The 72,089-nt window shown below is 47.3% G+C and overlaps 2 protein-coding genes and 1 long non-coding RNA gene across 3 annotated transcripts; 1 reads left to right on the top strand and 2 right to left on the bottom strand.

The window, feature by feature from the left end:
• Window positions 1-32,315: 32,315 nt before the first annotated feature.
• On the bottom strand, window positions 32,316-43,656 carry LOC123045894 (endoglucanase 12). Its single transcript, XM_044469131.1, has 4 exons — window positions 43,100-43,656; window positions 34,593-34,900; window positions 33,160-33,930; window positions 32,316-33,061 (listed from the first exon to the last, which is right to left on the bottom strand). The coding sequence occupies exons 1-4, from the start codon at window positions 43,464-43,466 to the stop codon at window positions 32,648-32,650; spliced, it is 1,860 nt and encodes a 619-aa protein (XP_044325066.1). The 5' UTR covers window positions 43,467-43,656; the 3' UTR covers window positions 32,316-32,647.
• Window positions 35,266-42,626, top strand: LOC123045893 (uncharacterized). Its single transcript, XM_044469129.1, has 2 exons — window positions 35,266-38,447; window positions 42,367-42,626. The coding sequence occupies exons 1-2, from the start codon at window positions 35,453-35,455 to the stop codon at window positions 42,504-42,506; spliced, it is 3,135 nt and encodes a 1,044-aa protein (XP_044325064.1). The 5' UTR covers window positions 35,266-35,452; the 3' UTR covers window positions 42,507-42,626.
• Window positions 43,657-53,933: 10,277 nt separating the features above from the next.
• On the bottom strand, window positions 53,934-55,013 carry LOC123041585 (uncharacterized). The gene is made up of 2 exons (XR_006418565.1): window positions 54,731-55,013; window positions 53,934-54,629 (listed from the first exon to the last, which is right to left on the bottom strand). It is a non-coding gene; the product is annotated as an uncharacterized lncRNA (long non-coding RNA).
• Between the last annotated feature and the right edge of the window lie 17,076 nt (window positions 55,014-72,089).

Genomic DNA, 72,089 nt, shown 5'->3' with positions numbered 1-72,089 from the left:
CCTCGTAGTTGAGGGAAAAATCTTAGTTCTTGCGTATTTCAAGTTCTTCATAGTGATCAGCAGATATAAATCCCAAGTGACTCAAAGAATAGAGCTATGCTCCCCGGCAGCGGCGCCATAAATTAGTCTTGATAACCCACAAGTGTAGGAGATCGCAACAGCTTTTGAGGGTAGAGTATTCAACCCAAATTTATTGATTCGACACAAGGGGAGCTAAAGAATATTCTCAAGTATTAGCAGTTGAGTTGTCAATTCAACCACACCTGGATAACTTAGTATCTGCAGCAAAGTATTTAGTAGCAAAGTAGTATGATAGTAATGGTAACAGTAGCAAAAGTAAAGATAGTAGTTTCGTAATGATTGTAACAATAGCAACGGAAAAGTAAATAAGCGAAGCACAATATGTGAAAAGCTCATAGGCATTGGATCCGTGATGGATAATTATGTTGGATGAGATTCCTCATGTAATAGTTATAACATAGGGTGACACAGAACTAGCTCCAGTTCATCAATGTAATGTAGGCATGTATTCCGGATATAGTCATACGTGCTTATGGAAAAGAACTTGCATGACACTTTTGTCCTACCCTCCCATGGCAGCGGGGTCCTAGTGGAAACTAAGGGATATTAAGGCCTCCTTTTAATAGAGCACTGGACCAAAGCATTAACACATAGTGAATACATGAACTCCTCAAACTACGGTCATCACCGAGAAGTATCCCGATTATTATCACTTCCGGGGTTGTCGGATCATAACACATAATAGGTGACTATAGACTTGCAAGATAGGATCAAGAACTCACATATATTCATGAAAACATAATAGGTTCAGATCTGAAATCATGGCACTTGAGCCCTAGTGACAAGAATTAAGCATAGCAAAGTCATAGCAACATCAATCTGAGAACATAATGGATACTAGGGATCAAACCCTAACAAAACTAACTCGATTACATGGTAAATCTCATCCAACCCATCACCGTCCAGCAAGCCTATGATGGAATTACTCACGCACGGCAGTGAGCATCATGAAATTGGTGATGGAGGATGGTTGATGATGACGACGGCGATGAATCCCCCTCTCCGAAGCCCCGAACGGACTCCAGATCAGCCCTCCCGAGAGAGATTAGGGCTTGGAGGCGGTTCCGTATCGTAAAACGCGATGAAACTTCCTCTCTGATTTTTCTCTCCGCGAAACAGAATATATGGAGTTGGAGTTGAGGTTGGTGGAGCATCAGGGGGCCCATGAGACACGGGGCGCGCCCAGGGGGAGGGGGCGCGCCCCCCACCCTTGTGGACAGGGTGTGGGCCCCTGGCCTTCATCTTCTGCCAGTATTTTTTATATTTTCCAAAAGTTATCTCCGTGGATTTTCAGGTCATTCCGAGAACTTATGTTTTCTGCACAATAAACAACACGATGGAAGTTCTGCTGAAAACAGCGTCAATCCGGGTTAGTTTCATTCAAATCATGCAAGTTAGAGTCCAAAACAAGGGCAAAAGTGTTTGGAAAAGTAGATACGTTGGAGATGTATCATGGGGGTCCCAAGAGAGGTGATCGAGCATCACCTGAATGTATGCCCCAATGTGCGCCCCGTGAAGCAGAAAGCAAGGCGGTAGTCCACCGAGAAGCAGACCTTCATCTTCCAAGAAACCCGCAAGCTAGAGGTTGCGTGTCAGGACCCCGACTCGATGTCACATCGATCTAGCCGGTAACACCTCATATCACTTTGCGGCCTCACGCACGGTATCCCCATGGGTGTCGCCTTACCTTTGCCCGGGACCGTTTGCGCCTTTTGGCTCACGTATATGATAGTGTCGCTAGCATCCATATGATAAAGAGCCCGGGCTGACATGACTAGTCGTAAACCCAAAGTGGCACAGACTTACAGGGACAGGCATCCATGACCCAGCTTCGAACGTGTCGGTCATCAGCAAGTGGGTCCGGGCTGTAGCACTGGGCTAGCAGGACTCCGGTAAACCGGGCTGTAGCGGGCTAACAGGACTCCGGTACTCAAAGCGTGACATTTCCCCGAAGGGACAGACACAGGAACGAAGAAGGACACATGCCGGCCAGCCTAAGTGTTCCAGAGCAGTAGCAAGCTACCATGGCTCAGCGGTAACACTAGGAGACATTTCCCGGTAAGAGAGGCTACTAAAGATAAACGACTAGATAGTCAGATCCCACACATACCAAGCATTTCAATCATACACACAATATGCTCGATATGTGCAAATACAACGAAGCATCACAACATGACTCTACGACACAAGTACTTTATTTAAGGCTCAGAGAGCCATACATAACATACACAAAGGTATGGGTCACACGACCCAACATTCAAGTCATACAGTCATACAAACCAGCAGCGGAAGTAACTTGTCTGAGTACAGACAACTAGTAAAATAAAAGAGGCTTGGAAAGCCTAGCTATACTACATGGTCCTTCACAAGCTCAGGGTCACCACCTGGGTCTTTAGCCTACTCGTTGATGTCAACGTCTACATAGAACCCATCAGAAGGGGTTGCAGCGTCTTCTGTAAAAATGTAAATTATAGCAACATGAGTACAAAGGTACTCAGCAAGTCTTACATCAGATCCTACATACATGCATAGTATCAAGAAGGGTTGGTGGAGTTATTGCAGCAAGCCAGCTTTGACTCTTGGCTAGTCTATCCTATGATACTTCAACTTGAAATGGTTTTGCGCACACGAGTCCACTACTCACCACTTCAATACACTACCGAGGATCCACCTCTGTCTTCCTACGGAAGAGCCATCCTCGGCACTCACACTTATCTTGAGGCTTTTAGCAGTTCCCATTTACTTGTCTATGAACTGTATAGGCAACCAAGTAGTCCTTTACTGCGGACGCGGCTATTCGAATAGATTATGATAACCCTGCAGGGGTGTACTTCTTCATACATGTTTCCACCACTTAGCGTCTGCACACGACATGTGCTCGGCAGACTTCAAGCGAAAGCCGACGTGGGTGTAGACCACGACCTACCTAAACACTTAAGCCTCTAGTCCAGGTTTATCGCCTATTCAGGTTCCATCCGCAGGGAGTCCGGCCGAGGTTTCCCATACGGCCCCGAACGATGTGAACAGGGTTCCCGAGATACCTAACGGGTATTCGGTACACCCGGCCACGTACCTACCGCATCACAGCCCACCCCTACGGTCAGCGCTGTCCACGGCCTCCAGTAGACTACAAACACCAGAAACTACTTGCAACTCCTGGACAGAGAGCTAGGGTGAATAAGAAGTCGAGCGGGGTCATATTTCAGGGCCCAATGCATGGTAGTAGCTGTATCTTCAATCACACATACAGATCTCAGTGCTTAAGGTCGGCTTCAATGAAACAACCCACCATGTACTCCTACATGGCCTCTCATCGATACCTTTACCAAATCGTGTTCACCACACCACTCTCATTACTGACATAATCATTTCACTCTAGCCATCACCCAGATGAACCAGACCTGACACGACTCTAAGCATAGCAGGCATAGCAAGGTAGGAACAACACATACATATGGCTCAATCAACTCCTACACATGCTAGTGGGTTTCATCTAGTTACTGTGTCAATGACAGGTCATGCAGAGGAAATGGGTTCAACTACCGTAGCACACAGCAGTTTGAAACGCGTTGTCTTAATGCAGTAAAAGAGAGCAGGAGCGAGAACATGGGATTGTATCGATATGATCAAATGGTTGGTTGCTTGCCTGATGGTTCGATGCACTGATACGGTTCTTCGTTAGGGTAATCACGGTACTCCTCGGAGGCAGAACCTGCCGCAAAGAACACCGATACACAACCATCACCAAACAATGTGCAACAATATGATGCATGCATGAAACATAGCAATATGAGTGTGTTGGGCTAATGCAACTAGGACCAGAAGGGTTTGAGCAAATTTGAATCAAAGATTCAAATTTCAAACTCAAACATGGCCTTTTAAAGTGCTTTTCCTTGTTCTGCTTGAAACATCAATTTAACTTGTTTGATCATGCATGAAAATGGTACAGATGGATAGATTGGATTTTTCTGATCATTTTTCATATATAATTTGTCCAATTTGGAGTTACAGAATAAAAGTTATGAATTTTTGAAGTTTAAATAATATTCTGGAATTTCCTGATTTAATTTAAATCCAGAAATATGAATATTGCGCCAGCATGACGTCAGCATGACGTCAGTGGTCAACTGCGGCTGGCTGAGGTCAAACCTGACGTGTGGGGGCCACACGTCAGTGACAGGGGGGTTTAACAGGATTAAATTAATCCTAATTAGGGATTAGTGGCGCTGGGGCCCACTGGTCAGTGTCAGGGGGGGTAGTTAATTTAACTGATTCGGTTAGTGCTAATCCTAATTAGCTACAGGGCTGGGCCCACCTGTCAGGGACATAGGGGGGTTCCTGCCGTGGTCAAGGTGGGTCAAACCCACCGGCGACATGACGCCGGCGAGGCCCGAGACGGCGGCGCGATGCGGGATCGCGCTACAGGGCACGGGCGAGGCCGTGCTTGGGCTCGTTGGAGAGCCCTTGCTCCCGCGCGTCGAACGATGGTGGTGGCCGTGCCTGGGGTGGCCTGTACCGTTGACGGCGACGACCGTGGCGGCTGCCGGAGCTCGGTTGAGCTCGGGGTCGAGGCTACAACGGCTGCGGGGATGCGGGGTTGGCACCTACGGCTTCTACGCGGTGCGTTGAGGGCGTGGGTGTGCTCGGTTGGGCGCTACGGTGACCGTGGCCACGACGGCGACATCGCCGGCGGCGTCGAGCTTCGGAGCTCAAGGGGGCGGCAGCTACAGGAGGCTAGGGACGACGGGGCGAGGGGGAATCGAGTCAGTGGCTCACCGCGGAGCTGCAGGGATGGTTAGCGGGCTCGGGGACGGCCGGAGTGCAGCGAATCGACGGCGATGACCTCCGGTGGCCGAGGAGGGGAACGGCGACGTAGGCGGCGATGCAGGGCTTCCGGAGACCTGTGGAGCGGTGGGGAGGAAGAGGGGGTCGAGGCGGAGCTCCTGAGCTAGTCGGGGAAGCGAGGGGTGGCCGGTGACGGCTGCTATGGCGAACGGCGGCGAGGGTGGTGTTCGGCCGTGTGAGAGAGAGAGCGAGGGAGAGGAGGGAGGAACTGAGGGAGAGTGAGAGAGAGCAGGGGGGAGGCGTGGCGTCGTCCGGGGCATCGAGCGAGGAGGGGAGGGCAGGCAGGCAGCCGAGCAGGTGGCATGGCGCGGTGGCGCGCGCGCGCGCCGGCCACACTCCCCTCCCTCTGTCGAGGACGAAGACGACAGAGGAGGGAGGCGGGCTGGGCCGCCTACTGGCTGGGCCGGCCAGCTGGCTGGGCCGCACAGTGGAGGAGCCCAGGTAAGCTCATCCTGTTATTTATTTTTCTGTTTTCTAATTTCTGACATTTGTTTTGATTTAAATAATATATTAAATCATTTATTTACCTTATGCCAATTTTTGCAGGAGCTAGATATATTATTCCAGAGCTCCTTTATAATTGGCATAATATTTGGACATATATTAATATATATAATTAATATATTTCCAATGCAAATATTTATGCATTAATTCCAAATGCCCAAAATAAATACCTATGAGCTCTTAAAAATATTGGTTTGATTTTTATCTCTGTCCAATATTTTCAGAGAGCAACATGAGCATTTTCTTGGACCCTTTTGGAGAAATTTTTATTTGGATCATTTTCAGGAAAATGATTCTGAGGGTTTCACAAATCCCCATTTCAAATTAAATGGAATTTTAAACATGATGCACACACTCTGATGCATGACTAGCTAGGGTGTGACAACTCACCCCCACTCAAAAGAATCTCGTCCCGAGATTTGGGTTCCTCCGGGAAGAAGGCGGGATACTCAAGTCGAAGACGATCCTCCCTTTCCCAGGTTGCTTCATCCTCAGAATGGTGCGACCATTGAACTTTGAGAAACTTGATATTATGACGTCGGGTGGTACGTTTGGCCTGATCGAGGATACGAATGGGGTACTCTCGATATGTAAGATTATCTTGGAGATCAAGCGTTTCGTGGTCCACTTCACGGATAGGATCCGAGAAGCAACGCCTGAGTTGAGAAACGTGGAAGACATCGTGGACTCTGGAGAGGTGCGGAGGTAGTTCCAACTGGTAGGCAACTTCTCCTTGTTTGGCGAGAATGCGAAAAGGTCCAATGTAACGAGGAGCCAATTTGCCTTTGATACCGAAACGATGGGTTCCCTTCAGAGGGGTGACCCGAAGATAAGCCTTATCGTCAACCTCGAAAGTCATAGCCTTATGTTTTCGGTCATATTGACTCTTTTGACGAGATTGGGCTGTTTTCAACTTTTCACGAACGATGCGAACTTGCTCTTCTGCTTCCTGAATCATATCCGGGCCAAAGAATTGTCTTTCCCCGGTCTCTGACCAGTTAAGGGGTGTTCGACACCGTCGTCCATAGAGAACTTCAAAAGGGGCTTTACCCAAGCTAGATTGATAGCTGTTGTTGTAAGCAAATTCGGCAAATGGAAGGCATTTCTCCCAACCCATTCCGAATGAGATAACAGAGGCTCGAAGCATGTCTTCTAGAATCTGGTTGACGCGTTCCACTTGACCACTCGACTGAGGGTGGAAAGCGGTGCTAAAGGAGAGACGAGTTCCTATAGCATTTTGGAAACTTTCCCAAAATCGAGAGGTGAAAAGACTTCCTCGATCCGAGTTAATTTCCAAAGGAACACCATGGAGAGACACTATTCGGGAGATGTATAAGTCTGCCAGCTGACTAGCGGTTATACTCTCACGAACAGGTAGGAAATGGGCTACTTTGGAAAGACGATCGACAACGACGAAGATAGCATTATTCCCTCTCTTGGTCCTGGGAAAACCGGTAATGAAATCCATACCAATTTTATCCCATTTCCATTCAGGAATAGCTAAGGGTTGAAGGGTGCCAGCAGGCCGTTGATGCTCTGCTTTTACACGACGACAGACGTCGCAATTAGCAATATACTGAGCAATTTCTCTCTTCATCCTAGTCCACCAGAACCTTTGACGTAGGTCCTGATACATCTTGGTACTACCGGGATGAATGGTGAGAGGAGATTCATGAGCCTCCTTAAGGATCAACTGCCGTAGATGCTGGTTCTTGGGAACCACTAAGCGGTTCTCAAAGTACACAGCACCATGATCATTTGTGGAGAAACAACTAGCACCTCCGCTAGCAATGTTCTCCTTGATCTTAGCTATTCCCTTATCTCGCTTCTGGGCAGCAATGATTTGATCCGTAAGAGTAGGTTTCACCACCAAGGTGGAAAGAAATCCTTGAGGAACAATGTGAAGGTTAAGCTTCCGAAATTCCTCATGGAGAAGCGGTTGACTTTGTTGTAACATCAGGTTGTTACAATAAGATTTACGACTTAGCGCATCAGCCATGACGTTGGCTTTTCCTGGGGTGTAAGTTATTCCTAAGTCGAAATCTGTGATCAACTCGACCCAACGTCTTTGCCTGAGATTCAAATCCGGTTGGGTGAAGATGTACTTCAGACTTTGGTGATCAGTGAATATTTCGCAACAATTACCGAGGAGGTAATGTCGCCAGGTTTTAAGTGCATAGACTACAGCTGCAAGCTCTAGATCATGAGTAGGATAATTCTCCTCATGTGGGTGCAATTGCCGTGAGGCGTAAGCAATTACGTGTCGATCTTGCATGAGTATACAGCCTAGTCCTTGTCGCGAGGCGTCGTAGTAGATAACAAAGTCCTTAGAGAAGTCTGGTGGTACTAGTACGGGAGCAGAAGTCAGGCGTCTTTTCAGTTCCTGAAAGCTGTGCTCACATTGTGGAGTCCATTCGAACTTCTTATCTTTCTTGAGGAGTTCGGTTAGAGGTTTAGCAACTTTGGAGAAGTTTTCGACAAAGCGACGGCAATAGCTCGCTAAGCCCAAAAAACTCCGAACTTGCTTGACCGATTCAGGTGGAGTCCAATTAAGGACGGCTTGAACTTGCTCAGGGTTAACAGCAATACCTTTACCAGATATTACATGACCCAGATAGGTCACTTCTGACAACCAGAATTCACATTTAGAAAATTTGGCATAAAGGCGATGCTCTCGAAGTTTCTTCAACACTAGCCTTAAATGTTCGGCATGTTCTTCCTCGTTCTTGGAGTAGATGAGTATATCATCGAGGTAAACCACGACGAATTTATCCAAATACTCCATGAAGATTGAGTTCATTAACCGAGAAAAGGTGGCTGGAGCGTTGGTTAAACCGAAGGACATGACGGTGTACTCGTATTGGCCATAACGAGTAACAAAGGCCGTTTTAGGAATGTCCCCGTTTCTGATTTTGATTTGATGGTAGCCCAACCTCAAATCCATCTTGGAAAAGACTGAGGATCCCGCGAGCTGATCATACAGGTCGTTGATCCTGGGAAGTGGATATTTGTTCTTGATTGTGACCAAATTGACAGGTCGGTAATCTACAACCATCCGGTCCGTACCATCCTTCTTCTTGACGAATAGGACGGGGCAAGCCCACGGAGATGAACTAGGGCGGATGAAACCCTTTTTCAAGGACTCATCGAGTTGTTTCTTAAGCTCGGCTAGTTCTAGGGGTGCCATCTTATAAGGTCTTCTAGCAATCGGAACGGTTCCGGGGATGAGGTCTATTACGAACTCAACATCCCTGTCAGGTGGAACACCTGGCAATTCCTCTGGAAAGACATCCGGGAAGTCACGGACTACCGGAATGTCCTCAAGGTCTGGCAAAGCAGATCTCACAGGATAGAGATCGCGCATATCCGAATATCCAGCTTGCACCGCCGGTGCGAACCGAGTCAAGGTGGCCCAGTGGTCAGCATGGGTATTGAAGAGCTCTAACCTCAAGGCCCGATTTTCACGGTCCTTATCCTCGAGCATCTCAGCAGTAGTGCGAGTCCGTGAATCCTCCTGGGTGGGGTCAGCATAGATACCCTGGAGATACCCTTGTGCTCCCGGAAGTGATCCTGGCATATACCGGAAATCAGAGTCCCGAAATAGACCAGATCTGACTCGCATAACGGTCATCATAGAGTAGGCGGCATCCTGCACAGCCATCTCAATAGTAACCCCGAGTCCATAGGAGCAGTGAAGGGGCTCGGTGGATCCAGGATAAGATGGAAATATCCTGACAGTGCAGAGATACTGGCTTTGATTAAAGTCTCGGAATTGCTCTTCGAACGTGTACTCAGGATACCAGCGGTATCCAGCCTCAGTCATTACCCTGACCAACTTGGCAGTATGGCCGAGTACATCTAGGCATCGAGTCAGGCGAACCACTTGATTGAGGTCGCGAGTGGCCATCTAAAAGCACAATCATAATGCAAAGGCATTAGAATTTCTAGCAAAATTTCGGCAGCATAACAGCTGTAAATGCTCAAGAAGGATTTGAGACATTTGACAAAGGATTTCGTACACACTCAACATCATCATATCAAAGTTCTGAATCCATTCTAACAACATAATGTGGTAGTAGAACTGAACTAGGCTTGTATCCATCAAACTTATAAGGTACTACTGATTAGTAACACGTGATCCTGATAGAGAGAATAGGTCCTAATTCCTTAACCCCCGGTGAAAGACTGGACTGACTCAGATCAGAATGTCATAAGATAAAGGAGTAAAAGAGCCTTACGTTCCAACCCACAAAAAATTCCCCTACATATAACTAAAGAATTTCTAGACTCAACATCGACCAGTTTGGCTTGGAGAAATAGGCAGTCCGGCTCTGATGCCAACGCTGTCAGGACCCCGACTCGATGTCACATCGATCTAGCCGGTAACACCTCATATCACTTTGCGGCCTCACGCACGGTATCCCCACGGGTGTCGCCTTACCTTTGCCCGGGACCGTTTGCGCCTTTTGGCTCACGTATATGATAGTGTCGCTAGCATCCATATGATAAAGAGCCCGGGCTGACATGACTAGTCGTAAACCCAAAGTGGCACAGACTTACAGGGACAGGCATCCATGACCCAGCTTCGAACGTGTCGGTCATCAGCAAGTGGGTCCGGGCTGTAGCACTGGGCTAGCAGGACTCTGGTAAACCGGGCTGTAGCGGGCTAACAGGACTCCGGTACTCAAAGCGTGACATTTCCCCGAAGGGACAGACACAGGAACGAAGAAGGACACATGCCGGCCAGCCTAAGTGTTCCAGAGCAGTAGCAAGCTACCATGGCTCAGCGGTAACACTAGGAGACATTTCCCGGTAAGAGAGGCTACTAAAGATAAACGACTAGATAGTCAGATCCCACACATACCAAGCATTTCAATCATACACACAATATGCTCGATATGTGCAAATACAACGAAGCATCACAACATGACTCTACGACACAAGTACTTTATTTAAGGCTCAGAGAGCCATACATAACATACACAAAGGTACGGGTCACACGACCCAACATTCAAGTCATACAGTCATACAAACCAGCAGCGGAAGTAACTTGTCTGAGTACAGACAACTAGTAAAATAAAAGAGGCTTGGAAAGCCTAGCTATACTACATGGTCCTTCACAAGCTCAGGGTCACCACCTGGGTCTTTAGCCTACTCGTTGATGTCAACGTCTACATAGAACCCATCAGAAGGGGATGCAGCGTCTTCTGTAAAAATGTAAATTATAGCAACATGAGTACAAAGGTACTCAGCAAGTCTTACATCAGATCCTACATACATGCATAGTATCAAGAAGGGTTGGTGGAGTTATTGCAGCAAGCCAGCTTTGACTCTTGGCTAGTCTATCCTACGATACTTCAACTTGAAATGGTTTTGCGCACACGAGTCCACTACTCACCACTTCAATACACTACCGAGGATCCACCTCCGTCTTCCTACGGAAGAGCCATCCTCGACACTCACACTTATCTTGAGGCTTTTAGCAGTTCCCATTTACTTGTCTATGAACTGTATAGGCAACCAAGTAGTCCTTTACCACGGACGCGGCTATTCGAATAGATTATGATAACCCTGCAGGGGTGTACTTCTTCATACATGTTTCCACCACTTAGCGTCTGCACACGACATGTGCTCGGCAGACTTCAAGCGAAAGCCGACGTGGGTGTAGACCACGACCTACCTAAACACTTAAGCCTCTAGTCCAGGTTTATCGCCTATTCAGGTTCCATCCGCAGGGAGTCCGGCCGAGGTTTCCCATACGGCCCCGAACGATGTGAACAGGGTTCCTGAGATACCTAACGGGTATTCGGTACACCCGGCCACGTACCTACCACATCACAGCCCACCCCTACGGTCAGCGCTGTCCACGGCCTCCAGTAGACTACAAACACCAGAAACTACTTGCAACTCCTGGACAGAGAGCTAGGGTGAATAAGAAGTCGAGCGGGGTCATATTTCAGGGCCCAATGCATGGTAGTAGCTGTATCTTCAATCACACATACAGATCTCAGTGCTTAAGGTCGGCTTCAATGAAACAACCCACCATGTACTCCTACATGGCCTCTCATCGATACCTTTACCAAATCGTGTTCACCACACCACTCTCATTACCGACATAATCATTTCACTCTAGCCATCACCCAGATGAACCAGACCTGACACGACTCTAAGCATAGCAGGCATAGCAAGGTAGGAACAACACATACATATGGCTCAATCAACTCCTACACATGCTAGTGGGTTTCATCTAGTTACTGTGGCAATGACAGGTCATGCAGAGGAAATGGGTTCAACTACCGTAGCACACAGCAGTTTGAAACGCGTTGTCTTAATGCAGTAAAAGAGAGCAGGAGCGAGAACATGGGATTGTATCGAAATGATCAAATGGTTGGTTGCTTGCCTGATGGTTCGATGCACTGATACGGTTCTTCGTTAGGGTAATCACGGTACTCCTCGGAGGCAGAACCTGCCGCAAAGAACACCGATACACAACCATCACCAAACAATGTGCAACAATATGATGCATGCATGAAACATAGCAATATGAGTGTGTTGGGCTAATGCAACTAGGACCAGAAGGGTTTGAGCAAATTTGAATCAAAGATTCAAATTTCAAACTCAAACATGGCCTTTTAAAGTGCTTTTCCTTGTTCTGCTTGAAACATCAATTTAACTTGTTTGATCATGCATGAAAATGGTACAGATGGATAGATTGGATTTTTTTGATCATTTTTCATATATAATTTGTCCAATTTGGAGTTACAGAATAAAAGTTATGAATTTTTGAAGTTTAAATAATATTCTGGAATTTCCTGATTTAATTTAAATCCAGAAATATGAATATTGCGCCAGCATGACGTCAGCATGACGTCAGTGGTCAACTGCGGCTGGCTGAGGTCAAACCTGACGTGTGGGGGCCACACGTCAGTGACAGGGGGGTTTAACAGGATTAAATTAATCCTAATTAGGGATTAGTGGCGCTGGGGCCCACTGGTCAGTGTCAGGGGGGGGTAGTTAATTTAACTGATTCGGTTAGTGCTAATCCTAATTAGCTACAGGGCTGGGCCCACCTGTCAGGGACACAGGGGGGTTCCTGCCGTGGTCAAGGTGGGTCAAACCCACCGGCGACATGACGCCGGCGAGGCCCGAGACGGCAGCTCGATGCGGGATCGCGCTACAGGGCACGGGCGAGGCCGTGCTTGGGCTCGTTGGAGAGCCCTTGCTCCCGCGCGTCGAACGGTGGTGGTGGCCGTGCCTGGGGTGGCCTGTACCGTCGACGGCGACGACCGTGGCGGCTGCCGAAGCTCGGTTGAGCTCGGGGTCGAGGCTACAACGGCTGCGGGGATGCGGGGTTGGCACCTACGGCTTCTACGCGGTGCGGTGAGGGCGTGGGTGTGCTCGGTTGGGCGCTAAGGTGACTGTGGCCACGACGGCGACATCGCCGGCGGCGTCGAGCTTCGGAGCTCAAGGGGGCGGCAGCTACAGGAGGCTAGGGACGACGGGGCAAGGGGGAATCGAGTCAGTGGCTCACCGCGGAGCTGCAGGGATGGTTAGCGGGCTCGGGGACGGCCGGAGTGCAGCGAATCGACGGCGATGACCTCCGGTGGCCGAGGAGGGGAACGGCGACGTAGGCGGCGATGTAGGGCTTCCGGAGACCTGTGGAGCGGTGGGGAGGAAGAGGGGGTCGAGGCGGAGCTCCTGAGCTAGTCGGGGAAGCGAGGGGTGGCCGGTGACGGCTGCTATGGCGAACGGCGGCGAGGGTGGTGTTCGGCCGTGTGAGAGAGAGAGCGAGGGAGAGGAGGGAGGAACTGAGGGAGAGTGAGAGAGAGCAGGGGGGAGGCGTGGCGTCGTCCGGGGCATCGAGCGAGGAGGGGAGGGCAGGCAGGCAGCCGAGCAGGTGGCGTGGCGCGGTGGCGCGCGCGCGCGCCGGCCACACTCCCCTCCCTCTGTCAAGGACGAAGACGACAGAGGAGGGAGGCGGGCTGGGCCGCCTGCTGGGTGGGCCGGCCAGCTGGCTGGGCCGCACAGTGGAGGAGCCCAGGTAAGCTCCTCCTGTTATTTATTTTTCTGTTTTCTAATTTCTGACATTTGTTTTGATTTAAATAATATATTAAATCATTTATTTACCTTATGCCAATTTTTGCAGGAGCTAGATATATTATTCCAGAGCTCCTTTATAATTGGCATAATATTTGGACATATATTAATATATATAATTAATATATTTCCAATGCAAATATTTATGCATTAATTCCAAATGCCCAAAATAAATACCTATGAGCTCTTAAAAATATTGGTTTGATTTTTATCTCTGTCCAATATTTTCAGAGAGCAACATGAGCATTTTCTTGGACCCTTTTGGAGAAATTTTTATTTGGATCATTTTCAGGAAAATGATTCTGAGGGTTTCACAAATCCCCATTTCAAATTAAATGGAATTTTAAACATGATGCACACACTCTGATGCATGACTAGCTAGGGTGTGACATTGCGGGTGTTATTCGCGAGGTTCGCTACCCCGAATGGCTGGCAAACCCTGTTGTGGTGCCGAAAAAGGGGGGAAAGGAGCGCATGTGCGTCGACTTCACTAACCTCAATAAGGCATGCCCCCAAGATCCGTTCCCGCTCCCCCGCATCGACCAAATTGTCGACTCCACCATCGAGTGCGACCTGCTATGTTTCTTGGATGCGTTCTCAGGCTATCACCAGATCAAGATGGCGGTAAAAGACGTGGAGAAGACAGCCTTCCTGACCCCATGTGGGGTGTACTGCTACACCGGCATGTCGTTTGGGTTGCGCAACATGGGCGCAACCTTCCAGCGGCTGATGCACATCGCCTTAGGCTGGCAGCTCGGGAAGAACACCGAGGCTTACGTCGACGACATTGTGGTGAAGTCTCGGGAGGCGAAGACCTTGATCCCGGATCTGGAGGAGACCTTCGCGAGCCTCCGCAAGGTGGACCTGCGGCTCAACCCGGAGAAGTGTGTGTTTGGCGTTCCTTCTGGCAAGCTTCTGGGCTTCCTTGTGTCCCACAGAGGGATTGAGGCCAACCCAGAGAAGGTCAAGGCAATCGAAGACATGAGTCCACCACAAACCCTTAGAGAAATGCAGAAGCTGGCAGGTCCTGTGACGGTGTTAGGGCGCTTCATCTCCTAGATGGAAGAGCGTGCCTTGCCTTTCTTCAAGCCGATGAAGAAGAAGGGCCCGTTTGAGTGGACACAGGAGGCCGACCAAGCGTTTCAAGACCTCAAGAAGTATTTGACCAGCCCCCCCTGTGATGGTGGCGCCACGCCCTCTCGAGTCCCTGGTGCTCTACCTCGCCTCCACACCCTAATCCACCAGCGTAGCTCTAGTGGAAGTTCGGGAGGAGCGCTAGGTCAAGGCAGTGTCGCGGCCGGTCAAGGCCCCAGCCGCAGCAGCGCAAGACCAAGAAGGCCTCGCGAAGACCACAGCCTCGGCAGACGGAGACCAGCCTCAGCAGGAAGGCGCCCCAAGAGCTGAAGAGAGTGTGCCAGGCAGCCAGGCACTGGGGGCTCTGTCATCTCAGGAGGCGCATAACCCTCTGGAAGGCACGGACCCCGTCAGCACGCCCACCCTCGTTGAGCATTCGGTGTACTTCGTTAGCACGATGTTGCGGGATGCAAGGGCACGATACCCGATGCCCCAGAAGCTCTTGCTCGCACTATTGGTGGCCTCGTGTAAGCTGTGGCACTACTTTCAAGGCCACCCCATCAAGGTCGTCTCAACCTACCCACTGGAAAGGGTACTCCGGAGCCCAAACTCCGCTGGAAGGGTCGCCGAATAGAACATTGAGCTGCAAGCGTTTTAGTTGGAATTCAGCACAACCAGGGTCGTCAAGGGAGCCACACTTGCAGATTTTGTGGCAGAATGGACAGAGGCACCAGGGCTCGAAGCAGGCGAGGATCAGTCGCTTTCCCCAGGAAGTGAGGCGCCAGATGGCTGGGTCATGTACTTGGATGATGCATTCTCGCGACATGGCGTGGGGGCTGGCGCAGTGCTCATATCCCCCACTCAGGACAAGCTCTATTACGCCGTACAACTTTGTTTCCAACAAGGCGAGAAGGTCTCCAACAACATAGCAGAATATGAGGGCCTCATAGCAGGCCTGAAAGCTGCAGCAGCGCTGGGGGTGAAGTGGCTCACCATCAATGGTGATTCGCAACTCCTTGTCAACTTCTCCAACAAAATGTATGAGCCCAGGGACGAGAACATGGAGGCATATCTTGCGGAGGTACGTAAGATGGAGAAGCAGTTTTGGGGACTGGAGTTGCAGCATGTGCCCCGCGGCACCAACCAAGAAGCTGATGACATCGCCAAGAGGGCATCCAGGCGACCGCCTCAGGAACCTGGCGTTTTCGAGGAGCGGCTCTTCAGGCCATTGGCAGTACCACCACCTTCAAGCACGGCGCAGCCTCAGGAGGAGCTCCCTCAGCCGCCTGCCACAGGGGCCCTGGCCCGTGGCCCGACTACGGGGGCACGCTTGCTCCTAGCACTGGAGCCTCAGGAGGGATGCTGGACCATGGAATTCAAGGACTACTTGATGAAAGGAACGCTGCCAGAGAAGGAGGAGGAGGCGGAACATGTGTCCCGGCAGGCCACGGCCTACTGCATCCAATACGGTGAGTTATAACGGAGGCGGACAAATGATGTTTCCTTACGTTGCATCTCCAGGGAACTAGGGAAGGAATTTCTGGCTGACATTCATGGTGGAGATTGCAGACACCACTCATCATCACGGACACCCGTCGGCAAGGCGTTCCATAGCGGGTTCTACTGGCCTACGGCCCTCAACGACAAGATTGAGCTGGTGAAGTCCTGCGAAGCCTGCCAATTCCATGCCAAGCAGATCCATTAGCCAGCTCAGGGCTTGCAGACCATTCCTCTCTCGTGGCCATTCATGGTCTAGGGGCTGGATATCTTGGGCCCATTTCCTCAAGCGCCTGGGGGCTACCGCTACCTTTACGTCGCCATCGACAAGTTCACCAAGTGGTTGGAGGTGGAGGTCGTCCGCACCATCCCAGCTGGTTCTGCAGTTAAGTTCATCAAGGGCCTCATGAGCCGGTTCGGGGTCCCTAACCGCATCATCACCGACAACGGTTTGTAGTTCACCAGCAATCTCTCCAAAATGTATTGTGCTAACCTTGGAATGCAGATATGCTACACTTCGGTGGCACACCCCCGGAGTAACAGTCAGGCCGAGCGCGCCAATGCGGAGGTCCTGAGGGGCCTCAAAACCAGGACCTTCAAGAAGAAGCTGGAGGCCTGCGACAGGGGCTCGTACGAGGAGCTCCAGTCCGTGCTGTGGTCCATCCGCACTACCGCCACCAAGACAACTGGCGAGATCCCCTTCTTCCTTATCTACGAGGCAGATGTGGTTCTCCGTCATGAGGTCAGGCGTCACTTCGCGCGGGTCCTTGCATTTGATGAGGCGCAGCAGGACGCCATGCGGGGGATGGACCTCGTGCTGGGGGGAGCGCCATCCTGAAGCCACGCTGCGAGCAGCAAGGTACCAGCAGGCGCTGCGGCAGTATCACTGCAGCAACATCCGCCCCAGGACCCTCGAGGTAGGTGACCTCGTGCTTAGGCGGGTGCTCTCCAGGGAAGGGCTGCATAAGCTCTCGCCCATGTGGGAGGGCCCGTTCAAGGTTGTCCATGTTTCCAGGCCTAGCACCACCCGCTTGGAGACTCAGGAGGGGGTGTCCATCCCAAACGCCTGGAACATTCAGCACCTCCGAAAGTTCTATCCTTGAAGAAAGGCCCAGTGCCTGTGAAGAAGGCCCGGTGCCTGTGAAGCTCACTGCCCGAAGAAAGGCCCGGTGCCTGTGAAGAAGGCCCAGTGCCTGTGAAGCTCGCCGCCCGTGACACTCTCACGTAATAATGAGTTGGGGCTGTACACGCCCCGGAGTCTCTGGAGGCCGCCCTTGGGCCTTGGGGGCTCCCGCCCACGCCCAGTGGCAGCACTTAGCTCTGCGCTGGTGAGAAGACGTCAAAGACTAGACTAGGTGCCGGACACGGCTTTTCATTTGCTTTTCGCAGTTGGCTTGTTCTTCCTTGTTTGAACCTTTATTGAAGCCGCTTCTAGTGTTGTTTGCCGTCTTCTGCCCCTGTTCTCTATTTTTGGCTTTTGCTTGGCTCGCTCTCTCTCTCTCGCAAACCTCGCGAGGGGCCTGCGCGGGCACCCTCCTGAGCCCTTCCTCTCCTGATTTTCGCGAGGCTCTCTCGATTCGAGCTCACAGCGGGAGCATCCCTCCCGGTCCATGCCCCTCGGGCATCGCGACAAGAAGCACCTGGCCATCACGGGTGACCCTCGCAACCAAGGTTTAGAAATGATTCTTCCAACAGATTTTTGCAGCTCTTAAGGCGCCCGGCGAGGCCTCGAGCAGGCACCCCGTGAGGCGGAAACTACTGCAAGTGTCACGAGCTAAGTTGTTCCTACGCGCATACACATAAACAGTGACAGCATAATACAACACAGGAACAATCAATGTAGTACGATAATGAGGGGATCATAGTCTGTTGCACGCCCCCACGGGGCCTCATGATTCTATCTTGGTGCAGGAAAAGGAGGAAAACAAAATAAAAGGAGCGCGCGCCAAGCAACCGCTCGCGAGAAGGGATCTGCGCCATCCTCCTGAGCTCAACCGGAGTCCGGCTCACGCTTCACCGTGGCGCGGTGATGGGACGACCCGCTACCGCCCTCAAAGCGGGCGCGGCGGCGTGGTGGCTGATCACGGCCACCGCTGGAGGAGCTGTCGCCGGAGGTGGAGCCGCTAAAGCCCGACGAGCTGCGGTCGCCGCCGGGGGCAGGTGCGCCTTCGCCCTCATCATCGTCGTCGCCAAGGCCGAGCACCTCATCACCGTCATCATCTTCAGGGAAACACCCAATGCGGCAGCCGTCTTCCCCGAACACCCTCACGTAGAAGGTCGAATCATCGTCGTACTTGAAATGGAGGGTGCACCGCCTGCCCAGGCCACGCGCGCGGGCAAACGTCTGCCAGCCCTATGCCAGGGCCGCATTTCCGGCAACGGAGGTCTCCACCGTGACCCAGGATGCCTTGCTGCAGCAGTCGTCCGCCTGCAACCAAAGTCCGCCGGAGCCAGCGGCCGGCAGCTCGCCGGCGAAGAAGCGAGGGAGCTGAAGCCAGTTGTCGGCTGGGTTGTCCGACCACACAACAAACTCCGGCAGCACCTCCACCGAATGGAAGCGCGGCCGGGGAGGCCACACGGCCACAACATGCCTTCCCCCACTGACCGGGCTGCCTCGACATGAGCGGCCACCAACACGCGAAGGACCACCACCGCGACCACGGGAAGCTAAGGCGGGAGTTGCAGGATGCTTGCAAGGGCGACCTCGACCGCGCTTGGGCGGAGGAGAGCCAGGCCCTTCCTGGCGAGCCTTCCCCTTTTCCGCGACCAAGAACCTCTTCGGGGGCGCCATGGGAGATTTTGCAAGCAGTAGGCTCAAGGAGGAAGGAAAAGCGGGAGGAGCAAGGAGAGATAGGCGATGGGGGCTCGCTCCCCTCCTCATTTAAAGTCCCAAGGAGGCCAACAGTCGACCCCCACAATCACAGGTAATGATGGCCCTTTCCTGCATGCAGCAGCGACTCATCAAATCGGGCAGTTGCCGAGGCAGCATGGGGGAGTGGAGACGCCCACGTCCAATCAATCGCAACGCAGCGACCAAGGCCACAGGCTGTTGGGGCCCACGGTGCTCCGCATTTGCCCTTTGGCTTCGCTGCTAAGCCAAGTCCGAGCGCGCCTTGCGCCCGGGGGCTACTGTCGGTGTTCTGGGAACGGGGGTCCCCAGACTTGCCTGCCTACGGCCTGCAGCGTGGCTCAACTGGTGGCCCAGGTACAGCTCGTCTTCATCAGAAAACACTCAAGACCCTCGCGAGGGGCCAAGCCTCGCGGGGCGGATGATGCAAGACCTCCTCAGGGGAGGCCTCACCAGGCAGGCTCGCGAGGAGGCGGAGAGATCAAGGCGAGGGGTACCTCGCGAGGTGCTCATGATGCAAGCCATGACGACCCAGACCAGGCGGGCGCCGGCCTGCGCAATGTCCTTGTTTTCCCTTTGGTGCAAAGGGGGCAAGCACAGTCGCGGAGTACCAAGGCATCAGGCAAAGGTTTCCATATCAGTGCAATGAGACCAAGACCAGTAGGATGGCAGGACGGAGGTCACCATGGAGCCCAAAACGGCGTCATCGCCAGTGCCTTTGGCAGTCGGAGACCACCTTTAGTCAGGATAGCTTGTACTAGTTTTCCCCTTTCAAAATGGCCATTGTTGGCTCCCTTCCCGCTCGATATTTGGGAAGAGGACCAGGGCCTCTATAAATAGGGCTAGCCATCACAGTAGAAGGGATCAGAATCCTTCCCAAGCAGAGGGGGATCCTTCCCAAGCAGAACACCTCACCAGCTCAAGAACACCTCTCCTCACGAGGCTGTTCCCCCCTTGTACTATTCATCATTAGCCCAAGAGGCAATCCACCACCACACACAGGAGTAGGGTATTACACCACAACAGTGGCCCGAACCTGTATAAATCTTGTGTCCTTTATGTTGTTCATCGTGCTAGCTTAGAACCGCGGTGAGGCTATGGGCGTGGATCGGTAGGAGGAGATCTTCGCACGCACCCCAGAGTTTGAACCTTAAGTGTTTTGTCGGAACCTGATATCCAACATTGGGGCATCCTCCCTTCACGTTCTTTGACTTGCGAGGGCGAGCGACAGCGGGCGAACCGCCAGCTGATTTGTACGCCGGCGTGGAGTTGAAAGTGATCGGTTGCATACCCATGTTAGGACCCGGCTTCTGCTGCATGGGCGTTGCATGAGGTTGGTACGAAAACACGAGAGACTGCTGTTGTTGCTGCACATATCCCACCGGCGCTTGATAGTATGGCTGCTGCGGATAGGTAACGGTGAACTGCTGTTGAGGCATGTGCATCTGGTAAAGCTGCTGCTGCTGCACCGGTGCCGGATATTGCTGATGACACACTGCCGCCATGTTCATCGCTGGCCCGATCAGCTGGGTCGGCATGACCGGCGGAAAAACGCCCGGGGCGAAGCCCGGAGCTCCACCGGACGAAGAAGCATCCATCGGCTGAGAGGAGACGGGGATCGATCGGTCGGACTTGGCGTTGGGGCCGGTCGGAGTGGCCATCTCTCGTCGCGTTGTGGACGGGGAGCGGACAATGGCCGCAAAAGAGCGATCAAAGTTAGGTTTTCCTCTTTGCGAATTCCTCTTCCATATATGCCAAAGCCACCGGTTTAGATTAACCATAAGCAATGGACGGACCGGATTATACTTACCAAAGTTTAGGAGCGGGCCTGCCGTGAGAGCCGGATCGGGCGCCGGAGTCTGAGTCGTCGAAGAACCATCCCCGGCCGCCAGTCATGACGTGGCCGCAGACCCACCAGTCGATGATGTGGCAGCCACCCCAGGACAAAAGGCCAGCGGCATGGCATCTCCAATCGAACGAAGAGGAGATACGCGAGGAGGAGGAATGAGGCCGATCCATGGCTTTACCAAAACCCTAGACGTCGTCGGCGCTCAGACGGCACCACCTACAATGGTTACTGATGTCGTGGATGCTTTCACCGGGCTGAGTGGACTGCGTTGCCCCCCATCCATCTCCGTGGAAGGAGAATGAAGAGACTTGGACCCGCTCGCCGAAATGGCAGACCGTCGAGGAGAGGCTCGCTCCCACACACTGGACGCCGGAGTCGGAAAGCCAATGTCCGCCCAGAACTCTTCAACGAGCTGCTCATCGGTCTTACGCCGGCGTGACACCGATGATGACTCGTCAGTCACAGGCGCATCATCATCCTCAGAGGCCTGCAGGCAAGAAAAACGAGAACCAGATCCGATCGCCGGAGCTCTCCCTCCCAACCTGGCGTCAGGGTGAGGCGTCGTCTAGATGCGAGCCGCATCCGACGAACTAGATCGCCGCTAGATCGTCGTCGCCAGGGGTAGGGTAGTATTGTTTGTATTGAGCTATGAGAACGTCGCCCTATAAGAGTATATATAGGCGAAGGAACTAGGTCAGGTGACCCACGAGGGGCCCACAAGGAAGGGGGCGCGCCCTACTATTGGGGAACGTAGCAGAAATTCAAAATTTTCTACGCATCACCAAGATCAATCTATGGAGAGACTAGCAACGAGAGAGAGGGGAGTGCATCTTCATACCCTTGAAGATCGTGATGCGGAAGCGTTACAAGAACACGGTTGGTGGAGTCGTACACGCAGCGATTCAGATCGCGGTCGATTCCGATCTAAGCGCTGAACGGACGGCGCATCCGCGTTCAACACACGTACAGCCCAGGGACATCTCCTCCTTCTTGATCCAACAAGGGGAGAGGAGAAGTTGAGGGAGAACTCCAATAGCACGACGGCGTGGTGGTGATGGAGCTCGTGGTTCTCCGGCAGGGCTTCGCCAAGCACTACGGAGGAGGAGGAGGTGTTGGAGGAGGGAGAGGGCTGCGCCAGGGGAAGGGTGGGGGTGCCCTCTCTCTCCCTCACTATATATAGGGGGAAGGGAGGAGGGAGAGGCACCCTAGGGTTCCCTAGGGAGGGGCGGCGACCATAGGGGAAACCCGGGATGGGTTTGGGTGCCCCCACCCCCTAGGAAACTTGCCCCCCAAGCCGGGAGGGGCGGCTGCCCTAGGGGTGGCGCCCCCACCTCTCCTGGTTACATGAGATGGGGCGGGAGGGGCGCTCAGCCCCTTAGTGGGCTGATGTGCCCTCTCCCCTTGGCCCATAAGGCCCCCCAACGCTTGCCGGGGCCTCCGAAACCCCTTTCGGACACGCTGGTCATCACCTGGTACCCCCGGAACAATTCCGGACTCCAATACCCTTTGTCTAATATACCGATCTTCACCTCCGCACCATTCCGGAGCTCCTCGTCATGTCCGGGATCTCATCCGGGACTCCAAACAACCTTCGGTAACCACATACTATTTCCCATAGCATCTCTAGCGTCACCGAACCTTAAGTGTGTAGACCCTACGGGTTCGGGAACCATGCAGACATGACCGAGACGTTCTCTGGTCAATAACCAATAGCGGTATCTGGATACCCATGTTGGCTCCCACATGTTCCACGATGATCTCATCGGATGAACCACGATGTCAAGGATTCAAGCAATCCCGTATGCAATTCCCTTTGTCAATCGGTATGTTACTTTCCCGAGATTCGATCGTCGGTATCCCAATACCTCTTTCAATCTCGTTACCAGCAAGTCACTTTACTCGTTCCGTAATGCATGATCCCGTGACTAACTACTTAGTCACATTGAGCTCATTATGATGATGCATTACTGAGTAGGCCTAGAGATACCTCTCCGTCATACGGAGTGACAAATCCCAGTCTCGATTCGTGCCAACCCAACAGACACTTTCGGAGATACCTGTAGTGCACCTTTATAATCACCCAGTTACGTTGTGACGTTGGTACACCCAAAGCACTCTTACGGTATCAGGAAGTTACACAATCTCATGGTCTAAGGAAATGATACTTGACATTAGAAAAGCTTTAGCAAACGAACTAAACGATCTTGTGCTATGCTTAGGATTAGGTCTTGTCCATCACATCATTCTCCTAATTATGTGATCCCATTATCAATGACATCCAATGTCCATGGTCAGGAAACCATGACCATATGTTGATCAACAAGCTAGTCAACTAGAGGCTCACTAGGGACATGTTGTGGTCTATGTATTCACACATGTATTGCAGTTTCCGGTCAATACAATTATAGCATGAATAATAGACAATTATCATGAACAAGGAAATACAATAATAACCATTTTATTATTGCCTCTAGGGCATATTTCCAACAGTCTCCCACTTGCACTAGAGTCAATAATCTAGTTCACATCACTATGTGATTGTAATGAATTAACGCCCATGGGGTTTGATCATATCTCGCTTGTAAGAGAGGTTATTAGACAATGGATCTGAACCTTTCAGATCCGTGTGTGCGTTGCAAATCTCTATGTCATCTCCTAGATGCAGCTACCACGCTCTATTTGGAGCTATTCCAAATGACTGTTCTACTATACGAATCCGGTTTACTACTCAGAATAATCCAGATTAGTTTCAAAGTTTGCATCGGCGTAACCCTTTATGACGAACTCTTTTACCACCTCCATAATCGAGAAAATTCCATAGTCCACTAGTTACTAAGGATAAGTTTGACCGCTGTCCTATGATCCATTCCTGGATCACTCTTGTACCCCTTGACTGACTCACGGCAAGGCACACTTCAGGTGCGGTACACAGCACAGCATAATATAGAGCCTACGTCTGAAGCATAGGGGACGACCTTCATCCTTTCTCTCTCTTCTGCCGTGTTCATGTCTTGAGTCTTACTCAATATTCACACCTTATAACACAGCCAAGAACTCCTTCTTTGCCGATCTATTTTGAACTCCTTCAAAATCTTGTCACGGTATGTATTTATTTGAAAGTACTATTAAGCATTTTTTATCTATCCTTATAGATCTTGATGCTCAATGTTCAAGTAGCTTAATCCAGGTTTTCCATTGAAAAACACTTTTCAAATAACCCTATATGTTGTCCAGAAATTCTACATCATTTCTGATCAACAATATGTCAATAACATATACTCATCAGAAATTCTATAGTGCTCCCACTCACTTCTTTGGAAATACAAGTTTCTCATAAACTTTGTATAAACCCAAAATCTTTGATCATCTCATCAAAGTGTATATTCCAACTCCGAGATGCTTACTCCAGTCCTGATAAGGATTGCTAGAGTTTTGCATACTTGTTAGCATCTTTTAGGATTGACAAAACTTTCTGGTTGTATCACATACAACCTTTCCTCAAGAAATCGTCGAGGAAACAATGTTTTGACATTCTATCTACAAGATTTCATAAATAATGCAGTAACTGCTAATATAATTCCAACAGACTCTTAGCATCGCTACGAGTGAGAAAGTCTCATTGTAGTCAACTCCTTGAACTTGTCGGAAAACATCTTGGCGACAAGTCGAGCTTTCTTAATGGTGACAATTACCATCATTGTCTGTCTTTCTTTTAAAATCCATCTGTACCCAACAGCCTTACGACCATCAAGTAGTTCTTCCAAAGTCCACACTTTGTTTTCATACATGGCTCCTCTCTCGGATTTTATACCTCTAGCCATTTGTCGGAATCCGGGCCCACCATCGCTTCTCCATAGCTCGTAGGTTCATTGTTGTCTAGCAACATGACTTCCAAGACAGGATTACCGTACCACTCTGAAGTAGTACGCATCCTTGTCGACCTACGAGGTTTGGTAGTGACTTGATCCGAAGTTTCATGATCACTATCATCAGCTTCCACTTCAATTGGTGTAGGTGCCACAGGAACAACTTCCTGTGCCCTTCTACACATTGGTTGAAGTGATGGTTCAATAACCTCATCAAGTCTCCACCATCCTCCCACTCAATTCTTTCAAGAGAAACTATTCCTCGAGAAAGGACCCGTTTCTAGAAACAATCACGTTTGCTTTCGGGTCTGAATTAGGAGGTATACCCAACTGTTTTGGGTGTCCTATGAAGATGTATTTATCCACTTTGGGTTCGAGCTTATCAGGATGAAACTTTTTCACATAAGCGTCGCAGCCCCAAACTTTCAAGAAACGACAGCTTAGGTTTCTCTAAACCATAGTTCATACGGTGTCATCTCAACGGAATTATGTGGTGCCCTATTTAAAGTGAATGCGGTTGTCTCTAATGCCTAACCCATGAACGATAGTGGTAATTCGATAAGAGACATCGTGGTATGCACCATATCCAATAGGGTGCAGCTATGATGTTCGGACACACCATCACACTATGGTGTTCCAGGCGGTATTAGTTGTGAAACAATTTCCACAAGGTCTTAATTGTGTACCAAACTCGTAACTCAGATATTCATCTCTATGATCATATCATAGACATTTTATCCTCTTGTCACGATGATCTTCAACTTCACTCTGAAATTACTTGAACCTTTCAATAATTTAGACTTGTGTTTCATCAAGTAAATATACTCAGCATCTACTCAAGTCATCTGTGAAGTAAGAACATAACAATATCCACTGCGTGCCTCGGCACACATTGGACAGCACACATCAAAATGTATTACTCCCAGCAAGTTGCTCTCTTGTTCCATCTTACTGAAAACGAGGCTTTTCAGTCATCTTGCCCATGTGGTATGATTTGCATGTCTCAAGTGATTTAGAATCAAGTGAGTCCAAACGATCCATCTGCATGGAGTTTCTTCATGCGCACATACCAATAGACATGGTTCGCATGTCTCAAACTTTTCAAAAACGAGTAAGTCCAAAGGTCCATCAACATGGAGCTTCTTCATGCGTTTTATACCAATATGACTCAAATGGCAGTGCCACAAGTAGGTGGTACTATCATTACTATATTATATCTTTTGGCATGAACATGTGTATCACTACGATCAAGATTCAATAAACCATTCTTTTAGGTGCAAGACCATTGAAGGTATTATTCAAATAAATAGAGTAACCATTATTGTCCTTAAATGAATAACCGTATTGCGATAGACATAATCCAATCATGTCTATGCTCAACACAAACACCAAATAACAATTATTTAGGTTTAACACCAATCTCGATGGTAGAGGGAGCAGGCGATGCTTGATCGCATCAACCTTGGAAACACTTCCAACACACATCGTCATCTCACCTTTAGCTAGTCTCCGTTTATTACGTAGCTCTTTTATTTCGAGTTACTAACACTTAGCAACCGAACCGGTATCTTAATACCCTGGTGCTACTAGGAGTACTAGTAAAGTACACATTTAATACAATGTATATCCAATATACTTCTGTCAACCTTGCCAGCCTTCTCATCTACCAAGTATCTAGGGTAGTTCTGCTTCAGTGACCGTTCCCTCATTACAGAAGCACTTAGTCTCGGGTTTGGGTTCAACCCTGGGTTTCTTCACTAGAGCAGCAACTGATTTGCCGTTTCATGAAGTACCCCTTCTTGCCCTTGCCCTTCTTGAAACTAGTGGTTTCACTAACCATCAACAATTGATGCTCCTTCTTGATTTCTACTTTCGCGGTGTCAAACATCGCGAATATTTCAAGGATCATCATATCTATCCCTGATATGTTATAGTTCATCATGAAGCTCTAGTAGCTTGGTGGCAATGTCTTTGGAGAAACATCACTATCTCATTTGGAAGATTAACTCCCAGTCGATTCAAGTGATTGTTGTACCCAGACAATCTGAGTACAAGCTCAATGATTGAGCTTTTCTCCCTTAGTTTGTAGGCTAAGAAGCTCGTCAGAGGTCTTATACCTCTTGACGTGGGCACGAGCCTGAAATCCCAATTTCAGCCCTTGGAACATCTCATATGTTTCGCGATGTTTCTAAAACGTCTTTAGCGCATCAATTCTAAACCGTTTAACATTACTGAACTATCACGTAGTCATCAAAACGTGTATGTCAGATGTTCACAACATCCGTAGGCGATGTTCGAGGTTCATCACACCGAGCGGTGCATTAAGGACATAAGCCTTCTATGCAGCAATGAGGAGAATCCTCAGTTTACGGACCCAGTCCGCATAATTGCTACTATCAACTTTCAACTAAATTTTCTCTAGGAACATATCTAAAACAGTAGAACTAAAACGTGAGCTACGACATAATTTGCAAAGACCTTTTGACTATGTTCATGATAATTAAGTTCATCTAATGAACTCCCACTCAGATAGACATCCCTCTAGTCATCTAAGTGATACATGATCCGAGTCAACTAGGCCGTGTCCGATCATCACGTGAGACGGACTAGTCATCATCGGTGAACATCTTCATGTTGATCGTATCTACTATACGACTCATGTTCGACCTTTCGGTCTCTCGTGTTCCGAGGCCATGTCTGTACATGCTAGGCTCGTCAAGTCAACCCAAGTGTTTTGCATGTGTAAATCTGTCTTACACCCGTTGTATGTGAACGTTAGAATCTATCACACCCGACCATCACGTGGTGCTTCGAAACAACAAACTTTCGCAATGGTGCACAGTTAGGGGGAACACTTTCTTAAAATTATTATGAGGGATCATCTTATTTACTACCGTCATTCTAAGCAAATAAGATGCATAAACATGATAAACATCACATGCAATCAAATAGTGACATGATATGGCCAATATCATTTTGCTCCTTTTGATCTCCATCTTCGGGGATCCATGATCATCATCGTCACCGGCATGACACCATGATCTCCATCATCATGATCTCCATCATCGTGTCTCCATGAAGTTGTCTCACCATCTTATTACATCTACTACTATGGCTAACGGTTTAGCAATGAAGTAAAGTAATTATATGGCGTTATTCAGTGACACGCAGGTCATACAGTAAATAAAGACAACTCCTATGGCTCCTGCCGGTTGTCATACTCATTGACATGCAAGTCGTGATTCCTATTACAAGAATATGATAAATCTCATACATCACATATATTTCATTCATCACATCCTTCTTGGCCATATCACATAACATAGCATACCCTGCAAAAACAAGTTAGACGTCCTCTAATTGTTGTTTGCATGTTTTACGTGGTTGCTATGGGTTTCTAGCAAGAACGTTTCTTACCTACGCAAAAGCCACAACGTGATATGCCAATTGCTATTTACCCTCCATAAGGACCCTTTTCATCAAATCCGATCCGACTAAAGTGGGAGAGACTGGCACCCGCTAGCCACCTTATGCAACAAGTGCATGTTAGTTGGTGGAACTTGTCTCACGTAAGTGTATGTGTAAGATCGGTCCGGACCGCTTCATCCCACAATACCGTCAAAACAAGATAGGACTAGTAACAGTAAGCATATTGAACAAAATAACGCCCACAACAACTTGTGTTCTACTCGTGCATAGAATCTACGCAATAGACCTAGCTCATGATGCCACTGTTGGGGAACGTAGCAGAAATTCAAAATTTTCTACGCATCACCTAGATCAATCTATGGAGAGACTAGCAACGAGAGAGAGGGGAGTGCATCTTCATACCCTTGAAGATCGCGATGCGGAAGCGTTACAAGAACGCGGTTGGTGGAGTCGTACACGCAGCGATTCAGATCGCGGTTAATTCCGATCTAAGCGCCGAACGGACGGCGCCTCCGTGTTCAACACACGTACAGCCCGGGGATGTCTCCTCCTTCTTGATCCAGCAAGGGGAGAGGAGAAGTTGAGGGAGAACTCCAACAACACGACGGCGTGGTGGTGATGGAGCTCATGGTTCTCCGACAGGGCTTTACCAAGCACTACGGAGGAGGAGGAGGTGTTGGAGGAGGGGGAGGGCTGCGCCAGGGGAAGGGTGCAGCTGCCCTCTCTCTCCCTCACTATATATAGGGGGGAGGAAGGAGGGGGAGGCGCCCTAGGGTTCCCTAGGGGAGGGGCGGCGGCCACAGGGGAAACCCTAGATGGGTTTGGGCACCCCCACCCCCTAGGAAACTTGCCCCCCAAGCTGGGAGGGGCGGCTGCCCTAGGGGTGGCACCCCCACCTCTCCTGTTTATGTGAGATGGGGTGGGAGGGGCGCTCTGCCCCTTAGTGGGATGATGTGCCCTCTCACCTTGGCCCATAAGGCCCCCCAATGCTTACCGGGGCCTCGGAACCCCTTTCGGACACGCTGGTCATCACCTGGTACCCCCGGAACAATTCCGGACTCCAATACCCTTCGTCCAATATACCGATCTTCACCTCCGCACCATTCCGGAGCTCCTCATCATGTCCGGGATCTCATCTGGGACTCCGAACAACCTTCGGTAACCACATACTATTTCCCATAACAACTCTAGCTCACCGAACCTTAAGTGTGTAGACCCTACGGGTTCGGGAACCATGCAGACATGACCGAGACGTTCTCCGGTCAATAACCAACAACGGGATCTGGATACCCATGTTGGCTCCCACATGTTCCATGATGATCTCATCGGATGAACCACGATGTCAAAGATTCAAGCAATCCCGTATGCAATTCCCTTTGTCAATCGGTATGTTACTTGCCCGAGATTCGATCATCGGTATCCCAATACCTCGTTCAATCTCGTTACCGGCAAGTCACTTTACTCGTTCCGTAATGCATGATCTCGTGACTAACTACTTAGTCACATTGAGCTCATTATGATGATGCATTACCGAGTGGGCCCAGAGATACCTCTTCGTCATACGGAGTGACAAATCCCAGTCTCGATTCGTGCCAACCCAACAGACACTTTCGGAGATACCTGTAGTGCACCTTCATAGTCACCCAGTTACGTTGTGACGTTTGGTACACCCAAAGCACTCCTACGGTATCAGGGATTTACACAATCTCATGGTCTAAGGAAATGATACTTGACATTAGAAAAGCTTGAGCAAACGAACTACACGATCTTGTGCTATGCTTAGGATTGAGTCTTGTCCATCACATCATTCTCCTAATGATGTGATCCCGTTATCAATGACATACAATGTCCATGGTCAGGAAACCATGAATATATGTTGATCAACGAGCTAGTCAACTAGAGGCTCACTAGGGACATGTTGTGGTCTATGTATTCACACATGTATTGCAGTTTCCGGTCAATACAATTATAGCATGAATAATAGACAATTATCATGAACAAGGAAATACAATAATAACCATTTTATTATTGCCTCTAGGGCATATTTCCAACACCTACCCCCTGGGTGCACCCTCCACCCTCGTGGCCGCCTGGTTGCATCTTCGACTTCATCTCCAAGTCTCCTGGTTTGCTTCTGGTCCAAGAAAGATCATCGCAAAAGTTTCATTCCGTTTGGACTCCATTTGGTATTCTTTTTCTGTGAAACTCTAAAACAAGCAAAAAAACAAAAACTGGCACTGGGCTCTCGGTTAATAGGTTTGTCCCAAAAAAAATATAAAAACTCATATAAATGCATATTAAACATCCAAAACAGATAATATAATAGCATGGAACAATAAAAAATTATAGATATGTTGGAGACGTATCACAGTTCCATTGTAAATCTTATCAACTCATAGATTTTTAAGATCTGAGATTCCCGAAATAGTCGCTCCCCGCAATTGCATTGTAGCCTGCTCCACTCCTCGTTTTCAACTCTGCTGAGTTTGAGTGTTCGGTGTGCCCTCGACTCCGGGAGTGGAGTTGAGGAGCGGTGAGAATCCGAACACGCTGTTATTCTGTTCAGCGTAAGCGGCTAGAGAGTCGTCAAGCATTGGAGACAGCATGATTTCTTATTGAAAAGGAGGATTACCCTGGCCTCTGCATCAATCGATGCACGCAGCCATATTATTAAATAAAAATGTAACAAAGTCACGAGGTCCGAAGAAGCACATAAAATGAGCAGTAACCGAAATAAAATCTGAAAAATGCCACAACTGGCGATATAGAACTGAAAAATGCCACAACCGGCGATTAAAAACAAGTTACGATGCCTAGACACCTAGTCTATTATTAGCTCGCCACCCAAATCGTCTGAAGATAGCTCGTGCTACCGTCTCCCAACGGTTGCACCCAATAACCATAAGCTCCCTGAAGTCCATATGAGTGAGTAAGGACCACATGCAGATCCAAATTGTAGCTCTGTAGATAACCTGCAAAAATTTGGTGAATTGTGTCCCATTGAAAATCATATCATTTCTAGTGTTCCATATAGCCCAGAGTAGTGCACATACTCCTATCCGAATATGTTTAGCTAAATGTACGTCCACTCAATTAAGCCACGTTCCAAATAACATATTTATGCTCCTTGGGTGTTGAATGTTAAAAGCTGTATGGATTGATCGCCATAATAATTTTGCTAGAGGACATACAAGAAAGTGGTGTTTAATCGTTTCATTTTGATCAAAAAGCAGCACCTAGAATTGCCAACCCAATTCCTTTTTGCCAAGTTATCTTTGGTTAGAATGACTTCTTTATGGACAAACCACATAAATATTTTAATACAAATTGAAACTTTAATCTTCCAAATGTGCAACGACTTCGACAATGGCCCGGAGTCAATTAGGTCTGAATACATGGATTTCACTGAGAAGATTTCATTTGTAGTTAACTTCCAGTGAATTGTATTGGCCTGATCCGATAGGTGAACCTCCATCAACCTATGAACCAGGTGCAACCAAGCAATCCAACGTTCCCCTACTAGGGATGTCCTAAATTGGATATTAAGCGATATCGAGTTTAATACTGTGGCGATATAATCCTCCTTACGTTGCACAATATTATATGAGGGATATTGCAAAGCCAAAGGCATCTCCCCTAGCCATGTATCCTCCCAAAATCGAGTAGTATTACAATTACCAACTAGAAACTTCACTCGTTGGAAGAAAGTTGCTTTCGTCCTCATTAATCCCTTCCAGAAGGGTGAGTCTGTTGGCCTAGCGGTGACTTGGGCCAAAGTCTTAGAGTGCAAGTATTTATTTCGCAAGATTTGTATCCATATACCCTCGGTCTCAGAAGATATTCTGTATAGCCACTTGCTAAGCAGACATCTATTTTTGACCTCTAAATTCTCGATCCCTAACCCACCCTAGTCTTTTGGTCTGCAAATAATATCACATCTAGCCAATATGTACTTCTTCTTGGCTTCATCACTTTGCCAAAAGAACCGGGATCTATAAAAGTCAAGTCTTTTCCGTACCCCTACCGGTACCTCAAAGAAGGATAGGAGGAACATCGGCAAACTCGTCAAAACCGAATTTATCAAAACCAACTGACCTTCGTACGACATGAGCTTGGCCTTCCAACAGCTCAGTTTCTTTTTAAAACGATCCTCTATACATTTTCATTCCTCGTTAAACGTCTATGATGAATCAGGATCCCCGATAACTAAAAGGTAAGGATCCCGTTTCACAATCGAACAAATTTCTATAGTCATCTTGTTCCTCTTTGGCATGATACATTGATAATACTGTGAACACTTTACTCCATTACTTCTTCTCTGGGAATCAACAAGTATCCATTAATTGTCCATACCCAAATTGTGCACAAGAAACATCTACAGTAGTACAGGCCATGCGTGAGGCATGCCACCGTCGTATCGCGCGCCACGGTTAACGTGTGTATAATACAAAAGAATTTTACATGATGGCCAGAAAATTGCACTACCAACCGAACCCAATCGAAGTGTTCGACCTGCTCAACGTCGGCGTAAAACCGGCCGGTCGGGCAGACCTCTCCTCAGGGCTTCCACGTGGCCGGCGGCGGCGGGGCGGCGGGGAACATGGGCGGCACGGCGGAGAACATGGTGTTCTTGTCGACGGCGCCGACGCCCGTGCCGCGTCCGCTGTTGGTGATGGCGACGAGCGCGGCGACGAGCCCGGCGTTGCCGACCAGCGTGGGCTCGTTCTGCGCGTAGCTGATCCTCGCGTCCTTGAACTTGTCGTTCTTGTCCGGGCCGCCGACCATGGCGCCTACGAGCACGTGAGGGTCGGCCTTCTTGGAGTCGCGCCACTTGTTCCCGCCGGTGCACGAGTACTTGATCCCGTTCTTGGGCGTGGACGCCCCACGGTGGTGCAGCCGCTTCGGGTACTTCTTGCCGTACCCCACCACGTAGCTCATCTTCATCGGGTTGTCCCCAAGAATGTAGTTCAGCTGCTCGACCATCACCACGACAGAGTTAAGCCACGCATTGCATAATCAATTAACTTGTAATAGATGGATCAACGACGATCAGATCAATGAATTATTACCTGGGATTTGGCGAAGGAGCGGAGGTCGTCGACGGTCATGAAGTTGGGGCCGCAGTACCAGCCGGGGACGTTGACGGACTCCATGTAGTCGGCGTAGAGCGCGGCGAGGAAGGAGTTGGCGACGGCGTACTGCAGCGCCTGGCCCTGGCCGTGGTTGAACTGGGCGAGCCCGCCCTTGGTGAAGTTGAACGCGTTGAACTTGGGAAAATACATGCACATGTTCATGCTGGTGACGTTGTGGTAGCCCATGAGCGACTCCTCGTAGGGATAACCGGGGTTGAGGAACATGCGCAGCCGCGACAGCAGCAGCGTGGCGCCGGGGAGCTTGTTGTCCCAGCTGAAGACGGAGAAGTCGAGGATGTTGAAGAAGGCCTTGGCGTTCTTGGGCAGCCTGGGGTCGGTGGCGAAGCTGATGTAGCTGTTGTTGCCCGTGGCGTAGTACATCCAGGAGGCGCTCCACATGAACTCGTCCCAGTAGCTGGTGGAGTTGTAGAAGTACTCGATGGCAGGGTTGCCCCGGGAGTAGGGGGTGCGCTTCCCGTTGGCGCGCGCGAACTTGTACACCGTCGCCGCGCCCTTCACCAGCTTCTTGGAGTAGGCGGCGTTGTCGCGGAACACGATGGAGGCTGAGGCCAGCGCCGCCGCCACCTCGCCGCCGAGGTCCGGGGCCGCGCTCGCCTGCTGGACCGGCCGCGGGTACGCCATGTCCTCCGGCCGGTTCCAGCAGAAGTGGTCGTCCGGCGTGCTGCCGTTGATCTTGGCGGTACCCACCTACAGGCACAAGCACGTACGTGTCAGACCATCACCTGCTGCTGAGTTGAGTACACCTTCACACTTCTACGAAAAATATTCCTTTGTTTTTTTGCTTTGTGATGGTGAACCGGTTCAGTATGACAAAATGTGAACACAAGTTGGAGAGCATCTTCGGATCGGATCGTGAACACCAAAATTAACAGCTACTGCTTGGTACTCTCTGAATGAGCTGCAGTGAGGATAGTTCAATTGGCTTGGAGAGTTGGGGTAACATGGCATGTCCCGTTAAGTACATGTAGAAAATTGGGTGTCGAACCCTAGCCTATTGATCTGATGGAGTGATAAGGGTCAAAGGTTGTTGGCTGTGCCGCGTGCCCATCAACATTTCTTGCTGGAACAAGGCTAGCTGTTGGGCGGTGCACACTGAATCGACCACGCCAGTTGCATTATTGCACACCCCCTTTCTTTATCTTTATGCCTTTTATATTCAGTGGATCAAAAGCACCACTTTAAGCAAAGCTCTCTCTATATGCCTTTTCTAATTAATGTTCTCAACTGAACTCACTTTCAAATATGATTTCCAAAAAAGTCTCGCTCTTTAAATGCTTGCTTGATGTTTTAACCGTGCAATTTTCAACGGTCGAGATGGACCGACCGGCCGACTGATGGGGAGAGCTCACCTGACTGTAGAGCTTGTTGATGGTGGAGGCGGAGGAGTTGAAGGTGAGCAGCAGGTAGTCGGTTCCCCACTTGATGAGCTCCCTCACGTGGTCGTACTCCCCGATCGCCTTGTACCTGTCGGCGTACTCCACCACCGACCAGCTCAGCAGCGTCATGGAGAAGGCCATCGGGAAGTGGAACTTGATGTTGTCGCCGGCGTCGTAGTACCCGCCGACGAGGCCGCCCTTCACGTCCGGCAGGTCCGCGCCGTCCTTCATGCCCGAGTTCCCGCGCCACGGGATGCCGTTGTTCTTAGGAAGCTTGCCGGCTGTAATATCACCACAAAGAGCAAAATGTTCGTTAGATCCATGAGCGGTATCGAATTCTGAATTTTCTGATCACAGTAGCCAAGATCAAGCTTGTAAAGCACTCCTAGTAAGAAACTGGAAATTGAACTTGCAAGTCAGATCAGGATCTAGAAATGCGGATGCTTTGCATCTGGTGAGATCCAGAAGCAGAGCATAGGCAAGACCTACAGCGACATCCATGTGCGGGGCTAAGCTAAAGAATGGATCAATTGGCTGGCCTACATGTGCGTGAACGTGCCGAGATTCGTACTTTGAAATTTTCAGAGATTTATCTGAATATCAGCTTGGTTTTTTTAGAAGAGGTTGACAAGATGCCACCCCCGGAGCCACCCCCGCCCCTGCGGTGGTCGGCGACGTTCTCGTCGGCTCCTCTAGACGGCAGGACGGACTGGCGCCCCGGAACCCTCTTCCTCGACCAGCCACACAACTTTTTCTTCCTACGGGATGATGGAGGGAAGATCGTAGAGGGAAGACTGCTGCGAAAGAAGGAATGGATCTCGCCTGGAACTGAGATGGTGCTATTGGACTGCCTCATTCGCGTTGGCCACCGGCTGTTCCCGGCGCGGCGCAGACTCACCTTGGCGCCGGGGGCCATTGATCCTAGCTGTGGTTCGGCGGCAAAGTCGCCTGCTGCGGGATCACGTTTTGAGCCCCTGGCCATGGACGAAGTCGCCGATCTGCCTGAAGCGGAGGGGGTGGCGGTCCAGGCGGCAAATATGGTCCTTTCCCAAGCAGATCTTGATGAAGAGGGCGGTCCTTGGACCTCCGTGTCTTGCCGGAAGAAATCAAAAGAGGAGCTAGTGCAGGAATTTTGGAACGACGTCGGTTTTCCGACGCCGGCGTCGCGAGTATGGGAACGTCGGGGTTCCGCGTCCCCGGAGACATCGGCCGGCCAGGAGTGCCTGGGTTCGTCTCATGAGCCGTCCGCTCGGCCAGATGGAGCGCCGAAATCGCCAAAGCCATCGCCGGCGACACCAAGGCAGCGCCGAGGGGTATGCATCAAGCCTTGGAGAGGGCCACTCCCCCGTCCGCGGATCACGCCGCCGGTGGCGCTGGCCGCATTCATGCCGGATGCGCTGGCCGATCCGTCATCTTCGGCGGAGCAATGTCAAGGCGCCGTAACGCTCGCGGCAGCGCATGCATGCAACGATCATGCATCCGGTCAAACAACGCTTCGTCCCATGGGCCTTTTGCATGCGGAAGGGCCCAGCAAGGGCCATGCTGCTCGTTTGGGACGTACTATCAGAAGGGCCGACGTATTTCTTCGCCAAACGCATCTACGCCCTAATACTGCCTCCGTCTGCGCGTACTCTCGGACTGCGCCGCCAACGTACGCTGCTGCCCTGCGCCGGCCTTCGCCGCAGCTCATGGCTGGCCGGAACGGCAACGCGCCTAAGGGGCCTCCTCTGGCCGGAGTTGCGACGCCGAACCCCGGGCCACCCGCCGGCTTTGGTGCTGCTGCCGGACCCTTCCGTTTTGGTGCTTCGTCATCGTCTGCCCATCCTTCCGGACAGCGGGCTGCTCCGACTGCGCCGGCACCGGTTGTCTTTGGGGCCGGCAACAAGACTGCGCCGGACGCTACTGCTCGCCGCAATAAGACCAAGCGCAAGGGGGGGCGCCGTGAAGCCGCTACTGCCGGTGCCGTCCCCTCGGCTGCGCGACCTCCACCGATATTCCCGCCGCCTGCTACGGTGCCCGCCCCCACCAAGCATGTTCCTGAGGCTCGAGACACTGCTCCGATGGTTGTGCCCTCCGCTGAAGCCACTGGACGTGGGCCGAAAGGAAACCGAACTGGTCTTTGGTGTTTCAAATGTCGTTCAGATGATCATCTTTCCAAGGACTGCACGGCGATTCATTTCTGTCATATTTGCGACAATTACAAGCACCCTTTGCATCGGTGCCATGTGCTTAAGCAACCGAGGCCTACCGCGTCGCTCGGTGGATGTGGTTTAGTTAACGCTATGTTCCTGCAGTTGCCGGACTTGCTATTCAAGGAGCACCTTGCACCTCCAACCCTGCCGACTGCTTTGGTTACGATCTCCGGTGGGTCTCTGTCCGCTGCTGTGGTTGAGGTAGAGATCGCCAAGATCGCATCGGTTCAGGCATCTTGGAAGTGGGAAGCCGTACCCCATGGAGACAATGCTTTCTTAGTTTGTTTCCCGTCCGTGGAGGTTTTGAAGCGCGTGTCAGCTTTTGAGTATAATGTCAAATCACAAGACGTGAAGATTGCTTTTAGTGAATGGAAAGTTGAAGAGGTTTCATCGATTCTCCCTTTGCAACTTGTTTGGGTACATGTCACCGGTGTCCCACCACCTCTCCGCCATTTTCTTGGTTTGTGGGCGGTAGGATCAGTCATTGGCGCCACGCAAGACGTTGACTTGGTTTGTTTGCGCCGTCATGGTATTGTGCGCATCCAGGTGGCGGTCCACTCTTTGGATATTTTCTCCAAAAAAGATGGTTCTGATGAAGCCTCGGTCTCCTCGGATGTCTATATAAAGCTTAATGGGTATGCATTTCGGTTTGTACTGGAGGAGGAAGATTTTGTTCCCGACGTTGATTTTATTCCCCGGATTTGGGAAAACCATGATAATGGACATGATGACGGCGCTAACCGAGATGAGGATATGCCTGATAGGGATGCTAACAAGAGGTCAAAATGCATCCAAGCTGTTGATCAAAATTCGGCGTCGGGGTCTCAAGTAAGTGCTGCAGTCCCCATACAGTCTACACAACAAATAGTGCATACTGCTACTCTTGAGTCATCTGTTGTGAGTATGCCAGAGAATATGGATACACACATACACGTACCGGTGGTGCAGGAGTCCATGGATGCATGCATACCAATGCAAGACGAGTTGGAGAAGGGCGGGTCCACAAGGTGCACCACTATGCATGTAACGGATGCTGGAAACGACTCGGCTGCTCACGTGAAGGCAACAACAGTTGTTCACGGGCCACCGGCGCAGCCAACCGCGGCAATTTCTGTCTGTGTTGCTGGGCACGCACAGTCGGCCGTGCATCTGGCCACGACACCAAACGCACACAGTACTGTGCATGGTGCTACCCCGGCTTTGACGCCGCTACAGCCAACCTTGACCCCAGCAGCGCATGCGATACTTCCTGCTTCGGTTGGCGTGCGGGAATCCAAGACATCGCCAATGATGGAGTCTCCAGTTCGTGCGGCCGTTGCCATGGTGCCACTTGGCCCAGCGGCGGATCGTGCTAGAGGATCTTCTTCGGCATCTGATGCGGGCGTTCGGATGGGAGCCACGACGCCTCCCTCTTCACCAACCCTTGGGACGCTTCGGACGACGCCTGCTTTGCAGAGGACTACATCAACTACTCCGTCGAAGACTTTGACGGGGACTACGTCCGGAGGGTTGGCTACACCCCTGCGACGTAGTAACCGTCACTCCCTCAATGTTGATGGTTCTTCCTCGACTGATGAGCACTCTCTTGCGAAGGCAATGCGTCTCCAGGCTTCGAGGAATTTGGACCCCATGACAGGTACCTCGTCTGCTCAGTCATCTCTCTCTTTGTCCGACAACCATATTTCTACCAGTTTAAATAAAGTCGGTGTATCTATGGGAAATAATGATAATGAAATTAATTTGTCGGTACGGGTGCTTAAACATATGGAGATCGACCGCTTAAAGGTTTCTCCGAAATGTAAAATCACCATACCTGACCCCGAAACCGAGGAGGAGGATGAAGCGGATGCCAAATATGATGGCCCGCTTATATCCCACTTGGTTGGTGAGGTTACGGAGGTTGGATTGGATGATGCAAGACCTGGGTCCATGTTTTGTGACTTCATGGCGTCTTCGCGGAAATCTAAATCGCACTCCTCTAAAAAGAAACAAAAACCGCCCAAGAAGGCGAAGAGTTCAACACAAACACAAGTTTCCACATGAGAGGCATGTTTTGGAATAGCAGAGGTCTCTCAGACTTGGCTAAACATAAACACGTCAGTGATTGTGTCCGGGAACACGGTTTGGATTTTGTGGCAATTTCTGAGGCTGGCAAGTGCGACTTTCGCCCACATGTCCTCGATCACCTATCAGGTGGTTTCGACTACGCATGGCATAGTCTACCAGCTCATGGAAGATCTGGAGGAATCCTTCTTGGGATAATGACAACAACCATGGACTTGTTGGCTTTTTCGATCGGTGAATTTCATATAAAATTTCACCTGCGGAATAGAGCTGACAACTTTACATGGACTCTTGTCGCTGTCTATGGGGCTGCCCAAGATGAGCATAAATCTGCTTTCCTTCGGGAATTGGTTAACCTGGCTAAGAATAACCCGTACCCAATGCTTATTGGGGGGGACTTTAACATTCTGAGGTACCAGGAAGAGAAAAATAATGACCGCTTCGACACTCATTGGCCTTTCCTATTCAATGCTGTGATAGACAGTTTGGATCTTCGGGAGGCCAGTATGTCGGGGCGTCAGTTCACTTGGGCGAACAACCGATCTGTGCCGACATACGAGAAGCTCGATAGGGTACTAATGGATACCGAATGGGAACTAAAATTCCCTCTGGTAACCGTGCGAGCCCTAGAGCGTATCGAGGCCTTATCGGATCATGCACCCATCATTCTGGATTCTAACTCTACAAACCCAGCCACCCGACGCCCTTTCAAATTTGAATTGGGATGGCTGAATAGGGACGGATTCGTAGACATGATCAAGAATGTTTGGGAGAGGCCCGCTGTTGGTCGTACACCTATTCAACGATGGATCTTTAAAATAAGAGCCATGAGGCGACACCTCTCTGGATGGGCAAAACACACCAACGGAATATATAAAAAAGAAAAACAAAGGCTCTGTACCATCATTGATGACCTCGACAAAATTGCAGAGACGCGCACATTGTCTCAGCAAGAGATTGAATTGAAAAATCAATCTAATGAGATGGTTGCCCGTCTATTGCGAGAAGAGGAGATCAAATACTACCAGAGATCCAAAGCTGATTTCATTTTAATGGGTGATAGTAATACAAGATACTTCCAATTGATCGCCAATGGGCGGCATAGGAAGAAATGTATTTACAGTCTCCAACAAGATGAGGGGAGGATCGAAGGTCAGGAGGAGCTCAAAAAGTATATCACCAAATACTACAAATCTCTTTTCGGAGCGCCGACTGAAGGGAATTTCACCCTTGATGAAACCCGAATAGATGATATTCCACATGTCACAGCAGATGAAAACGATATCCTAACGGCACCATTCTCAGAAGAGGAGGTACGAGCTGCGGTGTTCCAAATGGAACATAACAAAGCTCCAGGCCCTGATGGCTTCCCCACAGAATTCTATCAGAATTTCTGGGATATCATCAAGTCCGACCTTTTGGAGTTGTTCAATTGTTTTTATGCCGACCAACTTGACCTATTCAGACTTAATTTTGGCGAGATTGTCTTGTTGCCGAAGATTAAGGAGGCCGAACGGATTCAACAGTTCAGACCCATATGCCTCCTTAATGTCAGCTTCAAGATTTTCACCAAAGTGGCGACGAATAGATTAAACTCGGTAGCTGACCATGTTGTTCGGCCATCTCAAACAGCTTTCATGCAAGGAAGGAACATACTCGATGGCGTAGTAATCCTGCATGAGACCGTCCATGAGATGCACCGGAAAAACATGAGTGGAGTAGTATTCAAAATAGACTTTGAAAAAGCCTATGACAAGGTCAAATGGTCTTTCCTCCAACAGGCCCTAAGGATGAAAGGCTTCTCCGATAAATGGTGCAAGTGGATCCACAATTTTGTAACTGGAGGTAGTGTGGCCATCAAAGTCAATGATGATGTCGGCCATTATTTTCAGACAAAAAAAGGACTACGACAGGGTGATGCCATATCCCCAATGTTATTTAACATTGTGGCTGACATGTTGGCTATTCTGATTGAGCGCGCCAAGCAGGACGGGCAAATTACAGGAGTAGTGCCACATCTAGTGGATGGTGGTCTCTCTGTTCTGCAATATGCCGATGACACAGTTCTCTTTATGGAACATGACCTAGACAAGGCTAGAAACCTGAAACTTCTGCTGTCAGCGTTTGAGCAAATGTCGGGTCTTAAGATTAACTTCCATAAAAGTGAATTGTTCTGCTTTGGAGAAGCCGTTGAGGCAGCGGCCGATTATGCTGACCTTTTTGGTTGTGCACATGGACAATTCCCAATCAAATATTTGGGAATACCAATTCACTATCGGCGTCTCACCATTGCGGAGTGGAAGCATGTAGAGGAGCGGCTAGAGAAACGCTTGAGCAGCTGGAAAGGCAAGTTGCTCTCGGTTGGAGGACGACTGGTTTTAATAAACTCTGTCCTCACAAATATGGTTCTCTATATGCTTTCATTCTTCCAGCTCCCAAAAGGGGTCTTGCAAAGACTGGATTATTTTAGGTCCAGGTTCTTTTGGCAAGGAGATGGTGAAAAGAAAAAATATAGGCTGGCCAAATGGAGTGTGGTTTGTAGGCCGAAAGACCAGGGCGGCCTCGGTATTCATGACCTGCAGGTCAAGAATGAGGCCCTACTTAGTAAATGGTTGTTCAAACTTCTTACTGAGGATGGTGTTTGGCAAACCATGCTGCGCAATAAGTATATAGGCCAAAAGGCGGTGTCTCAGGTATATTGGAAAACTGGAGACTCACACTTTTGGGCCGGCCTAATGGCGGCAAAGAAACATCTCTTTCGCTTTGGGTCTTTCGCGATAAAGGACGGGTCGGAGATTCGTTTTTGGGAAGACATCTGGCTAGGCAATGCTAGCCTCCGAGAACAATACCCAGCCCTATACAACATTGCACGCGATAAGAATAATACTATTGCGCAAGTGCTCAGCTCATCCCCGCCAAATATTTCGTTTAGGCGGGATTTGATTGGCACCCGACTTATGTCATGGAATAATCTATTGTCCCGTCTGGATTCGATTATCCTGACACAAGGTCGTGATGTGTTTCGCTGGAACCTTACTACATCGGGGTCTTTCACAGTAGACTCTATGTATCGTGCACTCTCGCATTCTGAGGTACCGGTGAGAAATAACAAAATAATTTGGAAAGCGAAGGTACCACTTAAAGTCAAAATATTCATGTGGTATCTCCGTAGGGGAGTTGTGCTAACAAAAGACAACCTCGCAAGACGCAACTGGTCGGGAAGTAAGAAGTGTTGTTTTTGTACTCACGACGAGACAATTAAACACCTCTTTTTTCACTGTAAGTTTGCGCGTTCTACGTGGTCAGCCATCCAAATAGCGTCAAATTTGTATCCACCCACAAGTGTTGCCAATATTTTTGGTCATTGGCTGGACGGTATTTCAAATAGGTACAAAACGCTAATAAGGGTGGGAGCGTATGCCTTACTATGGTCGCTTTGGCTATGTAGAAATGATGTTGTTTTTAATGACAAAACTGTTTTGCCTTTGCAGGTTATTTTCCGTTGTACGCACTCGCTTCGTACGTGGTGTACGCTACAACGAGCGGAGTACCAACCGTTGTTCAAGGCGGTGTGTACGCTGTTGGAGCAGGTGGCTACGGAGGTTTTTACCCAACATGGATGGCAGCATAATCTCCGGCTCGGTCCACCATCTCTTTCGACATAGGCATAGTGTCGGTCTATAGACTCTACTGTTGCCGAATTGTCGGTCTTTTATCTTTCTACTTATCAGACTACTGGTGTTTGGCTGTGTGCATCCTAGTTATGCAGAGGCCGGGTGATACTCTTAATGCTTTGTATCACTTTGATGCTACATTTTGAGATAATAAAAGCGCCCTTTATCGAAAAAATCTGAATATCAGCTTGTCACTTTCTGCAAGGGGGCAGGGACAGACCGTGAACAGGACGGCATAACATTCCAAGCGTGGGGGTTGCCGTCGTACGCAGCTGTACCCAGCTCCCGATCACAGACTACGTGGTGGTCTCCCTTTCTTTCTCCCTTTTGCTTGGCATCAAGATCATCAAGGTGTAATTGCGCACTTAAGATCACGGATCAAAACTACAAATTTAATGTCCTGCGGTTACTTAGCGATTTCTACGCGAATTCTTGAGTTCAGACTCGATCAAAGGCGGATCCGCACGGCTTCCTAGTAGTACGGATCGGGCAATTGATCATTCACAAGCTAGCAGAGCAGGTGGAGGGGTGAAGAAGGAGGGGTGCTCACATTTCTGGGCGTTGAAGAAGAGGAGCGCCTTGTGGAGGGCGTCGGTGTACTTGTCGGGCGGCGGGGCGTGGGGCTTCTTCTTGGGGATGTTCTTGGCGATGATGATGGGGAGGCCGATGAGGACGAAGGCGCCGAGCACGACCCAGAGCATCCACCAGAGGAGCTTGCGCTTGACGACGACGCAGCCGAGGTCGACGTAGCGGTCCTTCTTCTTGGCCTCCGGCGGGCCGAGCAGCCAGCTCTGCTGCGTCTCGTCCAGCTGGTGCTGGTGCTGCAGCGCGCCGCGGTCGATGTCCATGTTGCGGCTCTGGTCGTCCTCCGCGCCGTCGATGTCGAACGCCCCGCCCCAGTGGTTCTGGGAGTGCATGGTGGCTCCCCTCCTGGACGGCCGCCGCTGGGGCTTTCTTGGTCGGAGTTGGCTCGCGCGCGCGCGGTTTCGGGCGGTCGATCAGCGCATGAAGAAGGAGGAAGACCGGGTGGGGAGTGCTGTGGCTTACTGGCGGTGAGGTGCGGAGCCCGGAGGGAGGCTGGGTGGGGTGTGGTGCGGTGGCCGGGTGGGGAGTTTTGAAGGGGAGGGACGGGGGCGGTTGACTTGAGGAGCTGGGGGAGGCGTGCCACCGTCGCACCCGCACCCGCACCGTGTGGGGACTGGTACTGGGAGTGGGATGGGAAGGGGAACGAAGGGTTGTTGGGGGTCTATTCATGTGTGACTACACCTTTTTGCCGCGCTGATTTACCGCTTGTGCTGCACTGCTACGGGCACCAACAAAATGACGCACGCCTTTCTACTATTGGTTGTTTTATGATTTTTTGCCGCCGATGCTCTCGGCTCGGTAAGTCCATATATAACACAATAACCAAAACCATATAAAATGAGTTTTAATGTTTTGCAGAGGCAATGGCATATCAACCTCTCCCATCCCCCCCACCCCCCCTCCCGCGGGAGTCCTTAGCTCGCTACACCGATGGCGGGAATTCAAGGTGCTAGTTTCTTCGTATTGTGTTTATTTTTGTTGTCCAAGCTGCAGCTCCCACGGCGGTGGCAATGTGCCAGTCTAGAAAGAAGTTCACTTGGCTCATTTTCCATCACGGTGGTATCTTCTATGTCGACATAGAGCCAGTGAGAGTATGTGTGTACAAATAAGTTCCTTTGGCTCATTTTCCATTGTGTATGTTTCCCAACAAGAAACCCCAACTAAACCCTAAATATTTTCTCCCTTGAGAACAAGTATCACGATTAGTTTCCGGACACTAGTTGCTCTTGAAATTAATCTCGAACAATATTAATTGGGGAAATAGTTATGTGTCACTCGATAAGGAGTAGAAAGTGCCTGACTAACTTGGTTGTTTCAGAAGGCAATATATGACATAAACATTTTACTTATACTCAACCAACTCTAAAATGTCGCTTTCTAGCCGACATTTTTCTAGTTATGAACCAATTGTCGTATATTGACTCAATGTAGCTCGAGCTATTCTTGTCTGTCTAATGTTGTCCAAGGAAATTTATTTTTAGTATGCACATCTTATTATTTTATGAAACTAGAAATTATGTTATTTTTATTAATTTTCCTAATATGATATGTTGCCTTGCCAACTCCATTATTAGAGCATACTTTTCTATGTTCGTTAAAAATCATCGGTGCACCCACATTAATAGCATGAAGATTCATCCATGGGATAAGGAGTAGAAAGTGTCTAGCTATTTTTGCTGATACAGAAGGTCGTTGTTTACAGTATGTCCGTTGCAGGGCCAAACTCCAAAACGTTGGGTCTTTTTACCCCCCCCCCCCCTTCCTATTTATGAGCTAATGGCTATATATGTGGGCTCAGCGTAGTTCGAGCTAATCTTGTTTCTCTTTTATTTTTCATAAAGGATGGATTTAATCGACTCAAAATAAATCATCAAGGGCCAGCCTCTGCAAAACTATGAGGAACAGAATCAACATCAACACACACGCATAGAAAAACATACAGACAAAGAGCAAAGTCATACAAAATCAAAGATATATATAGACAGAGGAAAATGAAAAAAAAACGAAGCGCTCAAAACAACGACCGACAAAACTACAACAGCGAGCATATCCGCACAAACCATATTCTTGTTTGTCTAGTTTTAGAGAAGGGGAATGTATGTTCAATATGCGCCTTATTAATTTCTGTAACTAGAAACCTATATACTCCCTCTGTTCCAAAATAGATGACTCAACTTTGTACGAACTTAGAACGGAGGGAGTAGTGTCCATCAGTGCCTCCGTTATTAGATCATGCTTGTTTGTGTTGGTTAAAAATCATCGGTGCATCCACATTTATAGCTGGAAGATCCATCCATGGGATAAGGAGTAGAAAGTGCCTAACTAATTTGGTTGATACAGAAGATAAATGATTACATAAATGTTTCACTATATTTGTTGTAGGGCTAAAACCTAAAATGTCAGTTGCTGCCCCCCCCCCCCCCCCCCCCCCCCCCACACACACACACCCCTTCCTTTTATGAACTAACGGCTAAAATATATGGCCTCGCGTACTTCAACCTAATCTTATTTGTCTTTCTTTACAAAGGGTGAATTTTTTGACTCAAAATGAAACATCAAGGTTATACAAACACAATGACATACAAGGCGAAGCTATCCCTAGACAGAGGAAAAGGGAAAAAAAAAGGAAAAATATCCAAACGATCAAAGCAGCGATTACAAACTATAACAACGATCATATTTGCATCAGCCATATTCTTGTTTGTCTAGTCTTAGAGAAGGGGATGTTTGTTCAGTATGCGGGTAGCTGAGACATTGTGATTTCTTTTAATAGAAATCGAAGAGGACGCGCTCTTTGTCAATAGCAAAATGTTCCTGCTCAAAAAAAAAAGTTCAGTATGTGTCTTCTCCTCCCCCACTGGCCTAGTTTTAAAAGAAGAAGAAAAACTGTGCCCTAGAAACCTATATAAGTTTCAATTAGTGACTCCATTATTAGATCATGTGTGGTATTGTATGATGCCTGTGTTAGTTAAAAATCATCATGATATTGATTGGTATCGCTGGAAGATCCATGAGCATGCGCCATGCACGTACGTCGACTAGCAACCTCCTTCCCTTTTTCGCGCGCACACGAGGTAGGCGTGCGCGCTGTGTACCCGTTGCAGCCGCGCCCTTTCCCTCACCGCAACCTCTCCGCGTTGGAGGCGTCATTGGGATCCACCCGGGAGGATCGAGCGACGCGACGTTGGCCAGTCTAGGCACGCACACTTTGGCGCATAGTAAAAGTAGAGCCGGCGCCGACGATGGGTCTCGCTTGACAGCGAGACGCCCCGAACCGCGAACCGGGCGAAAGATCGGACCGGACAGGGAGTAATTGCTTTCCATGTGCGCGTTTGGTGGGGGCATATTCAGATATTCCGTTCCAGACGCTTCAGAGCAGAGCGGGACGGAATGTGGTGGGGTATCCTCTGCTCGCTAGCTCTAGGTTTTATTTTTTATTTTTATTTACCGAAAAAGAGTTTCCCCGCTTTGTATACAAAGCAACCAACCGAACTATACATGGATAGGTGCTGAGGCGGAAGCAGCACAGTCACGCCCAAAAGAAACGATAGAGAAAAACAAAAGAAACAAATGCCGACAACGGCGCATCAACAAAAACGAAGAAGCCTCACGATCGAAGCGCCCAACAGGATCTTCCACTAGACTCCAAGACTCCGAAGCGCCGGCACCTATCAACACCTCCAAGAAGGATCGCGACGATGACGACGCTGCTGCCAAGGGTTTCCCCCGGTACACGACGAGGCGAGAGGAAGGGTAGCGCCGACGCCCTCCCGGAAGGTCAGGTGGCCCCCACAGGCGCCACCGCGTCGGTGTTGGCCATGCCGACAGGGGTTTCCCCCGATCCCAACCCGCACCTCGGGCGCCCCGGAGCCTGCCACCAAACCAACCACCATCGTGCGCCAACGCTGTCTTGAGGTCCCCACGCCGTCTCACCACGGCACCGCGAAGTGAGGATAGCACGGCGAAGAATCAGAGCCGGGACTAAGACATCAGCACCATCGGCATGCGGGAGGGCCCCACCTCCACCGTCCGCGACGGTAGCCATTCGGACGCAATAGCAGGAGCACACCAGACCCGCAAAGCTCCCGCCTTCGCGCTGCTGCCGGCACGCCGGCGGTGCCGCCGCCCCAAATCCGAGCCGCTCTTCCTCCTCACCGCGCCGCAGACAACGAGGCCACACCCAGGGACCGGCCCGCTAGGACCCAGATGGGGCCCTAAGGGCCCAGATCTGGGCCGAGGACGCGTCGCCCGCCACCCTGCGCAACCAGGCCGCCCGGCCGCCAAAGGACGGCGCCACCACCACGACGGGCCGCCGCCAGCCGCCTCCAGTCCGCCGGGCCGCCGTACGCTAGGCTTTATTTTGTGTTGCCGCCTGTCATGTGATTCATGGCGCATATCGAAATATTTATGGGATTGGTATAACGAAAGAACAAATCTCCCTTTTCTGTTCATGTTTATGCGCGCGATCGAGCAAGGAAGCTCGCTCCCATTCGCGTGTGTCCCAGCGATGATTTGGCACCAATCAATCAATCAATCAATCGACGGTACTTTAATGTGGGGTGTGCTTCTTCTTACCTTTGTTACGCTGTGCATGTGTGGAACATGCATGCAGAACAACCCGTCCCCATCCAATTGCCGCTCGTGCTCAATAATACTACGTCTGTCTGATCATCGTTAATCTCCAGTTTTTTTAACCACCAGAAAAAAGGTGATGGAGTGAAAAGTGTTTCGTAGATCAACAGATAATTCCGCTTCAGTAGTTGGATGAAAACTGCGATCTCAACAACCATGCGCGATGAGTGTCGGTCGCCCCTGGCTCAGTCAAAGGTGGAGGACACATGGAGCGCGCGAGCTAGCGCTGGTTTCTTCTTCCTAGCCCATCGACGCGGCATTGTTTACTCCCAAGTGTCCGCATGCTCAGCCTGGCGAGAGGTTGGCATCAATTATGTACGCATCGTTGATATTTTTTTATTGATTTAGTGGTAGGTCCTGCTAGATGCGGGCGTATCCTCATCAGCTCGCTCCTTTCGTGTTGCAACTGGGCACGCAGGCGATGGATGTCCCGGTCGCCAAGCGACGGCTGGTGTACAGCGATCTTTCACCGGATTTCAGACGATGACAGGCAGGCCGGGAAAACAACCGTGGACGGACGGAAGGGAGGCCGCAGCTGGAAGACTAGCGACGTGTGTCAGTGTGTGGACTCAGTGAAATTCAGAAGCAATCCTATTAAGCCTGTTTCTTAAGCAACGAATTTAATGTTCTGCATCAAAGAAGCAAGGAAATTCGTGGAGAAACTTGGGACAGTGGCAATGTAACTTGTTGCGAGTGTGGAGTTTAAGCTCTCTTTGATCAATGAATTTGGAGGACCAAGTGAGCTAGCCAGCGGCGTCGGTTAGGGTGAATATACAAATGGAGGATTGATTAGTGGAAGAAGCGGGGGGAAAGGGACATGCCACTGGCCAGGGGCTAAAAACTAATCCTGTCGAGTTGTTGGACCCATAAGAAATTCAGACACCGACAAATCCGCAAGATGGGCGAGCATATGTTGCATGAAGGGATTTTTATTCCTCACCGACAGTACCAAGCTGCCATCAACAAACGCCCGGTCCTGATTGTTATTACAGAATAGTAGTGGTATGGAATTAGCAGTAGGCGGTGAAGCTCCTCACCATCCAAACGTTACCGACCATTTTAGTTTCTACTCCCTCCGTTCGAAATTAGTTGTCTCGTAAATGGAAATATCTAGACGAGATACATCCATTTCTGCGACAAGTAATTCATACATCCATTTCTGCGACAAGTAATTCCGAGCGGAGGGGGTACCAGTGTGTTCTTAAACACCAGCTTTGCGTTCGGTGTTCGATGTGCATTTGCTTCGCTATGAATTTGGTTACTTGTTTTTTGAGTTGAAGGATTCAGTTACCACCTTTGAACTAAAACCTTGACACTTCTTTTAATATACAACGGTCCTTTTATTAACTCAAAGTGAATTCAGTTGCTTAGAGGGATGTTTTAAGTTTGTTAAATGTTACTGAACTTATCATTTAAAATCAAAGTTAACAACATAATAATATTTTAAATGATGGGACCACACCCCGAGCTTTCGCTCTTCCACTCCCCTTCTCACTCACTACCTGAGAGCTTTGCATGTTGCATCCGCCCTCTCGTCTCTACATGATATGCCACCTTGCGCCCCCTCTAGCCCCTTTTCCCCCTTACCGAAGTCTGTCCCAACTCCCTTCTTCATATTCCACCTCCGTCAATCTCCCCCGTCCACCTCAGTTACATCATCAAGGTATAACGTCGGCCTGGATCAGGGCGGGGCGACACCATGGTGGCGCAGGGGCGGGGCGGGCGACGCCGGGGCGAGGCATGCCGTGGCCGGAGACGGGCTCTGCTGGGACGGGAGGTAAATGGGAAAAACTAGGCTATAGTGGGATACAATTTTATTTACAGGGTCTGCTCTGCCCGGGGCAATTTCGCACCGTAAAAACGGTTTACAGTGCATCTTATACACGTTTTTAAGGGTCAACTTATACGGGATCTATTAGAGATGCTCTTAGTAAACAGAGAAAAGAAGGTTTGCCTTCTCTTATCTAAGAAATAATATCTTAGTAAGCAAGATAAGTTAAGAGTAGAGCGTTTCAATGCCCAGGCTCACCTGCAGCCGGTTAGAAAAAAATTTGTAAAAAATTCAAAACAATATAAAAAATTCATTTTTTTGTGCGGTATACAATTTGATGCGTGAGGCCCGCTCCAAATTTCAAGTCATTTGAACATCTGAGCAGCTGTCAGCAAGAAAGACAAACCGGGCCAAAACAGTCCATGAACAGTAAACATTTTTACATACCTCCAATTTCTCCTTTTTGCTGAGAGCTCCTCAGATGTCCAAATGATTTGAAAATTGGAGTGGACCTCACGCATCAAATTTTCTACCGCACAATTTTTTTTTTGGATTTTCAGAATTTTTCTGCTATTTGTTTTGATTTTTTTGTCAGCGCGGGTGCAGATGACTCGGGTGCAGAAATGGATTTTCGATAAGTTAATTTCTACAGAATACAAGATGTCATTTCTCAGTTACATATTTTCGAGTTTAATTTTAGTTATTTCATAATTTCAGAACACATGCAAACATTAATTATTAGAAATAACACTAAAATACAGTCCATTGTATAACATGTTTTTCTTCTTCTTCACATGACATGCATTTGTAATTGCCTTGTCAACCATTGAACACCACGTTCAGTACTTCTGTACCCCCAAAAGTCTTTGGCTTCTCAATTTTACTCAATTATTATGAAATGACTCATTTTTTATGAAGATTTGTAGCATCATGAGGTTGTGATATAGCAACATGTAATTCTAAAACGGTTAATGCTAAAACTATAAATAAGGTACCAACCCCCCTTTCTCAAAATAAAAAGACACTGAAGGTACCTTGAAAAGGAAAAAATGAAGTAGGCTAAAAAAAACTAATCTAGCTTGGTCCGCGCTGCCAAAAGCCTAATTTCGGTTAGGCCTGGACCCATATACAAGCAAAGGTAGCACCAAGGCTAACATACTAGTTTCTCAACAAAAAAATGACTAAAACTAAGTAGGTGGGGCTGGAAACTGGAACAAGCTTTTTATTGGGCCCCAACTAGTGGGCACGGGCTTACCGGCACATTACGCTCCCCTACAAAAAAAAAATGCAGACAACACGTAGCCGAATCGCCCGCGACTAACAGGTTGGTTCCGCCTTCCACCTGCCGAGGCTCCTAAAAAACCATTAACATGTATACACAGAGGGGGGGGGGGGGGGGTCGATGTCTAGCTTGTAGCGAGAATAGATGGACGCCTCGCTTCAAGGGTCGCTATAGTGGGTCGGCCCAGTATCAAGCATCTTCGATTCGTTCGTTTGTTTCTTCTGATCGTTTGTTTTTTCTTCAGTTCATTTATTTCTTGTGTGTATGTCTTTTTTTTGGAGAATGGGAGTTTACCCTATTTTGACCTTATGTTTTGTTAGTTTGTTGTTGTTCTTCTTCTTCTATTCAAACTTTGGAAGGATTTTTTACCTTTTCTTTTCTTTTCTCTTGTTTATATATATTCGAAATGTTCTAAAAATATATATTTGAATATATATTTTCTTTATTAACTTTAAAAATGTTTGTTAGGTACTTAAAAATCATTATATTAAAAAAATCAACCTAAATGGAAAGAAAAAGTCTATGTCTTCTATCCGCTCTACTACTCGCTCAAGGTATTACACTCTTGGGGCTTCATGTATTAGAAAATTCATCATGTATTAAATATCTTCATCATGTATTAATTGAAAATTTATATATATTTGATATTATTCAGTGCATTTAAAAATTTCAATTTTGTATTTCAAATTTGTTCATTATGTATTTTTAAAATATCCATGTAACTAAAAATGTTCACTGTTTATTTAAAATGTTCATTGTGTATTAGAAAAATGTTCGACATCTATTTGCAAAATGTTCAACATGTATTTAAAAGATGTTCACTGTGTATTTGAAGAATTTTTGACATGCATTTGACAAATGTTCAACGTGCATTTGATAATGTTCGACATGTATATAAATAAATGTTCAGCTTGTATCTGAAAAATGTTCAACGTGTATTTGAAATAAATGTGATTGATTATTTAAAACTGGATAAAAGAGAACAAAAAAATAAAAACATGGTAAACATGTTTAGTGCATGACGACATTTTTAAATTCATGATAATATTCTTTAATGCATGATATACATTTTTTAAAATGTTGGTGAGGATAAAAAAACTTCATGAATTTGAAAAAAAGGAAAACCAAGAAAAGAAAACGAACTGTTCATAAACACTGTATAAAAATGTTTTTAAACAGTTTAGAAATGTTCACATGTTTTACAAAAAAATGTTCATGAAACTTTTGAAAATGTTCAAGGTGTGTTTAGGAATGTTCACTGTGTATTAAAACAAATGTTCAATGTGCATTTTACAGCAGTTTAACATGAATTTCAAATAAATGTTCATAGTCTATTTGAAAAATGTTTAGCATGTATCTAAAATAATGTTCAATGGGTATTTAATAAATAAGGAAAAACAAAAAGAGAGGAAAAAAGAAAGAAAGAAACCCGGTAATAATCGATAGCCCACTAGCACAGTCCTTTGGTTCTTTTTGCTCTAAGATGGTGTTCTGCCGGTTGCTGATCCTTATGGATCTTGCCTTTGACGAGTTCCGGAATGCTCCGCTGGAGATCTTCATTGGGTGCTTGACGCCTATAGATTTCTGGATCGGATGGGATTCGGTCGTGTGCGCCCCTATTTCAGCCTGAGTGGCTTCAGAAGGGTGTGGCGCGAAGCTTTGTTGTTTGTTGACAGTATGGGACACATCAGTATTTCGATTTCCATGATGAAGACAATGACAGAGAACGTCATGGTGGCTTAGGTCTGAGGTCTTGTAATAGCAGATCGAGTCTTCGCAGCAATGAGGACTTTGCTTGGTGATTCATGACTCATGACAGCGGCATCAACAAGTTGGGGCGGTAACACAAGCGGAGTACAGGGTCTTAACTTTCAGGGTGAAAACCCAAGGTCTGGCCTTAATTGATTGTGCCTAGCAGTGACCTTGTTGAAGGCACTGTTTTGAGAGCGCGGATCTTCTCCGGGGTGAAAACCTAAGATTTAGGATCGTGCGATGACGATGCTTCTGCATTGTTTCCTTCTTGAAGACGTCGCTTTTGGAGAATTAGGACTTCAGGTGTTGTCTAGGCGGTGGTTCATGCTGTAACTACGAGAATTGATCACTGTTGCGGGATCTTTCTTCTTCTTCTTCTTCTTCTTCTTCTTATTGTTTTTGCCTGTGTGCATCCGTAATCTCTTTACGATATTGCGTTGTTGCAGAGGCCGGGTGTAATTGGTATCTCCGCAATATTAATATATTTTCTTTTTCAAAAATAAATAAATTGTGGAGCACTAGAACACTTCCCGCAATAGACATAGTTTTCGGGTGTGTATACCTTTGTCTGTTCGTTTTAAGTTGCTCATTCTATGGACCATGTGGTAACACCAACATGTGTATACTGCGTCGCAAGTTTTTAGATGTAAATTCGGCAGCAACTCAAGAGAAAAAATAATTGTTTCAACGTTTGAATTTGATACTATTCACAACCTAATTTATATTTCTTTCTTTGCTTATGAAGTTATGAATTGAATTTGGATCTCATATATAGTGGAATGATAGATACATATTTTTCCCTATGCTATAAAATGATCTCAATTTTCTTTCGTTGCCTTTTAATATGTTATTAGTGACATAGTGCATTAGTACACTTAGAGCATCTCCAACAGAAGCGCTATATGAGCGACGCGCGGTATAAAAGTTGCTTTTAGCGCGCGCGGGTTTGATTTGGAGTCTCCAGCGGCCGCACAAAAAGCGCGCGCGCGCTATAACTAATACAGCGCGCGCAGCATATTTAGTGCGCCCGGTCGCGCGCGTTGCAAACTCTGGGCTGCTGCAGATGGAACCGCTGGACTCGCGCGCGCAGCATATTTTGCAGCGCTTGTTGGAGCAAACGTCTTCTAGCGCCCTAAAAAAAATTACATGCACGCTGTAAACCCGTTTATTGGGCGCCACACATTGGGCGACTGTTGGATTCTATATGCCCCTATCGTCCAACCATAACAGCAATTATCAGTACTTATTCAGAAGTTCTTGGGTCAAGGGGAAACATTTAGGGGCGAATGTGCATGACCTCGTGAGGGGATTGCTGTAAAATATCAGTACTTGATGAGTTTTGTAAATTGTCACTCACGTTTGTTTTCCTCGAAAATCCATATATAACGGGTCATCCCACATGAGCTTCATAGAATTCCAAGGTGGCATTCCCTTATTCCAAAGGCGCCTAGGAAAATTACGTACAAGGTTCAAATCCTACAAAGTCGCCCAATCTGAAATATTCATTTCAATATGCGTTACCGAGATTGCTCTTCCATGACTTGCTCAACTCCTAGGCAAACCTTTCACAAGCACATCACGCTAACAACATGTGCCATTGTTGCAACGCCTGTCTGGATTGACTTTGGCATCACGAGCTCCAACTCCGTGCCGCAGATTTGGGACACCGCAAACCCAAATGGCCGTGACAACGGCATCTGGGTATCGATTGCCCTATCAATTCATTGAAAATTTTGAGATTCCATGAACGCAAAGATGTTCCGTGATGTCTCGCACGCCTCCTTTGTAACCATCTCGAACGTTGTAGCGGACTTTGATCTTTGGCAGCAATACCTCTCCTTGCGCCTGACACTTGACATATTCAGGTGGAAATCCTCTACCCCAATGGTGATTGAAGAAAACTGTGATTCTCTTGTGCCAGTTTGTAGGTGGAACTCATCGCGACCCAGGAATTTTGATGTTTCGGCAAGTGAGGAACTGAATCATAGAGTATAAAAATTCCTGCGTTGCATGCACACAGCGACACAAACCGAATCAAACATATATGAATTCACCTACCTGGTCCATTCCACAATGAGGAAATGATGTCAATACTGCATCCTATTTACCCTCGCGACAAGCAGGCGGATGAATTAAGCATAGGATGCATGAAACCTGACCTTCACCCGCGTCATCATGGAATCCATGTCGGCACGCATCAACCATCCAAGATCACGGAGCAAACATGACGAGCTCAGGACGCATGTCTCATGAACATGTTTGCTGATGGTCATCTAACCATCATCACCGTCTGCGTGTTGGCGCAATCGCCATGCACCCAGGCATCCACCATGCACCAGGTGGCAGATCGAACGATGGTTAGATGACAACCAACAAAACAAGTTCAGAGCTGCACGAGCTAGAGATATCAAGATTGAGAGCCTGGGCAGAGGTGGAAGACGAGAGATGAGATGAGAAGACTAATGCAGGGTATATCCGTATATGCTTGAAATGATGCCAGAGATAACGAAAGCATGGGAGCATATTCGCGGGAATAAACCATCTGGGGTGTTGGTGGGCCAGGGCGGGCAGAGACTGCGTGCATGCTGGTCAGACTTCAAGGAAGACGACCCACGGCGAGAATAGAACCCAGAACAAACACGAGGCTCTACCAGCATGAAGGATTCATTAACGTCCACGAAAGAAACGTAAAAAAGGTACGGATGATGGCAAACAACTGCTGAGTGGTGACGAGGCGCCATGTCATAGGTGACGGCTTACAGTGGATTGGCACGTGAGTGATGTTCCCTCGCACATTAATTCCCAGTTCACCTCGTGCTACCTTATCATTTGGTGGTGTTCCTAACCTTCACTTGCTATAAGCTAACCTAGGAAGGCGATGTTACTGGCAAAGCGTGCCGACACGAAGTTCTGCCAGTTCTCCTGGTGCAGGACGTTCTTAGCGGCGCCCCTCCTCCTCGACATCACCATGTCACAGCTGAGCGCGTCGCTCGAGCGTCGCCCAGCTTGCTGGCAGCTCCGGCGGGGGCATATGTCCTGCGATGAGGTCTCCCAGAGCGCCGTCCACGGTGCTGCCCATACGGCCGTAGGAAACCTTGCACTCTGGTGCACTAGTAAAAAACAGAGCTTTGGTTGACCCCTGGGTAAGGGCATTAATCCCGGTTTACTCATGCACCGTGATCAAAGGGGCATCAGTCCCGGTTCGTGAGGCCAGGGCACCGGCCGGGCTCGGGGGTCACTTGTTCCGGTTCGTCTGACCCCTTTGGTCCCGGTTCTAGACATGAAGCGAGGTCAATGAGCCTCGCTCCTGGCCCAGCACCATTAGTTCCGATTGGTGGCGGGAGCCGGGACCAAATATTGTCCTTTAGACCCGGTTTTAGCCACAAACCGGGACTAAAGAGAGACCTATATATACCCTGCCCCTGCCCGCCAACAGAGCCAGTGCTCTTTTTTTTGACCGTCGTGGGAGGGGTTTTTGGTGCTCTAGCTCACCTCTTACGCACATAAGGTGTTCGATGAAATGTTCGAGCCACACTTAAGCTTTCTCCTCTTGAAACTCCTTGTCCAAACTTCATTTTTCTCAAGATTTGTCTAGGTTTGACGGTCCGTCTTGTCCCGTCCCCGTCCTCACCGCCGTCGATCGCATGCGCCGATCTCGTCGCCGGCACCACCGTGATGAGTCTCTTGTTCTTATCTTCTTTCTAAAAGAAAAAAAAAATCTTAGTTGTATGATTTAGATAGATACTTGTATATTTTTTTTACTTTTATTATTGTTTGTTACTATATAGTGCGATGATTTTGATATCCGCCTCCGTCGGCCCTCTTCTTGTCTATGATTCGGATGTGGTATATATATTATCTTCTATAACTATTTGTTTCATTTAGTGTTTATTACAACTATGCCGACCAACATGACATAAATGTTTTTATCTAGGAGGTATGTGATCAAATGTTGTTCAATGAGAACTATGTATGAACTTTATGTATTTATTTTTTCAGTAATAACACTTGATCACTACTGTACTTTGGTTTTAATGTGATGAACTTCTATTAATGATGTGGGTTTGAATGGTGCATTTTGAAATTAGAAAGGGTTGAAAATTGATGATGTGACTTTGAATGGTGCATTTTGAACACACAAAAACTTTAGAGTTTAAATAAGTTTAAAAAATAAAAACCTTTGTAATAGACGAGTTTTCATCCAAAATACTCATACTTCGAAAATTGATGAAAAACTTGTATTTCCAAAGAAGTGAGTGGGAACACTATCGAATTTTTGATGAGTATATGTTGTTAACATATTGTTGATCGGAAATGATGTAGAATTTCTGGAAAGCATATAGGATTGATTGAAAAGTGTTTTTCAATGGAAAACCTGGATTAAGCTACTTGAACATTGAGCATCAAGATCTACAAGGATAGATAAAAAATGCTTAATAGTACTTTCAAATGAATACATACCGTGACAAGATTTTGAAGGAGTTCAAAATAAATCGGCGAAGAAGGAGTTCTTGGCTGCGTTATAAGGTGTCAGTATTGAGTAAGACTCGAGACTTGACCACGGCAGAAGAGAGAGAAAGGACGAAGGTCGTCCCCTATGCTTAAGACGTAGGCTCTACAATATGCTGTGTTGTGTGCCGGACCTGAAGTGTGCCTTGCAATGAGTCAGTCAAGGGGTACAAGAGAGATCCAGAAATGGATCACTGGACAACGGTCAAAGTTATCCCTAGTAACTAGTGGACTAAGGAATTTTCTCGATTATGGAGGTGGTAAAAGAGTTCGTTGTAAAAGGTTACGTCGATGCAAACTTTGCACTAATCCGGATGAGTCTGAGTAGTAAACCGGATTCGTATAGTAGAGTCGTTATTTGGAATAGTTCTAAATGGCATGTGGTAGCTGCATCTACAAGATGACATAGATATTTGTAAAGCACACACGGATCTGAAAGGTTCAGAACCGTTGACTAATAACCTCTCTCGTAAGCATAACATGATCAAACCCTAGAACTCATTGAGTGTTAATCACATGGTGATGTGAACTAGAGTATTGACTCTAGTAAACTCCTGGGTGTTAATCACATGGCGATGTGAACTAGATTATTGACTCTAGTGCAAGTGGGAGACTTTTGAAAATATGCCCTAGAGGCAATAATAAAATGATTATTATTATATTTCCTTCTTCATGATAATTGTCTATTATTCATGCTATAATTGTATTAACCGGAAACCGTAATACATGTGTGAATACATAGACCACAACATGTCCCTAGTAAGCCTCTAGTTGACTAGCTCGTTGATCAACAGATGGTTGTGGTTCCTGACCATGGACATTGGATGTCGTTGATAACGGGATCACATCATTAGGAGAATGATGTGATGGACAAGACCCAATCCTAAGCATAGCACAATATCACGTAGTTCATTTGCTAGAGCTTTTCTAATGTCAAGTATCATTTCCTTAGACCATGTGATTGTGAAACTCCCGGATACCGTAGGAATGCTTTGGATGTATCAAACGTCACAACGTAACTGGGTGGCTATAAAGGTGCACTATAGGTATCTTCAAAAGTGTCTGTTGGGTTGGCACGAATCAAGACTGGGATTTGTCACTCCGTATGACGGAGAGGTATCTCTGGGCCCACTCGGTAATGCATCATCATAATGAGCTCAATGTGACTAATGAGTTAGCCATGGGATCATGCGTTATAGAACGAGTAAAGAGACTTGCCGGTAACGAGATGGAACAAGGTATAGGGATACCAATGATCGAATCTCGGGCAAGTAACATACAGATGGACAAAGGGAATTGTATACGGGATTGATTGAATCCCCGACATCGTGGTTCATCCAATGAGATCATCGTGGAACATGTGGGAGTCAATATGGGTAATTAGATCCCGCTATTGGTTATTGGCCGGAGAGGTATCTCGGTCATGTCTGCATGGTTCCCGAACCCGTAGGGTCTACACACTTAAGGTTCGGTGACGCTAGAGTTGTAATGAGAATAGTATGTGGTTAACGAAGGTTGTTCGGAGTCTCGGATGAGATCCCGGACATGACGAGGAACTCCGGAATGGTCCAGAGGTGAAGATCGGTATATTGGACGAAGGGTATTGGAGTCCGAAATTGTTCCGCGGGTACGAGGTGATGACCAATGTGTCCGAAAGGAGTTTTGGAGGCCCCGACAAGTGTTGGGGGGCCTTATGGGCCAAGGGGAGGGGGCACACCAGCCCACTAAGGGATTGTGCGCCCCTCCCACCCCATCTCACGTAACCTGGAGAGGTGGGGGCGCCTCCCCTAGGGCAACAACCCCTCTCGGCTTGGGGGGCAAGTTTCCTAGGGCTGGGGGCGCCCAAACCCATCTAGGGTTTCCCCTGTGGCCGCTGCCCCTCCCCTAAGGAAACCCTAGGGAACCTCCACCTCCCCCTTCCCCCTATATATAGTGAGGAAGAGAGAGGGCTGAACCAACCCCTTCCCCTGGCGCATCCCCTCCCTCCTCCAACACCTTATCCTCCTTCGTAGTGCTTGGCGAAGCCCTGTAGGAGAACCACAAGCTCCACCACCACGTCGTCGTGCTGCTGGAGCTCTCCCTCATATTCTCCTCTCCCCTTGCTGGATCAAGAAGGAGGAGACGTCCCCGGGCTGTACGTGTGTTGAACGCGGAGGCGCCGTCCATTCGGCGCAAGATCAAATCTTCCGCGATTTGAATTGCCGCGAGTACGAATCCATCAACCGCGTTCTTGTAACGCTTCTGCTTAGCGATCTTCAAGGGTATGAATATGCACTCCCTCTCTCTCGTTGCTAGCATATGCTAAATTGATCTTGATGGCATGTAGGAAAATTTTGAATTATTACTACGTTCTCCAACAACAGGTAATGACTATGATGATTATTAACTAGTGTTGTTGGTGATGATATGATGCAAGAAGTTTTGTATTAATATGATGCCGATGTTGATCATGATTATCATGATGATTTGTTATTATGATCATGATTAGTTATTATATCATTGGTGGAAGGAACGTGGATTAGATTCATGTGGATGGATCAAAAGTGACCAAAATTCACTTCTCTCTATATGTATTGTAGCTAGCGTCGACCAAGCATGGAGAAAAAGAGGTCACTTCTCTCCATTAGCTAGCTAACACAATATGAAACCCCTAAATTAACCCTCCAAAACCCCCAAACCCCCCCTTCCAAAAAATACAAAAACCCCAGCGCCTGCGAGCTGTTGACGCCTAGCAGCCTTTTGGTCCCGGTTGGTGTTACCAACCGGGACTAAAGGTCCTCCTTCCTGGGCGCCCCGCACTGGCCACGTGGAGCCCCTTCTGTCTCGGTTTGTAAGCGAACCGGGACTAAAGGTTTTGGGCTTTAGTCCCGACCCTTTAGGCTCGGTTCCAGAACCGAGACTAAAGGCCCTCTGGAACCTGGATTAATGAGCCGTTTTCTACTAGTGGTGAGGTCAGTTAGTAGGCCTCCGATGAGCTTGACCGTAGATGTGATGTTGTGCGCAGTGGCGTTGGCGGAGATGTTGGCGAGGTCGTGCTCGTCCTTGGAGGAGGTCGGGTCCAAGGTGGAGAGCATGTTCACGTGGTAGTCGTAGCTAGGGTAGGCGCAGGTCTTTGCAAAGATGGAGCATGTCGCATTGATGATGGCAGGGGAGGGCCAGGGGTCGGCCATGGCAACGACGGCGAGGAGGACAGAGGCGAGTATTGCGGCCAGGGGCTGCATCGTGCTGCCTTGAGGAGGGGATGAATTCCTTCAGCTTGCTTCAATCGATCCTGTCTATATATGCAAATAAAGGACATGGGCCTTTAAGTGGAAGGAACAATTTCCGACAACAAATTTGATGAGATTGATCATATACCAAATTTGGTATAATTTCCATATGTTTTTTTGCGAGAACTTTTCCTTTTTTGAACATCAATACAGACGCAAGCGCTCATACATATGCGCATACACTCATCCCTATGAACGCACACACGCACACCCTACTGCTATGAGCACCTCCAAGACTGAGCCAGCATGTCATCTTGAAATTTATGAAGTCACCGTAGGCGCCTTGTCGTCGACGGGAACGTCTCCTCCCACTGAAAGCACATCGCCGGAAATCCTGAAATAAATTTAGGAATAATGCGAGCACCAGGACTTGAACCCTGGTGAGCTAGGGATACCACTGCCCCTCTAACCATCCAAACCACATGTTGGTTCGCGGGAACTTTTCCTGACGGTAGGTTTCAATCATTTTTTAGGATACACTTATTATTCGGGCTGTTCTGCCAGGGAGGCTTTGAACAACAACACTTGTATCAGACAAATTCAAGGTGGGGTCTTGCTGAAGGCCATGGCGCAATATCTCAAGATCTAGGACACGGTGCAGGCGATCAACCCATCTGCTGATGCACAAGACCATCCGCAGTGGAGGCTTACTGATGACCACCAATACTCCATCAGCAGCGCTTACAATATGTTCTTCATGGCGAGCATCCCCTTTGGTTGTGCCAATCCAATTTGGAAAACCAAAGCTCCGCCAAGATGCAAGTTCTTAATGTGGTTGGTGGTCCATCATCGATGCCTCACGTGGACAACCTGCGGCGCATAAATTGGCCATCTAACACATGTTGCCCACTATGGAGGTGTTTGTTTCGTCAAATTCTGCATGTCACCTGTTTACATTGTAAACGGATACCCTTACGTGCATTTGGTGAGACACCTCCGTAATCACGTTCCTCTGTAATCAGTTCCAGGCCAGTTATCAAACGATACCCCCACCCCCACCAGTAAAGGCTTCCTTACCGCTCCCAACTCCGCTCCTCCCCCGCGTCTCGCTCCTCCCCTCGATCTATCTGCGCCACCACCTCCCTTCGAGTCCCACGTCACTGCGCCACCGCCTCCCTTCCAGTCCAGCGCCGCCACCTTCCCTCGACCCCCTTCGGTCCTCTCCTCTTGGTCCAGCCGCCGGGTTGACCTCGCCACACCAGTCGCTGAGAACGACCATGCCAGCCGCCTCCGACGCCGATGAGGGTGGACCATTGAAGCCATGTACGAAGAGAAGCAAGGCCCATCCACCCATCTCCGAACGGATATCTTCCTCCTCTATCACTCTCCTACTGCAGATCTCAAGGTTAGGGTTACTAATATATCTGTTCTTGCTCTTGAAGTAAAAAAATATGTCTCCTTGATCTGTTCTTGATCTACTAATGATCTGTTATAGGTTGATGTATAGAATATATTTCCATCTGTTCTTGATCTTGAAGTAAAAAAATATGTGTTCTTGATCTATTAATGATATGTTATAGGTTGATGTCTATTAATGATCTATTCTTGATCTTGAAGTAAAAAAATATGTGTTCTTGATCTGTTCTTTTATTAGTGGATAACCAATGGAATATAATTGGTGGTCTATCCTTTGTATTTTTCTGATGTGTTCTTGATCTGTCTAGGTAGGTAACTAGGCAAATAGATGAATTAGGTTGGCTGGTCACAAAAAGGAAGGAAGGTGTCTTGTTCGATGCATGTTCCTGCTGTCAATTGGACCATCTTCTTTAGCTTTCTGATGTGAAATCATATCCTGATACTTGGAACTTTGCATGACAGTAGATCGACGATGATATCCACATGCATATCAACTAGATACGGGTTGACTGTTCCTGTAATTTTGTGATATGCAATTTTCCTATCCATATGCAGCAGTTGTATTTGTATATGACTTAATTAGGCTTCTGATGTGCAAGTTTTTTTGGATCCATTATACCTTTGCATGATCAATTGCATGTTAATATAATCACCATTTATTATCTTTCATCTAATCAACGGATGTTTGTTTGGTCATCCTGAAATCTATCCAGTTTCTTGTTTTGCACTACTACCAATTATTAGGAAAGAAAGTCGTACCAACCTTAAATAGTTATATTTTCCTTATGCAGTTATGGCTCATCTTCCCTTAAGTGCGAGGTGTGGAAGGAGAAATGCAATATTTTTGAATCTGACCACTTCCATTATGCTTGTATACTATTATGTGTGGTTCACGTTTGCATTAGCTTATAGGAGAAAATGTTGGCAAATAGAAAGGAGAATTAAAATTAGAGAGTTAAGGGGAGAGAACTTGTATCGACTAATTGGTGAGAGCGACGCCATGTGTATAAGTCAACTTCATATGGATAGGAGAACATTTCGTATATTATGTGAGATGGTGAGAGATATTGGTGGTCTAAAGGATACAGAGAACACACCATTAGAGGATATAGTGGCATCATTCTTGTATGTATTATCACACCATCTCAAAAATAGGACAGTAGGAAAATTCTTGTATCGAAGCCCTGAGCCAATTAATAGAAACTTTAACGCTTGTCTTTTAGCTGTCTTGAAGCTGCACCATCTGCTACTTCAGAAGCCTGAACCTATACCCGAGGATTGCAGCGATGATAAGTGGAAGTATTTCAAGGTAAATAGCTACTAATAAAAAAATATTATTTACTAGATGATCTCAATAGTGGTAAAAGATGCTAATATTTGCACATTGCTCTTTATGTTGTAGAATTTCCTTGGAGCGTTAGACGACACACACATAGGCGTAACAGTCCCAGCTAATCTGAAAGGAAGGTATCGATCAGTTGGGTGATATAGATACAAATGTGTTAGGTGTATGTGCACCTAACATGCAATCCATCTACATATTACCCGGTTGGGAAGGGTCCGCGCATGATGGTTGGGTTCTTAGGGATGCTATCTCACGACCAAATGGGTTGTGTGTCCCCAAAGGCCAATATTATCTTGTCGATGCTAGCTATACAAATGCAAAAGGATTTTTAGCTCCATACCAAGGTCAAAGGTATCACTTGGGTGGTTGGACACCCACAAAATTCACCTCGTAGCACATAAGAGTATCTCAACATGCACCACGCTAGAGCTCAAAATATAGTAGAAAGGTGCTTTGGAAGGCTCAAGGGTCGGCGGGGGATTTTGAGGTCTCCTTCCTTTTTTTTTCCATGAAGACCCAATGTTGAATCATCATGGCATGTGCACTCTTGCATAATCTTATATTGCAAAAGATGTCTATCGACCCACTTGATATCAACGAGCCAATAATACAAGAAACATTAGAAGACATGGAGGGAGAATTGGATCAACCAGAATTCATCACTTCTATCTCAACTTCGAATGAGTGGACAAATTTTCGGTATGAACTTGCTCAGGGCATGTATAATAGACGTAGGGCTTCTAGGGCGCCTTGAGGTATAAGTTGTTTCTATTTGTTCCCTTATATATATATATTTCCATATCATTTAAATTTGTTCCCTTTCAATTATATTTGCAAGCTACAATTGCATATCGTTTGCATTTGTTCTCTTTCATATATTTTTGCCATCTCATTTGTACCCATTCTTGCTTGTGCAGATATGGACCGTGTGGATAGCTCGAGCACGTCTCGTGTAAGAGGAAAGAATAAAAGGAATTGGTCTTCCGATGAGGACGATGAGCTTATTAAAGATTTGTATGAGTTATCTTTGGACCCGAGGTGGAAAGGTGATGGTGACTTCAGGGGTGGATACCTGGGGATATTGGAAAAGCATCTTGCTGAAAAGTGTCCAATCCATGGTATCACTGCATCTCCGCACATTGAATCAAGAGTGAGGCACTTCAGGAAGAAATTTGATGTCGTTGAAGTAATTCTATCCAAAAGTGGTTTCACATGGGATGGAAGTTGAAAGATGATTCAGTGCGAGAAGGCACAATATGAAGCTCATTGTCAGGTAGATCACTTGAATCACTAAAACTGAATTCCTTAGTAATGCTTTGTGCTGAATTTCCTTGCTATTGTACCTTGGTTACCTGTTGTTGTAGTGTTTTCTCTTCAGTGTTTTTTGTATTTGGATCATCCCTTGCTGCCTTTTTAGTGCTACTATTCCTAATATGTTCAAGGAGAAAGTAGTACCGTTTCTATCCCTTGTTATTGTCCTTGCTATCGAAAACCAACTTTCTTCTTTTGTAAAAAACATGTAGATTCACAAGGAGGCTAAGGGATTGTATGGTGTATCATTTCCATACTTTGATCAATTGGCTGCTATCTATGGCAAAGAGATTGCAACAGGAGAAAGTGTTGAAGGCTTTGGAGAGGCAGTGGGAAACTTGGAGAAGGAAATTGCTATGGAGGAAGAAGAAAATGAGGAAGAGGACATGATCTCAACAGTAACAGCTTGACGTTCCATTGCCACTTGTTCTATTGATACAACTAGTTCGAAGAGGTAGAAAAAGGAGCCAATGCCAAAGAGGGCGACAGGATCAAGCGATCCATTTGCAACCATGCTTCAAGATGTCAATAGCCAGCTGAGCATCGTGACACTACATGTGGGTGCAATGACAACATTGTTCACAACAGCAATGGCGCGAGAAGCAGCACAAGAAGACCCTCAACAGAAATCAAGAGAAGGCAATTAGTGAATTGTCTAGGCTTGCATTTACTGGGAGCAAGATCGTTGAAGCTGCAACAATATTCACTAAAGCTCCAGAGCACATGAACATGATGCTTGTGCTTCCAGGCATTCTGAGGAGGGACTTCGTCCTGAAAATGCTATCTGGTATCCCTTTTTCTAAACTATCTCTAATAATATGCACTATCTTGTGATGCAGTTTTTATTTTTCCAGACTGTTGGTTTGTGATCTAACTAGCTAGGTTACTGAAATCAATGAACTGTAACAAGGTGCAAATGTTCAGCAACTCATGTGTGACCACATTTTTCTAATATGTGATATCTAGACTGCCATATAAACCTGTATGATAGTTGACAAATTATTCCCCTATGTTACATCACTGATTTATAACACATTTTGTTATTCTTGATTGAACTTATTTGTGAACCTTGGGGGTTGATAGCATCCTAACATTTATCACCATGAGTGGCTCAAGTGAACTAAAATTTCACTAGTACAGAGCGGCGTATATAAGCAAGAGTGGTTATTTGCAGTATATATAAACCAAACTTGTAGTGTGATAACCCACAAGTATAGGGGATCGCAACAGCTTTTGAGGGTAGAGTATTCAACCCAAATTTATTGATTTGACACAAGGGGAGCCAAAGAATATTCTTAAGTATTAGCAGTTGAGTTGTCAATTCAACCACACCTAGATAACTTAGTATCTGCAGCAAAGTATTTAGTAGCAAAGTAGTATGACAGTAATGGTAACAGTGGCAAAGGTAAAGATAGCAGTATTGTAGTGATTGTAACAGTAGCAACGGAAAAGTAAATAAGCAAAGCACAATATGTGAAAAGCTCATAGGCATTGGATCAGTGATGGATAATTACGTCGGATGTGATTCCACATGTAATAGTTATAACATAGGGTGACACGGAACTAGCTCCAGTTCATCAATGTAATGTAGGCATGTATTCCGAATAGTCATACGTGCTTATGGAAAAGAACTAGCATGACATCTTTTGTCCTTCCCTCGCATGGCAGCGGGATCCTAGTGGAAACTAAGGGATATTAAGGCCTCCTTTTAATAGAGTACTGGACCAAAGCATTAACACATAGTGAATACATGAACTCCTCAAACTACAGTCATCACCGAGAAGTATCCTGATTATTGTCCCTTCGGGGTTGACGGATCATAACACATAATAGGTGACTATAGACTTGCAAGATAGGATCAAGAACTCACATATATTCATGAAAACATAATAGGTTCAGATCCGAAATCATGGCACTCGGGCCCTAGTGACAAGCATTAATAATAGCAAAGTCATAACAACATCAATCTCAGAACATAGTGGATAGTAGGGATCAAACCCTAACAAAACTAACTTGATTACATGGTAAATCTTATCCAACCCATCACTGTCCAGCAAGCCTACGATGGAATTACTCACGCACGACGGTGAGCATCATGAAATTGGTGATGGAGGATGGTTGATGATGACAACGACGATGAATCCCCCTCTCCGGAGCCCCGAACGGACTCCAGACCAGCCCTCCCGAGAGAGATTAGGGCTTGGCGGCGGCTCCGTGTCGTAAAACGTGATGAAACTTCCTCTCTGATTTTTTTTCTCCGCGAAACGGAATATATGGAGTTGGAGTTGAGATCGGTGGAGCATCAGGGGGCCCACAAGACAGGGGGGCGCCCAGGGGGAGGGGGCGCGCCCCCCACCCTCGTGGACAGGGTGTGGCCCCCCTGGCCTTGATCTTTTGCTAGTATTTTTTTATATTTTCCAAAAGTTATCTCCGTGGATTTTCATGTCATTCCGAGAACTTCTGTTTTCTGCACAATAAACAACACCATGGCAGTTCTGCTGAAAACAACGTCAGTCCGGGTTAGTTTCATTCAAATCATGCAAGTTAGAGTCCAAAACAAGGGCAAAAGTGTTGGGAAAAGTAGATAGGTTGGAGATGTATCAACTCCCCCAAGCTTAAACCTTTGCTTGTCCTCAAGCAATTCAGTTGATAAACTGAAAGTGATAAAGAAAAACTTTTACAAACTCTGTTTGCTCTTGTTGTTGTAAATATGTAAAGCCAGCATTCAAGGTTTCAGCAAAGATTATGAACTAACCATATTCACAATAACACTTAGGTCTCATGTTTACTCATATAAATGGCATAATCAACTAGCGAGCAATAATAATAAAACTCCGATGACAACACTTTCTCAAAACAATCATAATATGATATAACAAGATGGTATCTCACTAGCCCTTTCTGAGACCGCAAAACATAAATGCAGAGCACCTTTAAAGATCAAGGACTGACTAAACATTGTAATTCATGGTAAAAGAGATCCAGTCAAGTCATATCCAATATAAACTAACAACAATACATGCAAATGACAGTGTGCTCTCCAGCGTGTGCTTTTTAATAAGAGGGTGATGACTCAACATAAAAGTAAATAGATAGGCCCTTCGCAGAGGGAATCAGGGATTTGTAGAGGTGCCAGAGCTCGATTTTAAAATAGAGATGAATAACATTTTGAGCGTAATACTTTCACTGTCAACGCAACAACTATGAGATCTCGATATCTTCCATGCTACACACATTATAGGCGGTTCCCAAACAGAATGGTAAAGTTTATACTCCCCCACCACCAACAAGCATCAATCCATGGCTTGCTCGAAACAATGAGTGCCTCCAACTAACAACAGCCCTGGGGGAGTTTTGTTTTAATTATTTTGATTTGCTTTGATCTTTTTGATCATGGGACTGGGCATCCTGTTTACCAGCCATTTTCTTGTGAATGAGGAGCGGAGTCTACTCCTCTTGAGAATAACCCACATAGCATGGAAGATACAGACAACCCTAGTAGAAACATGAGCTGCTCGAGCATACAAAACAGAATTTTATTTGAAGGTTTGGAGTTTGGCACATACAAATTTCCTTGAAACGGCAGGTAGATACCACATATAGGAAGGTATGGTGGACTCATATGGAATAACTTTGGGGTTTAAGGAATTTGGATGCACAAGCAGTATTCCTGCTTAGTGCAGGTGAAGGCTAGCAAAAGACTGGGAAGCGACCAACTGAGAGAGCGACAACAGTCATGAACATGCATTAAAATTAATTTACACCAGGTGCAAGCATGAGTAGGATATAATCCACCATGAACATAAATATCGTGAAGGCTATGTTGATTTTGTTTCAACTACATGTGTGAACATGTGCCAAGTCGAGTCACTCAATTCATTCAAAGGAGGATACCATCCCATCATACCACATCAAAATCGTTTTAATAGCATGTTGGCACGCAAGGTAAACCATTATAAGCTCCTAGCTAATTAAGCATGCCATAAGCAACTATAACCTCTAAATGTCATTGCAAACATGTTTATTCATAATAAGCTGAATCAGGAACGATGAACTCATCATATTTACAAAAACAAGAGAGGTTGAGTTCATACCAGCTTCTCTCATCTCAATCAGTCCATCATATATCGTCATTATTGCCTTTCACTTGTATGACCGAACGGTGTGTATAATAATAACAATGCACGTGCATTGGACTAAGCTGAAATCTGCAAGCATTAGATTTAATAGAGAAGACAAAGTAATATGGACTCTAAATTAAATCAACAATCATGCATATGAGAGCCACTAAGCATTTTCAATATGGTCTTCTACTCTTGACCCCCAAAGGAAAGAAAAGAAATAAAACTATTTACACGGGAAAGCTCCCAACAAGCAAAAGAAGAACGAGAAATCTTTTGGGTTTTCATTTTAATTACTACTGCAAGCATGGAAATTAAACTAATTAATTTTTTGGTTTTTCATAAGGTTTATCAAACACATAAGAAGAAAGCTAGAAAAAGGAAATTAAACTAGCATGGATAATATAATGAAAGAGTATGAGCACCGACAAGTAGAATAGTGTGTGAACATGAATGTAAAGTCGGTGAGAAATATGTACTCCCCCAAGCTTAGGCTTTTCGCCTAAGTTGGTCTAATGCCAAGGATAGCGGCTACTCTCCCCGGTGTACTGAGGAGCACCATTGTATTGCCACTGACTGGCGATCTCCTCCGGATCCCACTGATAAGATGATGGACGATAAGGGTCTAGTTGTGGTTCTGGCTCAGGCTCTGGAGCTGATGTCTGGCCTCGATGCGCGTACACAGCATTTGGCAAGACTAGGCACTGACCTGTAGTTAAATCAAACAAAGAAGGCGCAAGCAGGATAATAATCTCATTGTGTTTCTTATTAAATCTCAGGTTATACAGAAGCATCTTATTATCGTTGTCAACAATAAACTCATGCGCTACCATGCTCCTGTAATCTAAAAAGGTAAGAGGCAGCAGTGTCTCCTCTTTCTCATCATGCCTAATAGGTATCTCAAATTGTTTAGCAAGGCGTGCAACATAGATACCTCCAAAAATGGGGCCCTTTGTACGGTTTAAGCTTAATCGTTTAGCAATAACGGCACCCATACTAAAAGTGTTATCACCGAATAAGGCATGGAACAGAATAATAATATCAGGAACACTGAGGTTTCCACTATTTCCATGACCAATTAAGCATCGACTAGCAAATATGGCAAAGTAGCATAAAACAGGAAAATGTATGCTAGTGATCATCGCATCGGAACCCTTTATCGGTTCCCCTACGGTAATAGTATCAATAAAACCATCCACATCTTTACGATGTGGTTCATCTAAGCTGCCCTCAAAGGGTATTCTACAAACCGCGCAAAAATTACGTAGTGACATTTCCTTAGCCTCATCATATAAATGAAAATAAACTGAAGGAGGTGAATTCTTAGGATAATAGTAAAAGTTTTGCACGAAAGTATTCGTAAGTAAGAGATATTGTTTGATCCAGTTGTGGAGGAAGTCGGTGAGGCCCGCATTTTTAGCCAAAGAATAAAAGTCTTTATAAATCCCGGCTACTCTCAAGAAATTATTACAAGGCCACTCACACGGCCGTACTTCCGCTACGCGAGGAAGATTATACTTGGCCTTTTCTTTCTCCTTAGCTTGTTTATCCTTGGAGCTTTGACTAGAAGAGCCCCTCAATAATCTCTTAATCATTTTCTGAAATTTTTAGTAACTTCAAAATAAAAGTGAATCAAACTATACAAGATTGATAGGAACTACTCAAATAAGTGCCTAGAGCCTATATCATGCATTAGAATTACTTGGGACCTCATAAATTTGACATGCAAGCTCAAGAACAGGGTCACCTATGCAGCAAAAATTTGCAATGAATAAAGCACTAGAACAAAAACTAATTGGACCAATGGAGGAGTCACATACCAAGCAACAATCTCCCAAAGCAGTTTTATGAATGGAGCTTTGAGCAAGGAGATCGAAAATCGCAGCAAAATGAGCTAGAACTCGTGCTTGAGCTGGATGGTGATTTTTTTTGGATGAAGACGGAGTGTGTGGGTGCAGAAATAAGTGGAGGGGGGCCACCGTGGGCCCACGAGACAGGGGGGCGCCCAGGGAGAGGGGGCGCGCCCTGGACCCTCGTGGCCAGGTGCTTTCCTCCCCTGTTGTGTTCTTAGTGCCTAAAATCCTCAAATATTCCATAAAAAATCATACTAAATTTCCAGGGCATTTGGAGCACTTTTATTTTCAGGATATTTTTTTATTGCATGGATAATTCAGAAAACAGGCAGATAATACTATTTTTGCTTTGTTTATTCTAAATAACAGAAAGTAAAAAAAGGTACAGAAGGTTGTGCCTTCTAGCTTCACCTATCTCATGATCATCAAAATGAGTCCACTAACAAGGTTGATCAAGTCTTGTTAACAAACTCATTTCAAATAACACGGAACCAGAGAAATTTCGAATAAAACTAAGTTACCTCAACGGGGATATGAACATCCCCAACAATAAGAATATCATACTTTTTCTTGACAGTGGAAAGAGGAAATTCAAAACCTCCAATAATAATAGTTGGACTTTTTCCAATAAAATTGATGCTATGAACTTGAGGTTGTTTCCTCAGAAAGTGTACCGTATGCTCATTACCATTAACATGAAAAGTGACATTGCCTTTGTTGCAATCAATAATAGCCCCTACAGTATTCAGAAAGGGTCTACCAAGGATAATCGACATACTATCATCCTCGGGAATATCAAGAATAACAAAGTCCGTTAAGATAGTGACATTTGCAACCACAACAGGCACATCCTCACAAATACCGACGGGTATAGCAGTTGATTTATCGGCCATTTGCAAAGATATTTCAGTAGGTGTCAACTTATTCAATTCAAGTCTACGATATAAAGAGAGAGGCATAACACTAACACAGGCTCCAAGATCACATAAAGCATTTATAACATAATTTCTTTTAATGGAGCATGGTATAGTTGGTACCCCTGGGTCTCCAAGTTTCTTTGGTATTCCACCCTTAAAAGTATAATTAGCTAGCATGGTGGAAATTTTAGCTTCCAGTATCTTTCTTTTATTTGTAATGATATCCTTCATATATTTAGCATAAGGATTTACTTTAAGCATATCAGTTAAGCGCATACGTAAGAAGATAGGTCTAATCATTTCAGCAAAGCGCTCAAAATCCTCATCATCCTTTGTCTTGGATGGTTTAGGAGGAAAAGGCATGGGTTTCTGAACCCATGGTTCTCTTTCTCTACCGTGCTTCCTAGCAACAAAATCTCTTTTATCATAACGTTGATTCTTTGATTGTGGGTTATCAAGATCAACAGCAGGTTCAATCTCTACATCATTATTATTTCTAGGTTCATGTTCATCACCTGATTGTGTTTCAGCATCGGAAATAGAAATATCATTGGGATTCTCAGGTGTGTCTACAACAGGTTCACTAGAAGCATGCAAAGTCCTATCATTTTTCTTTTTCTTCTTTTTAGAAGGACTAGGTGCATCTACATTATTTCTCTAAGAATCTTGCTCAATTCTCTTAGGGTGGCCCTCAGGATACAAAGGTTCCTGAGTCATTTTACCAGTTCTAGTAGCCACTCTAACAGCAAAATCATGTTTATTATTTAATTTATCGAGCAGATCACTTTGAGCCTTAAGTACTTGCTCCGCTTGAGTGGTAACCATAGAAGCATATTT

This window comes from Triticum aestivum, chromosome 2B, assembly GCF_018294505.1.
Source record: "Triticum aestivum cultivar Chinese Spring chromosome 2B, IWGSC CS RefSeq v2.1, whole genome shotgun sequence".
Classification (NCBI taxonomy): domain Eukaryota; kingdom Viridiplantae; phylum Streptophyta; class Magnoliopsida; order Poales; family Poaceae; genus Triticum; species Triticum aestivum.
This window is presented reverse-complemented; position numbering and strand designations above follow the sequence as displayed.

Excerpts from the sequence above, each read along its gene's own strand:
- LOC123045894 (XM_044469131.1), bottom strand. The coding sequence starts at position 43,466 with ATGCACTCCCAGAACCACTGGGGCGGGGCGTTCGACATCGACGGCGCG. Across the intron at positions 34,901-43,099 it reads CTTCTTCAACGCCCAGAAAT|CCGGCAAGCTTCCTAAGAAC; the intron begins GTGAGCACCCCT and ends GTGATATTACAG. Across the intron at positions 33,062-33,159 it reads GCTCCTTCGCCAAATCCCAG|CTGAACTACATTCTTGGGGA; the intron begins GTAATAATTCAT and ends ATGGTCGAGCAG.
- LOC123045893 (XM_044469129.1), top strand. The coding sequence starts at position 35,453 with ATGGTGCTATTGGACTGCCTCATTCGCGTTGGCCACCGGCTGTTCCCG. Across the intron at positions 38,448-42,366 it reads GAATTTGGACCCCATGACAG|GTTATTTTCCGTTGTACGCA; the intron begins GTACCTCGTCTG and ends TTGCCTTTGCAG.